This window comes from Vulpes vulpes, chromosome 4 (genome assembly GCF_048418805.1).
Source record: "Vulpes vulpes isolate BD-2025 chromosome 4, VulVul3, whole genome shotgun sequence".
Lineage (NCBI taxonomy): Eukaryota > Metazoa > Chordata > Mammalia > Carnivora > Canidae > Vulpes > Vulpes vulpes.
Window position 1 is genome coordinate 114,332,552 of NC_132783.1, and position 71,650 is coordinate 114,404,201.

Consider the following 71,650-nt stretch of genomic DNA (forward strand, 5'->3'; position numbering starts at 1 on the left):
GCAGTAGCCGCAGATCTTCCAGGCAGATGGAGCAACATATGTATATTTACATATATATTTCCTAATCAATAGGTTCCAGCAAAAACATGAAAACTCAAGAACATGATTGGAATTTAAGGAACTCTGAAGGAGTTTAATTCCTTAAAGAAAATTAGTACAATTGTTTCTTTAGCTGACAGATGACTTTGGGACAAAATAGTGCTATTGAATGATCAAACTTTCCTCCCTAAATATGTAAATCTCATCTTCCAAATTAGGTACTTCTCGCATTTCTTCATTAAACAATACATTTCTGGGGCCAGCCAAAACAAGCTTGGAAATCTTTTAACCATATTTCTGGCCCCCGCCTGCTTCTCTCTCTCACTTCACCAGCCACAAGACCTATTTCTTCTTTCTCTAACAGGCCAAACTTGTCCCCTAGGAGCTTTGTCATTGCTTGTTCTTTTTCCTGGAATGCCTCTTCCCCTAACCTTTGAATGTCTGGATCCTCATCAGTTGGGTCTCAACCCAATGCCCTCTTTGGAGAGGATTCTATAACGCTGATTAAAGATACTACCTGCCAGTCACTACCACTGAGAAGTCCCTCGTCCCTGGAACCACCTGGCATATAGCAGGTGGTCAGTCAACATCTGTTAATGAAGAACTAGATTAAGATAAGACAATTATGCCCCTGCAGAATCCTATAACTTGTCTGCTTTTTGAGCCATGTGTATTGGAGACAATATAAGTGATGGCTTGAAGATCTAGTCTAAGATTTATTGCTTCTGATCTTTGCTTTGTTGATGCATGTATCTTCAAGGAACATGGCTTGCAACTTTATCCACCACAGAAACCTATTTCGTTCCTGTTAATTCATGTGAAGATGATTTTGTTGCACATTACCAGTTATCTACAACTTCCATTCTATCCCTCCTTCCTTCATAATAGAATCCTTTAAGGGAATGTGTCCAGTTAAAAAATACACATACTCATCTCCCCAGGGTTTCTTACAGCTACAGCAAGTGGGCATGTAATCCAGCTCTTGAGGCTGAGTGACAGAAGTCAGGTGAGGCTTCAGGAAAGCTATCTTTTTCTAGATAAAAAAGATAGACTCAGCTGCTATGTGTCTTTGCCCTTTGACTTTATACCCTTTTCCCTGCCTGGAATGTAGACATAATGCTGAAGGTGAAGGAGTTGTCCTGTGTAGCATGTGTTCTCAGTGCTCTGCCCATAACCGCTCCCACCCCCTGGCACTCACCATTCCTATATTCAACACAGGCTTCCTTTCCAAAAGTTTTTGTGACTCTGAGGGGTTTTGCTGATTATATGATCATGCTACCCTATGTGTGGCAGGTTGCAAGTGCCAGTTAGTGAACTTGGGAGTAGCCCTCAATGACAGATGGGAGGTGGTGCATAAACATCTGAGCTCCTCGGCCTTCAGTTACATATACTGGGGGCAGAGAGCTCCCTGAGGTCCTCAGGAACAGCAGTGGCCCAAAGCAGTAACCCACTCATTAATGGACCCTGGATTCGGCTTCCTTTTCCCTGTCTCACTTCTTGGGGGAACCCAATCTAGGACATTTTGTGACCATGTAGATGAAAGCCGCATCCTAAGGGTGGAGGGGAATCTAGAAGCAGCCAGAGTCCTTAATGCTAGACTTGAGCCCTGCACCAGCCTGGGACTGACTTCCTCTGGACTTCTTGTTATTTGAAAAATATAAACGTCTTATTTGGGTAAGCCACCACAACTGGTTTTCTATGGCATGCAGCCAAATGCAACTGTAACTGAGAGACTTGGAGGAATTTTTAGTTGACTCCAAACACCACCAGTTATGGCTTTTAACAAAGCTGACACTCTGAATGCACAATTATTGTCCCCTTACACTTTATGGCATGTTACAGCTAGCTCAGTGTTTGCTTATATGTTTATTTAATGCTCATGTTAAATTTTGTGAGGTAGGTAACATCAATTCCATTCTGAAGTCCAGAGAGGCCAAGTACATTGTTAAGTGGCTAGTGGTGGATCCAAGTCCAGCGATCTTTGCCATAGGGAGATAGAAACTAGGTTTTCATTCTAAGAATTAAAGCTCTGTGGTATTGAGGTAATGAGCTGTGCCGTTACGTTTCCTTTGCCTGTCTTCTCCTGAGATCCTCTGCTTTTCCATCGTCACCCTTCACTCCCATGGGACTACAGGCATTTGCTTGTACCAGAGGCACATGTCCTATGTGCCAAATCTCATCAGACTTTATATACTAATTGTGTTTTTCAAAACATGTGCTAAATCCTCTTTAGGTCTTTGCCAGGAATGCTTTACCTCAGAAGTGAAAAACTGTTGCATACGTGTCTGCTAACTGCATTCTCATGGACACTGTAGGCAACACATCCATCTCAGTATGGCCCAGAACACCAAAAACATATAAATGCTTATTAAATATTTTTAAGATTAAAATGCGTAACCATAGTAGAATTCAAGTTGGATTAAAATTTACTCCTGTTTAAAATCATTAACATCAAATTCCATCACACGTAAAAATGAATATATACTCAATAGAGGATTTCAGACAAATGAAATAGTCCATTGAACATTTAATAAATATATTCAAGCATGACTTTTTTTTTAAAAGAAAGGACAAAATCATAATGTAAGTATTCATTAAAATGGTGACCATTTAAACATCATCTGAACCACACTAAAATAACACGCTTATGAAATGTGTTGAGATGTAGGAGTTTATGTATAAAGCTGAGCATTTTCAAAATTCCCGGCCTGGATGAGAAAAGATTGTCTTCTCTTATTGGTGACTCAGGAAATATGATTTACTTGTGTTATAAGTGCTGGTGTGTTGAGACAAGGCTAGCACCCATGGCCGGCTGTGCTCTGGAAAACAAGCATGCCATGCTCCCATGCCACTCTGGGACATGGGAGACAGAGTCTGATCTGGGGCGAAGCAACATGCAGGATGTGGAGAGGAATACACCAAGGGGTTCACTGAAGCTGGAGGACCACACAGAAAGCCACGTGCTTTAACTTCAAAATGCATGCTAAGTGAGGCGAAGGAGCCAGAAATCTTTTCACAACCGTTTCAGATTGGCAACTCCCAAGGTACTCGCGTAAGGGTAGTTGGGAGAAATACAAATGCTTGCTGGTCCCGAATGAAGAATTTAACTATCAGAACAGATGCAACGTGAGGATATGCTTATTGAACTACCTAAAACTCAAGTTGAGTATCAGCTCAAAAGATGCCTGTCCATCTGGCATCATTTCAGCTGTCCAGGAATCTATAAAAATGTTTACATATCCATTTTTGGTAAATTCATTTCACAAAGCCATCATTTCATTTCATAAGGACAATAAGGTTCATGAAGTCACAATACAAAATTTATAAATGAGATGACAGGACTATTTAAACACATTTTCACTAACTATAAAATCCACTGAAACAAAAGATTAATTATACCACAGTTATTGTCAAAAGACTTTTAGACTGTAGTTTAAGTTCAAAAGGTTAAGGATTTTACAAAAATGTAACATGAGACTATTCATTACATATGAAGAGTATTTGATTAGATACAGAACATATTAATGTGTGGTTTTCTTCCTCTTGGAAACTAGCTTTAGAAAGTAACACCAAAAAAAAAAAAAAAAAAATGTAACACCAACTCCAGTTAAATTTTGACTACTGTAATTCCTTATCACTGGCACCATAATTTGGAATATTCAAAGTAACCCAGTTACCAAATAAAGTCACCATTACGTTTCTAAAGTTAATTTAACCAGGACACACTGGAGTAGCCAATAGTGATACAGTATTGTGTAAACTTAACAGATTTTTTTCATTAGTTCTCATATTTTTCCAAAGTCCCATTTCCCAGGACTTTGACCGTTAAATATTTCTACCTTAAGGTTCCAAACACTCACATCCATTGTGAGAACTTGAGGGATAGATCCATTGGAGGTACTATCTGACGATCTGAAGGATAGTCAGGGAACAAACCTCAGACAAGAGATTTTTAGCATTTTTAATTTTTTAAGAAAAAAAGCCTAGGAAGGAAAAAGTGTTCTATAATCTAGGGTCTAGGGAATGGTGAAGAGCCCTTGCTCTCAAAGCCAAATGTATGAAAACAGTATTTCTTAAAGACATGCAAGTCTACAAGCCAAGGCGAGCTTTGGCTAAATGATTGGTGGTAGCTTTTGTTTGGCTCTGGAGGTTTCCATGGAAACAGCCTGAGATAGAAACGGCAGCATTATCATCTTTATCCATAATGCCATCTGATACAACTGCACACTGATTCATTCATGCTATCCAGAAGAGATGTATTATTTGTGATAAGCCTGGACAAAGGGAGGTGTGAGTTTATCTAGTTACACTCTCTATTTCCTTGCCTTCCTCCATTTGAAACCTTAAATTAAAATCCTGATAAAACCTCCTCTGAACATTTCCCTCAGGAGCCTCTAGTTCAAGTAATGGTTCAATAATCAGAAACCAAATGAAGAAACATGAAGCACCAAATGGAGCTCCACTGCCAAGTTCTTAAAAATCATATGACACCAAGCTTCCTGTAGCTGAAGAAATTATTCTGAAGAGTATTTACAATTCTATTATATTAGGCCTCAACCAGGCAAGAAATACTGTCTCAAGTATTCATTATACACAGTTGAATCAGATGGCCTCATCCATAATTTTTCTCTCTTTATATCTAGATCATTTTTGTGTGTATATATATCTATATACTGGTACCTATATCTATGCCTACATATTTAATATATTCACATATACCACATACCAGTATCTAATCTTATTTCAGGTTAGTGCTTCTCAGAAAGACCACAAAAGCAGCCTGAGCTCAGAATTCTCTATCTGAAGTACACAAAAATAAAAACCTCAACAACAACATATAAAGAAAACAAACAAGATAAGGAGGCATGCAGCCTTTAGCACCATATTAACCATCATGGAGGGCAAGAGTGTTGACAGAAGTCTAAAGATGAACCCAGCTCTGAGTTTTCTCCTGGGATGAGATCCCAAACACAGAACCCTCTACGGAGTCCAGTACTTTCAAAAAGGGAAAGCCTGAGAAATTCTATTAACAGAAATGTCAAAAATCCATGATTTACAAGAGATAGATGATTTGACATTGTTTCTTATTCTAAAAGCACTGAAGACATTATTCCTTAAGAACAAATTGCTCACTTTTGGAGATCAGTTGGGAAATCACTGCCAGCTCAATGAACTAAATGATGCTTCAGTAAGTTAAAAAGACATGATATATCCCCCAAAAGGACCAATTTACTCACGGAAAGTAGTTTATTAATGAGCAGTTAGCTCCCTGATATCTGTATAACAATACAGACATTGGCTACACTAAAGAGACTCGATCTAGCACATACAATTGCACACTCCATATGGCAAAACATCTGAAAAACACCCACACGTCTATGCATTATAGCACTGGTGTGGGAATTTAAATCACAAAATAAAGTCTCAGCTTGATCCTTTCCATAAAAAGGTACTTAAAAGTCTAGGGAAGGGTTTATTTGGTGATGTGCTGATGAAATCTGGTGGTTTTAACAGGGACAGGTAAGAAGTTACAGGGCTAGAAATGACTTGAGATATCATCTAATGCAAATCCTTCAACTTAACTGGCGGGAAAAGTGAGGCCTCAGGATAAGCATCAACCCTAACCATTTGAAGAACCATGACCAGAAGAGGAGGCACGGAACTCTTAGTGTGGCACTTTGTCCATTATGCTTCTCTCTTGGGTTCCTTTAAATCTTAGCTTGTGTCATTTCATCAAGCTTGAGGAAAATGAGAAATATCAGATATGAAAAACACTGAATTTTTACAAAGATTTTGGCAATAAGTCACATTCTGATGTGCTTAATATTAACAAGGGGGAACCCCCAGTTATATTTTGGTAAAAATGTTATTTCCTGCATGAAATACGTTCCTTTTGTGAGAGCTGTTTTTGCAGGTACTGGGATAACTCACAGCTGACGGCTTTCATATGTCCCATCTTTGGAGTAAGAGTTTGATTCAGCAGATCCTAGATCATCAGGTGGGCTGAAATGACTGCTGTCTTGGGAATCTGTATCAATACTTTTGGTTTCTGACTGGAGGTGGACAGAAACTTGAACTGCTATCTCCTGGCCTTGTTCATTCAGAGAACCATCATCTGAATCTCCTTCTGGTGAATTACTCCGGCCCATCTCTGGGTTAATGACATAAATGCCACCTTGAGCATTCAAGGCAGGTCTCTCTTTAATTCTTTCTCCCATGTCATCAGGGTCGTCCACTCGCACAGCCTCAAACATCTCCTCAACAAAGGCCCGACAGTTTAGAATAAGGGGTGGAAGAGGGACACTTCTTGCCAGTTCTTCAATATAACGAGCAAACTCCATCGTCTTAAATTGTGTGACTTTGGCGAGTTCTAGAGTCTTGGCTGAAGTGATGATGGGGATGCGCTTTGCAATCTCAAAGGCCTTTTGAAGTTTCTCAGCCCCTTCAGTTCTGAAGAATTCATTGATAGCCTTCTCAGTCTTACGAAGATGGCTGCTCATCATGCACAACCGTGTAACGTTCAAGATGAGTGTGATTGTAAAGGCAATCAGGCAAACAATCATGTAGTAGACACTCATGTCTCCCGAGGTGAAGATAACACGAAGGGTGACAGAGTAGGAGGCATGGATTGGAGAGGTGACAAAGCATGTATAGAGCCCTCGGTCATCAAAGACTACACTGGTGATATTCAGGAAGTTATCAGAAATCAACCATTTTCCACCTGATGACCCAACAGAAATAAAAAAAATTACAGCATAAAGAATATTATTACTGAAAAAGCCAACTGCCTTACCTTAAATATGCCACCTCTTCATGAGAGTGCTTTACCCTCATCTATTAGGTTCTGCTACTTGTGTACAGAGTAGAAATTTAAACAGCCTGAAGTTAAAAAGAGAATCAAGATCTTCCTTCCTGACACAAATTATTACCATAGCTACATTTTGAGGCTAGACATAGCAAGCCTTTCAGGGAGATAGTTAGTCCTATAATGCTAAATGAATAATCTTAAAAAAAAAAGTTTATATGTATGTACCAATACATTTTCACATAATAGAAGAAAATGCCTCAGAAATGCAAAATAATGGTTATTTCTGGGGTAATGAGTTGAGTGATTACATTTTCTTCTTTTTAGTTAACTGTACTTGTTTACTTTTCGTAACGAGACAAAAATTAAAAAAAAAAATACAATCCTACCAGTTTAGTGCATTGTCTAACTAGTAAATATGGCATGGCTTGCACATGTTAATTTATTTTGTTAGAAAAGGTTTGTTGATAATGTCTTGATTTTCTGGCAAGAATAACTGAAGCACAAGCCAAAAGATACGTGTCACAAGTCAGGGTAAATGAACTGCTTAGCAAAGAGAATAAAGTTGCCCTTAAGATGCCAAAAGGATCTTTGGGTTCTGTTTTAAACCTAAGACATGCTGCCTGTCTTCTATACACGAAGGCATCTTCATTCAGGGATCATGTACACAAAATACCTAAGAGTATAAAAAGCAAAGCTGATGGCCTACCTACCTTGATTCAATACCCATTTGTAACTTGGCTCTGCCCCACAATTCTGTTTGTGGTAAATTCTCAGTGTATCCTGTACTTTAGCTACACAAGCCATTCATTCAAAGTGGGATGGATGGGCCAACTGGGGGTGTAGACATGAGTCCCCATGACTAGAGGAAGTGTCTTGGAGAAGGCTGGGGGATTGCTTGTTAAGAACCACCTGAGTGCCCAACCTTAAGATATTGCAGTTAAGAGATCTTCAAGATCTTTCATCCCTGAGATTCTATGGTTCTCAATTATTTTAGTGGTACATCAATTAGTAAGCACTCTGGATTGTGTCCATTTTTATTGTCATCAAAATTTATCTAAATTCTGTAGTTATATGCTTCTGTTCTATGAATTTGGAGCTACGAAAAGGCTATCCTATGAATCCAAAGTATGATGGAAGTACATCACTCCATTCATCAACCACTGTACTACAACCACAATGTAAACTCTCTAGCTTACTTGCTGATAATAGCTCAAGATTTATGAACCTTATACTAGGCTGACATGCTCTTTAAACTCCTTTCACTGGAGATTCATAAAATTTAATAGAATTTTCCAGAGCTGCTACTGAAAGCATCAATGATAGATGTTAGTGGTTTTCAAAGTAAAGGCAAAAAGGAAAATGAAACTGCCATTCCACTTGGTTGGTCTCATCCTAACCTAAGCTTTGTTGATGTGGTCAGTCTGTAATGATCACACTGATTGAAAAATTCAAATCTCAGGGATCCCTGGGTGGCGCAGCGGTTTGGCGCCTGCCTTTGGCCCAGGGCGCGATCCTGGAGACCCGGGATCGAATCCCACATCAGGCTCCCGGTGCATGGAGCCTGCTTCTCCCTCTGCCTGTGTCTCTGCCTCTCTCTCTTTCTCTCTGTATGACTATCATAAAAAAAAAAAAAAAAAAAAAAAGTTCCTTAAAAAAAAAAAAAAAAGAAAAATTCAAATCTCAGAAGTGTTTGGTGAGGATCCTAGTGCCCAAAGGGAGTAGGAGTCTAGATCATTGTGTCCAAATGTGAAACCCCAAATCACGTCAAAATATACATTCTGGGCATTACTCTAGAGATCCTGGGTCAACAGATGTATACTTTTAAGAAGCTGATTAAAAATATTCTGTTCTAACAATTCAAACTCTTTAATTCCCTGGCAGGCAGTTACCCAGTTTATAGAAAGTTAAAATGTTTAGTGTATATTTTAGAAGAAAATACCATTGGTCTCTTTTTCTGTTTTCCATTCTAATGTGAATAATCAAATATCCTTTATATTCCAAGAGGTTAGATTATCTTTCTAGCGAAAAAGATAAGAAAGGCCTTTTCTGAAAGTGTAGGTTATGAGCATCCTCTAATTTAATCATTATCCAATTGATTTTTCATGATTTCTTTTTGAGGTACTTTAACACAAGCAGTCTTCAAAAAGCTCTTTCTAGCAGAATATTAGCTAGGAAATAATATTCTGATTAAGATGTGTTCACAGGTTCACAAACAGCAAAAACAAATAAAATAAAAACCTGTCAAAAAAGAGACGTAGTTGTAATATTATGTCTGGATAATTTTTAAGACTGAGACACAAAGGCACAAGAGAAGCTTTCCCATTTTCAAGTAAATTAAGGTATACCACGGAAAACAGTTGAGGTGGAAGAGCCTATAGAGCTCCTTCTCAGTGCCATTCTAATTCTCAGAGGGACTTAAAAGTTTTATGCACAGAGCTACACTTTTTAAAAAAACATCCTGGATTTCCTCTAAAATTTTTAGTGACTCATTTCCATAGAAGATTTTAAAATTTATGACAAATTTATCTAAGTCTAGCCATAATCCTTCTTGCTGTATTCACACAGGGCCATCACACTATCATTCACATTACAGTTTAGGTGAAAGGGGTTGTGCAGTGCACAGCCCACACAGCTGTCTGTAGCAGCCCTGATGTAGGTCTACCTTCAAAAGAAGAAAACTAGCTCACCAGCAGGAGAGACGTTAGCTCCCTGTTATCAAGTGAACATCTTTTAAATTTATAACTATTATTTCTTTCTTCTTCTGGTTAAGTAATTAAAATTGGTTTGCTTTTTCTCATAGCTAGAATACTGCAGGCCTTTCAAAGTTTTAACTCTTCCCCCTAGCACCTCATCGTTAAGAGTCTTTGTTGAATATTTCAAGGAGACAAAACTAACAGGAAATGAGTAACCTTGATTAATTATACCCTGGCATAGTTACCTCTGCCTCTGCCATCCAGTTGCTGGCCTTTTGAGTTGTACCAACGGACATCTTCGTAGTGGTCGACTGTGAGAAGACACTCAAGTGAAACACTAGTTCCTTCTTTGGCTATGATGACATCGTCCCCTGAGTGGGAACCTGCTGAGTGCTCAAAGCTTGGAGGAAATGATGAATTGAAGGAACTATTATTTGTTCCCAGTGGGGCCATTTCATTGAAGCCGACATCTTCCAAAACAAAAGCTGCTGGCACAGTAACACTCACCACTAAAGTGAAGAGACAACAATGTGGCTTCATGGAAAAATGGGAGGAAGTCTTGTTTAGATTTGGAGAACTCAAAAGCTTCTATTCTATAACAAGAGCACGGTGGGTAATTTATTGCCTGGTATTGGGAGTTTTCCAAACAAGTGGGAGATTCAGGCGTATTTTGAAATCTTCAAAATAAAAGATGTGAGTGGATACCAACCTAAAAGAAAGCCAGATATAAAGTTTAACCAACAAAGACTCATAATGGGGTGAAACTTTTATGTTTTAGAAATGAATAGATGTGAAATTGATTAGAATAATTGGCTCTGACATCAGGGAGCAAAATAGAAAGAACACTACCTAAAAATCTCACACCGAGACCATAGAAAGAGCACTGAATTAGAAAATGGTAGGCAGACCTAGATTCTGGTCCTCACTGTGCTACTAACAAGCTGTTAAGACCTTGGCAAGTAGCATTCTCCCTTGGCCATTTTCTCATCCATCAAATGAGACTAGATGAGACCTCTCTAAAGACTCTTCTAGTTCTGAAAGGCTATGATTCTATTTTACTCTGACAAATCTTATGCAACAGGGAGCCAAAAAGGCTAAAATATTTAGCTTAATGATCTTTTATTTCAACCTGCACTATCACCATCTGTTGTTGTATCAATAATGTAAATCAACTGATACATCATAATAGTAACGATGGAGTTCAAAATTTGAGCAATCCAAATACATAATATATTAGCTTTAAATAATGCAGAGATAATGTAGAAGGTAGTTTTCTGTTTGTTTTAATACTAGAAAGGAAATTGTACTACTACATATATATAAGTAGTTATTGACTTCTGAAGCTTTAGAACCTCCCTCTTGGGCAACAATGTTAGACTAAAGAATTTTCCTTTAACACTTCCTTCAGTATCCAGAGACAAAATACAGTATATTTAACAGTTTGTGAGAATACCAAATTTTAGCTCAAAGTCTGCAAAATTAGCTCAGGGAGGAGCTGACATCTTCAATGTCTAGCTGGTAGAAATACAAATACAACTATAGAGAAGCGTGCCAGACAATAAAATATCATGAACAAAGAGCAAAATATCCCAGCTACGATTACCTTTCTGGTAATTTGATTCCTCTTTTAACTCAATGACTTTCAAAGAAAAATTTCAACTTATTTCTATAAAAGATAGGATGAAATGCCTAGCTTTATTTCCTATAAAGGCCCAAAATAATTAGTTTTGGAAATGACTCTCCTTTGTACTTTTGTAAAGATTGCTTGATCACAGAACATAAAAAGCACTGGATCATTGTATTTAGCCATTAAACTCCTCAAAGTCTGAATCACAGCAAGCTGTAAATGTCATTTAATTTTCATTAGCCTGTGAAATAATGATTGAATGATAATAATAATTTTCTATACCTTGCTATATCTTTAAAATATAAGAATGGACTTTTTCGAGTAAAACATAAGACTTCAAACTTTGTTATACATAGTAGCTCAAATACGTGTTTATTTCTATTTCTTCCCCAAACCCAGCTAAAATGACACTACAGGAAATAAAGATCTTGGGCATTGGAGGGGATTTCAGAAATGGTCCAACCCATTTACTATACAGTGATTTGCTCCTTTAAATTATACTGTATGTATAGATAGAGACCAGGATTCTCTATTGAGGGAGAGTGGTGAGTGGAAACAATGGAAAGAACACTAAGTAGTAAATGACTGCCATAAGCCAGGCTCTGTGCTCAGGGCTTGACATGTGTAATTTCTCAAGTTCTTTTTCAGTACAATATCTACAGTTGATGGATAAGACTTTTGTCCTTTATTCTAAACTACTGCTTCCAATTGTGAGAGGAAATGACTTCCAATTGTGAGAGGAAAAGAGGAAAAGTGTTCTAAGTCTTCCCTAGAACTTTGATGACGAGTTCCTGTGGCTGTATCCAAGTCAATGTTTTCCCAATTTCATTCATTTCTTCTATTAGCATGATTTTTTTTAAGTCAACTCATTATTTTACTTTCACACATTTATTTTAAAAGGAAAGTCTATATCACCTTTGTAAATAAACGTTAACCGTACACATAAATATGGTGAAAACAATGTTATTAACTGCTGTCTGCTAAGGGCTCTGAGCCAGAGGCTTCCTCTCTTTGTCGGGAAAACAAAAATAAACAAAACAGATAAACCACCCACAACTCTACCTTATTCTAATACCACCTCATTTCTTATCCTGCCATCATCTTCTTCTTTCCCACCTATTCCACACTGAGTTCAGAACCACAATTTTTAATTTAATTTAATTTTATAGAGTGTGTGAGCAGGGAAGGAGCAGAGGGAGAGGGAGTGAGGGAACCTCAAGCAGGCTCCATGCTCAGCCAGGAGCCTGGGGTGGGGCTCAATCTCACAACCCTGAGATCATAACCCGAACTGAAATCAAGAATTGGATGCTTAACTGACTGAGCCACCCACGTGCCAGAGAACCACAATTTTAGACGAGGTATACATTTTCATCTATCCACCTGTATCTACTGAGCTCTATGTGCCAACCTTTTGTACTAGAGAACCGCCTCTGCCTCCATGGAGCTCAGTCTGGCAGAGAATACAGACACTAACTAAACACATGCAATATAGTAAATGCTACCCAAGGTAAAGTACAGGATGCTACAGTAGTACTCAATGTGAGGAACTAAACTTGTCACAGAAAGCCCCCTTGAAAATGAGGTGTGCAACAATACCTGAGGGATAAATAAAAATTGAAAATGGAAGAGAAGGGCAACCTAGGTGGCTCAGAGGTTTAGTGCCACATTCAGCCCATGGCATGATCCTGGAGACTCGGGATCAAGTCCCACATCGAGCTCCCTGCGCGGAGCCTGCTTCTCCTTCTGCCTGTGTCTTTGCCTCTCTCTCTCTCTTTCTCTGTCTCTCATGAATAAACAAATAAAATCTTAAAAAAAAAAGAAAAAGAAAATGGAAGAGAAGTGTTTTAGTAAACGGACAGAGGAAAAAGCACAGAGATCACTGGTTAGGAGGTGCTCAGGAAGAAAAGCTACAAGTTGTGGTAATGAGAAGGGGTGGCCTGAGCATGCTGGGTCTGACTCCTGATTCTGGAGGGGAGCAGTCTGGGCCAATGGCAAATCTGGAGGTGGACTTTCGGAACTGGAGTGGGAGGCTGAAGTGAGTGAAGGAGATAACTGTCCAATAAGAAGAAGTCAGGGAACCCTGGGTGGCGCAGCGCTTTAGCGCCTGCCTTTGGCCCAGGGCGCAATCCTGGAGACCCGGGATCGAATCCCACGTTGGGCTCCCGGTGCATGGAGCCTGCTTCTCCCTCTGCCTGTGTCTCTGCCTCTCTCTCTCTCTCTCTGTGTGACTATCATAAATAAATAAAAATTAAAAAAAAAGATTTAAAAAATAAAAAAGAAGTCGTCAAAGAATGTGGAGGCTCAAGAGTAGGGTAGATTACCTGTAAGAAAGGGAATGTCCCCCCAGGTTCAAGGCAGCTAGAGTAGAAGACACCAGAAATAGAAAAAAAAGGACTCTCTCTCTCTGCTGAGATGCAGGAGCTTTAGAAGAATAAACAGCCTCTATATGAGAGGGCTGTGGGGCAAGCAGTGTCCTGGCAGTGTTACTGCCGTGTGGAATTCCTTCATGTAGCTTCCCTGAGTCTCAAGTTCTGGCTCTCCCTCCCACGTGGTCCAGAGTATACCTGGATGCAGGCTGGCTTTTCCCCCAACCCCTGTAGCTCTCACATTATACTACTCATTGGCAGTCCATCCCCTCTCACTTAGGAGTCCCTTAAGCACGGGACTGTATTTTTTATTGCTATACTTCAAAACTAGCACATATTCAATAAATGTTTACTCATGGAAATTCATTTAAATTTGATAAAGTAAATAAAAAATCTTTAAAAAATAAATTTGAAAAAGTATGTGATATATCTTTGTAAACTGAAGAATGTTACATAATAGGGATCATAATTATGCAAACTGACATGCATTTACTAGCACTTACTATACTGAGACAGCCAATGTTAACAATCCAGAGAACTTAAGAGGCATAGTGCCTAAAGGCAGTCCTTGGGTCAACCCCAACTCCCAAAGTCTTCATTCACCATCTTGTCCTAGAAGAAAATAGTAGGGATAAAGGATTACCAAGCCCAGGTTGACTACTAAGATCACCAGAGAGCTTGTTAAAAATACAGATTCCTGGGTTCCACCCTAGCCCTAGTGAATAAGAACCTCTGGACTTGGACTTTGGAATTTATGGTGTTTAATTAGCTCCCTGGATGATTCTGAGGCAGAGGGCCCATGGATTGGCATCCTGAGGCTATGACTATATTTCCTGATTTCCTCTACCACAGCATTGCCCAATGGTGGTACAGACTGAACACTTCTAAGAAGAGAGAACTATCACTCGTGTTCCATTCTGGACTTTGATTACCCTGGATCAGTGGAAGTACAGGCCTCTGAAAAAGGCGGAGTATCAGGGAGATTCAGAGTACAGTCTCCAGAGCCAGATTTTCTGGATTTGAATCCTGACAGACTCTAATCAGCCTTGCAACTTTTGTAAATGACTTAATCTGCCTGTCTCGGTACCCTCATCTTTAAAATGGAGAAAATAATAGTGCCTGTTCTATAGGACTGTTGTGAGGTTTGAGGAAATTATCTGTATAAAACACAGGGTCTGGCAATAGTAATCACTGAGTAACCTCTAGTAACTATTATTGTCTTTTTAGATAGTGTCCTAAAATCTACATCTGATAATAAAACCATTATTTAAGATAAATGGAACATTTTTACTCAGAATACTATGCAACCATTTAAAAATCTTGGTGGGGAGAGGAGGAAACACTATTACGTAATTTCAATCTGTAATTTTAAATTTCACGTTTTTCTTTTGCTTACTGCAAATAAGTAATAATGTGGATCAACCAGGCATTTTAAACTGAACTTGGGAGTCGAACCATGATGTTACATTGTTTTTGTGAATTCTGAGTTTGCAGTAAATAATCTCTGTTATGATGTGCCTGGCTTACCTTTACCTTTTTTGAGACCTGCCTTTATGTTCCAGGGCCCAGGAGGAAGTCAACCCTTTGGACGACTAAACTAATCAGAAGCTTTGATCCTGGAATTTGGATTTGAGACATGGTGGGTTAGGGCCATTTGAGAAAGAGAAGGTGTTGAGGCAGTCAGGTCTGAGCCACATGAAACAGAAGCAGAGAGACAGGATCACGCGGATGCAGAAGGGAGAGAGAGTGGTGAAAAGAAGTGAGGGGAACAGAGGGGAAGAGAAAGAGACACACTAAAGTGCTGCCTCCTGACAGAATTCTACTTCCTCCCTCCAACATTATTATTTTTTAAAGAAATAAACATTCATATACAATTTCATTCAAAATTAGAACCACAAAAATTGGGGCACCTGGGTGGCTCAAAGGTTGAGCATCAGCCTTTAGCTCAGGTCGTGATTCCGGGGTCCTGGGATCAAGTCCCACATCAGGTTCCCTCCAGGGAGCCTGCTTCTTCCTCTGCCTGTGTCTCTGCCTCTCTCTCAGAATGAATAAATAAAATAATAATAAAAAAAGAACCACAAAAATTAAGACTAAATGTAAAAACAAGAAAAGGAAATGGACAAATGGGGCAGCCCCGGTGGCGCAGCAGTTTAGCGCCGCCTGCAGCTCAGGGCGTGATCCTGGAGACCCTGCATCGAGTCCCACGTAGGGCTCTCTGCATGGAGCCTGCTTCTCCCTCTGCCTGTGTCTCTGCCTCTCATTCTCTCTCTGTGTCTCTATGAATAAATAAATAAAAAATCTTAAAAAAAAAAAAAAGGAAATGGACAAATGGTTAGGTAGGAGAAGAAAGATTCAGTTCAGCAAGTGACTAAATTGTGGCTGTGGCTACCAGGCAATACTCATCATTGATATCAACCTCCTCTCCTCCTTATCTACTGGAACGTGGTACACAAACTGCCCATGTGGTCAAGACTTGTGGTGCCTATTCTGTATAGAAACAACCATTTGCCTCTATTAGAAGTTTAGAGAAACCTACAAGACAGGTCTAGAAAAATACTATGAACACTCTTAAACTGCTCTTAGGTCAAAGGTGGCAGATGTAGCCTGATCTGTTGATTTTATCTGTTGATTTCTTTCTGTTGCCAGAAGAGCAATAGGTCCTATACTCTCCTTATGTCTGGTCAATAAAGGCAGGCGCAGCCTGAGCACTTCGTAATCATACCATGGGCATCCCAAACACAAAGGACTTCTAGTCTGAGGTACCAAGACACAGTCTATTTGCAGATAAGAGGCTGTTGCTGTTGAGCAGCTGGGAGAGAAAGCGGTGAAGGTATGGGTCCAAGAAGGTTGCAGTGACAGAAAACAGAGTGAAGGAACAAATCACCTTTGGGATCAGGAGAGCTCTTCATACTAAATTTCCTTGTGTCAGAATCAGTCTGCTAATTTCAACAAAAATTACACTGACTATAACCATTCTACTCACGCTGGTGTAATAATTTTCAAACAGTTCAGGTAAATCAGGGGCCCATCACGCTCAAGATGAAGTACTGGGTGCTAAAGGGATGCCCAGGGTATTAGGATACTGTCCCTCAGGAATTTACACACTAGTTTTGGGACTTACTGTGACAATATCATGCCTTACACACTAGTTTTGGGACTTATCGTGACAATATCATGCCTGTTATTATTATTTTTAAGTAGACTCCATGCTCAAAATGTGGCTTGAATTCACAACCCTGAGATCAACAGCTGCATGCTCTACCAACTGAACCAGCCAGGTACCCTTGCCTGCTATTTCTTAATGCTGCAGCTGACATTTAGAGGAGAAGAGGAAAGAGTTCAAAAAGGAAAATCAAAGTGCCACCTTCTTACAAACAGTTATAAAGGGCTATGCTATGTTTGTGGGTGAAGTTACTTGGTAGAATGTTTCATTAGCTTTCTTCAGCATTAAAAAGAATAACAGAGAAGTGTTACTCGTTTAATCCAACTCCTTTTTCATCTTTTAGGTACAGTAAAATATAAGCTTTTCTAGGATCATGAATAATCAGAAACATAGATGACTTTACCTGACAGAACCATTCTAAATATTGGCTGTATCACAAAGAAAAAAAAAAAGAAACAAAGAAACAAAGAAAAACCCCTAAGCTGTCATCCCTAACAGATTGCTTTGTTGCTGTTCCTGCCATCTTCAGAGAGAAGAAATATTTCCATTCTGCTTCAATTCTCAACAGAAGTAAATAAGGAAGTAATGTGGCTGATTTCCGTTCCTGTGGCTCAATATTAAGTTGGCCGAGGAAACTGCTGTTTGCAGAAATAGTTCTGGGATAACACAAAGTTGGGAAAAACACTGATGCCCAGATGGTATTGGTCTCAAGTATACTGGGATATTAGTGCTTTATTCTCCATAATTAGATGTGTTCTAGATTGTATTTACAGCTTATCTACTCTTCTCTACTGGCACTGTTACACTTGAAAAATGAAGTTCCCCCACGCCTGGCACACAAATGGTCAAAGTGGCATTCTGAATTGGCAAGGGGGAGAAAAAGCAAATGAAAAGCAGATTGTTAGTACTCTTCCATCCGTCGCAAAGAGCAAACATAAAACTCTCCTGCTTATACTCAACCATTATTATAGAGATCTGAACCATAAAAAGGTTAGTAATATTCCAACAGAAATCATAATTTTGAGGATCATTTTCTGAAAAGTTCCTAATTAAAATAGCCCTTATGCTGCCAGTAGTAACTTGGAACTATCACACACCTCATAACTGGTTTGGACACTCAGCTCAAACTTCAATGTATTTTCTGGCCCCCTGAAAAACACCTGTGACTTATATTCTTTTGCCATTAGCATTTGCTGAAATTACTGAATGCAAATGACAAAGATATGGATGTAGGATGTAACAGGCCTAGATTTACGATCATCTTACCTACTTTTTTTTCCTCTATAGTCTAAAAAATTAAGCTTGGTATAACTAAAACAGAACTTCTCATTCTCACCCTCACATCTACTTGTCCAATATATACTTATCTTAGATCATGGCCACACAATATAATTCTTTGTTTTGCAAGATCAAAGTTACAAGATCATCATGGCTTCTTGGTTAGTAGCTTGGACTGAAGGGCCTGATCCCATACCTGGATGAAGCTGTGGGTTTGCGAGGCCTTAGTTTTCATATATACTGAATAAGATTATTAACAGTAATAACCTCATAGGGTAGTTGTGAGCATTAGATGAACTAATGTGGGTATATTATAAATACATGCTATTGTTAATATTATTCCACTTCCTAGATGTTTTCCCACCCTAGGTCACAGTCCTTTTACCTTACCTGGGCACCATACTATTCTTTTAATTTCTAAATGGGTCTCATTAACTCCAACTATACTCCAAACACTGCTCCTCTTAGAACTGGTCCTAAATAAAACATAAATAAAGTCATGGTGATTTAAAAATCCATTGATTTTCTACTGCTCAAGAGAGAAGCTTCAAATTTTGGTCAGATATCCATATTCAGGTGGTAGAACAGAAATATCCAGATGAAGCCCAGTGGTACCTGCGTGCAGAGTAATTGCTTGCTGAAGGAATGAATGGGTCTAGAAGTCTGGTCTTCAGTTACACCTCTGTCACCAATTAGCTATGCTCTTGCAGGGGCCTCTTTCCTCAGCTAGAGGCTAATTATCATTATCATTCCTTTCTTTGCTTAAATCCTATAGTCTTCCCAGCTTCCTCCAGTCATGGCTCAAAGCCTTAACTACACTTGTTTCCCTCTCTAATCTCTCCAAATAACCTTTTACTTTAAAGTTAGGTTCTAGTTGTCCCTTTTACTTGAAACTTCCTGCTCCTCCCCACTAGTATCTTCCTGTGGAAATTCCACCCTCTGTACTGTATCCAACTCAAATTTCACCTTATTCTAGAAGCCTGCTCAACCTTTACCCTCTTCATTTTGGATGAATTTCTTTTATTCGGTCAGTCACCTAGCACATTGAAAGTACTCAATTGTAAGACTTACTGGGTTCCTTCTTTTATCAGTTATTTCTCCAAAAGACCGTAAGCTTACAGATCAGCATCTAAAAACTTTTTCATTCTTTAGCATAAGACTGGATTCAACATTTTGAATTCAGATGCTCAACTTGGCAGTTAGAAAGGTACTTGCTACCAACTTCTTACTGGCTTTCCAGAGTCTCAGGCTCTGGAAAGTGTTAATGGAGATTTTTGAAGATATGGAAGCGTAGCTTTTAAAATTTTAGTGGGGAAAATAGTCTAGAGTGAGTTTGATCTGTACCTGGTTTTCTTAAATTGCAATTTTTGAGAACTTATATCAAATTAACCCGTGCGGCTTGTTAAAGATGAATATTTCTTGGTCCCACTCAGACTTGCTGATTTGGCATCTCTAAGTGTAGGGCCGAGCATCTGCTTTTTCATGTGCATAGTTTTAATGACTTACAAATCAAGCCCATATTTCCTTTGATTGTCATGACAATATTGCAATCCAGTGATTCTCAAAGTGTAGTGGTACAGGGGCTCCTGGGGTCCCTGAGACTTTTTCAAAATGATTTTCATAATAATACTAGGATCTTATTTGCCTTTACATTCTCATTCTCACACAATATGGTGTAATTTTCCAGAAGCTACATGATGAGTGCTAACATAAGAGAATAAATTCAGGAGATAATGAGAATCTAGCTATCTTCTATTAAACCAAATATTAAAAAGACTTGCAAGGATTTTTTGTTTTGGAAAATATTTTTTTCATAGAAATGCTATGTATGTTAACACGTAATGAATTTATTATCTCAAATAAATAACTGAAAGTTGTTTTGATACCTAGAATGGTAAACACTGATAGATATAAGTCGCATGCACAAACTCTTTGGTGCTCAGTACATTTTAAAAAGTGTAAAGGGATCCTGAGACCAAAACGTTTGAAAACTGCTGCTATAATTATTATTAGCACCATTTTAAATGCAAGGCACAATTACGTGACTTACCGAGATTCCATTTTTGAACCCCAAATTCTATGCAATTTCCATTACCACAGAAAATCAGAGGAGACTACCTATTTTATACTCTTACAAATTTGTTATCTTTTTTTTTCTTTTGAATAGGGATTTTTATTTTTTTAAAAAAGATTTATTTATTTATTTATTCATGATAGACATAGAGAGAGAGCGCGCGGCAGACACACAGGAGGAGGGAGAAGCAGGCTCCATCCATGCAGGGAGCCGGACATGGGAGTCGATCCTGGGACTCCATGACCGCCCTGGGCCAAAGGCAGGCGCTACACCACTGAGCCACCCGGGGATCCCCTGAATAGGGATTTTTAACCAGCTACCAGGTGACAGTGATGCCCTTAAGTTTAAGAGAACCACCATGAAAAGCAAAGGCCCTAGCTGTTTTAGGAAGTGACAAATACTATATACGGACAGTGATATGGTAATTCTGCAGGCAACAGATGGGGTCGGGAGACTTGGGTTCTTAAAAGATCAAATCCCTTCACTTCCCGGGAACTTCACTTTTCACATCTGTACACTGAAGGGGTCTCTAGTGCCTCTTTCTGGCTCAGTCCCGGTTGCATGCATTCTCCCCGCTCAAAGACAACTGAAGAGATCCACCTTCCTGATGAAGGTCAATTTTAATCTTAAAAGTCATAAATCAGAGCATACGAAGCTTCTGCAGAGAGACCTTCAATCGTTCCCCCGTTGTTTCCAAATAAAAGTCAAACTCCTCGTCCTGGCTCATAGACACTACAAGATTCGGCCCATCTTCCTTCCTCTTTTTGGGCAAGTTAACAGCGGCCTTTTTTTTTTTTTTTTTTTTTTTAATCTTTTCCTTGACCCTGCTAAGTCTGTTACGACCATAAGGCCTTTCTTTGCATTTGCTATTTCTTCCGCCTCCAATGCTCTCAACAGCCTCCTAAGCATCACTCTCCCTGTTCCGTATCACACGACGCCGTTTAATCTCCCGTAAAGTGTTCGGACTCCTCATTCTCCCTCCGCCGCCGTTTTAGACCGTAGTGTTTGCTTGCTGACTTGTTTACAGTCAACAAACTGGGAGCAGGGCCGGGGGCGGCTGGTAACCCAGTGCTGTCCCCGACGCCCGGGGTAGCGCCCGGCAGGCAGCTGACGCTCCGTAGAGCGACGACGGCTGAACTCCTGCAGCTCAAGCCTCGCCTTCAAAAGGGCGGGGACATCCTCGTCTCCCCCACGCCGGACCCCGACCCACCGGGTCAAACTCCTGCCTCAGCACCCCCAGTGCCTCCCGGCACGACCCCGACGGAAGCCTCACTTACCAGACCCGCAGCTCAGCTGGCGCTGGCCGGAGCCGCGGCTTGACCCGGAAGTGCTCTTGGGCAGGCGGGGCCGCCTCCGCACCGAAGACGAGTACTTCCGGGGCAGTAGGAGCGGCTCCTCGGCGGCGGCGGCGGCGGCGGCGGCGGCGGTGAGGGGGGCGGTGGGCCGGGTGCGGGGCTCCCGGGGAGGAGGCCGGCGGGGTGCGGGCCGGCCGGGGACTCGCGGCCAGGCCGTGCGGGCGGCTGGGGAGGGGGAGGAGCGGCCCGGGCCCGGGCGGCCCGCACTTCGCGGCTGGACGCGGCGGCTGTAAAGCGCTTTGGGTCATCGAAGCGCTACGCTCGCGTGGGCACGCTCGTCGTGGGCGTGGAAGTTGGGAGCGCGGGTCGGCGGCGGGCGTCCGGCTGGGGCCCGACCTGGGTGTGGGACGGTGAGCCCACCCGTGTGTCCGCCGGAGACCGCCGCTTGTCAACGACAGTCGCGGCCCCGCCAGCCTCCGCCCGCCCGTCCTCGGCCGGCGGCGGCGTGCGGGGTCTGCCCTGAGCCCCTCGCGTGCTTGTGCGGGTGGAGGCGAGTCCCCGTGGGAACCCGCCGGGCGGGCGTCGGCCCCGGGTCGCCGAGGCGCTGCGGGTGCGGCCGGGTGAGCGCCGCGCCGCGCGGGGAGCGTGGAAGACGAGTCCCGCCCGCCGAGCCCTCACCCAGCGCCAGCGCGTTCCCTGCTCTGCCGGGCCGGGCCGCCGTGCGGCGTGTGTGCATCTAGACGTGGGCGGGCTGTTCCTAAGGAGTGGGGCTCGGCCGCCTCATCTGTCATTTTCCGTCCTGGGGGTTCTTGTGGGAATGACATACATCGCTACAGGACACTTGGAGAACTCGCGGAAACATTAGATAGTGCAGTTCCATGCACCCGAGATTGCCTTTTCTTTCTCTTTCACTTTCTTCTTTCTTTTTTAATTTCTTTTTCTTTCTTTTCCTTAATTTCTTTAATTCCTTTTTTTTCTTTCTCTTTCTTTCTTTTCCTTAATTTCTTTCTTAATTCCTTCCTTTTCTTTCTTCCTTTCTTTCTCTCTCTCTCTCTCTCTCTTTCTTTCTTCTTTCTTTTTTAATTTCTTTCTTTTTCTTTCTTTTCCTTAATTGCTTTCTTAATTCCTTCCTTTTCTTTCTTTTTCTTTCTTTCTTTCTTTCTTTCTTTCTTTCTTTCTTTCTTTCTTTCTCTTTCTTTTTTCTTTCTTTTTCTTTTCCTTAATTTCTTTCTTAATTCCTTTTCTTTCTTCTTTCTTTCTTTCTTTCTTTCTTTCTTTCTTTCTTTCTTTCTTTCTCTTTCTTTCCCTTTTTCTGATAGTGAATCCACTGAGAACAGGGATAGCACAGCCATTATGATAATAAAAGTAATGGTCATTATAATATATATATATTTTTTTGGTCATTATAATATAAGCAGCTTTTCCACCTAGCCATATATCTAATGAGCACATTCTAGGGGCTCATTAAACCTCTGTTGCGGGGATCCCTGGGTGGTTCAGCGGTTTGGCGCCTGCCTTCCACCCAGGGCATGATCCTGGAGTCCCGGGATCCAGTCCCGCGTCCGGCTCCCTGCATGGAGCCTGCTTCTCCCTCCTCCTGTGTCTCTGCCTCTTTCTCTCTCTCTGTGTGTGTCTATCATAAATAAATAAATCTTTAGAAAAAAAATAGACCTTTGTTGCACAAGTGAAGGAATAGACCTAGTGTTTAGTATTTTCGAATATGCTCTTCGGGTCTTGGTTTGTATGTGTGTGGGTAATTGCATCTGGGTTTTTTTTCTTTGTGTTTTGGGAGTGTATAATGTATGTATATCATATATGATCTAGGCTCCATGGTGTGTACATCTAACTTTCCAGCCTTATGCTTTTTCATCATCCTCCCTGCTATCTTAACTACAGTTATTTGTCGATAGTCCATGTCTATCTATGGTCTGTCTATTCCGTTTATACTTCCTATGTGTTGTTTTCCCACCTTTGAATTTTCTCATTGGCACTTTTATCTGTCAAAATCCCAAGTGCCCTTTTAGGTACGTGTTGCAAGTTCAGATGTATACAGGGGCTTGGTAACAAACAAGTCAAATGGATTTAGGTGGAGATTGTAGGGAACTGGAGAACATTTTTCTGTCTAAAAAGGTCCAGCAACTCTTTGGCATGAGCTAATTATTACCATGTTAATAGTGGTGCCATGTTACCAGATGTTTCAACTTTACAAGAGAAGTAGAAAATCTGTATTCATATATGAAGTTTGATGTTTATTTTTTTAAGGATTTTATTTATTCATGGGGTGTGTGTGTGGGGGGCAGAGACACAAGCAGAGGGAGAAACAGGCTCCATGCAGAGCCTGATGTGGGGATCATGCCCTGGGCTGAAGGTGGCGCTAAACCGATGAGCCACCCGGCCGAAGTCTGATTTTTAAATGTTAGCAGTTAATATAAAAGTTTAAACACTATGCAGGCCAAATAGAAACATTTAAAGGCTGGAGTTAGCAGTCACATTCTCAGTTTGTGGTCACTATTCTATGCTTATTTCAGATACTTTGTGTGTGAATCATATTCTCTGATTCCAGCAAACTTTGTTCTTTTAACATTTTATATATACCTTACTTAAAGTGCTGTTTCCAAGCTGTCCTAGATCTCTCTCTCTCTCTCTCTCTCTCTCTCTTTTTTTTTTTTGTGAAAGAGAGAGACAGACAGACATGCAGGCGGAGGTGAGAGCAGGAGAGAGGAATCCTAAGCAACTCCATGCCCACCATGGAGTTTGTCGTGGGGCTCACTCTCACAACCCTGTGATCATGACCTGAGCCAAAATCAAGAGTTGGACACTTAACTGACTGAGCCACCCTGGTGCCCCTGCCAAGCTGTCTTAGTTCTTAATGTCTGTCTTTTCTACTACATTGGAAACATATTGATGGTTTGGATTGGGTCTAATTCTGCACCTGGTAAATATTGGTATAAAATAAATGCTTATATATACACCTAAGGCTTTGGTATAAGTGTGTATGTGTGAGATACATTTATTTCTCTTTTGGTAATACTAGGTTGTCTTGGAAACCAGCATCTGCTTCTTGTAAAAAAACACCAGTAGTATCTTGGCTTTAATTGCCAAAGAGCCGTACTTATGGAAGGGATTAAATTGGTTAACATTGCTATTCAAAAGCTGGTTGATTTAGATTCTATCTCATGGCTTAAATTTTATAATTTAATTTACAAATTGAGGTAGAAATAATGACTAAGGTTTTTTAATGACAATCAACAAATGGAAAAATTGATAAATTGTACCTCATTGAAATGAAAAACTTTTGCTCTGTGAAAGGCCCTGTGAAGATGAAAAGATAAACTACAGGCTGGGATAAAATATTTCCAAACCACATATCTGACTAAGAACTTGAATCCAGAATTTATAAAGAGCTCTCAAAACAGAAAAACAAACAAACAAAAAACAAACAAACAAAAAAACCCCAACAAAATAAATCCAACTAGAATATGAGTAAAAGATACAAATAGGTATTTCACTAAAGTAGATATGCAGATGGTAAATAAGCACATGAAAAAAGATGTTCTGTGTCATTAGCCATTAGAGAAATACAGCTTAAAGCCACAGTGAAATTATTACACACCTAATCAGAATGGCTCAAAAAAGGAAAAAAAAAATCACCAGATGCCGGTGACAATGCTGAGAAACTTGATCACTCATACATCACTTGTGGTAATATAAAATGGTACAGCTACTCTGGGAAAGAGTGGCAGTTCTTATAAAACTGAACAAGTACTTAACATGATCTAGAAGTTATACTCTTGGTCATTTTTTTCAGATAAATAAAAGCTATGTTCCCACAAAAACCTGTATGTTAATATTTTTAGCTGTTTTGTTTGTAATAGCCCCAAACCAGGAACAGCCCAGATATCCTTCAATGGGTAAATGGTAAAACTAAAATACATCCATACAAGGAATACTACTCAGCAAAAAAAAAAAAAAAGGAAAGAAACTATTGATAAAACAATTTGGATGGATCTTGAAGGACTTAGGCTGAGTGAAAATAGTTAATCTCAAAAGGTCACATACTGTATGAATCCATTTATATAGTGTCTCATATTGAGATGGAGAACAGATTAGGGGTTGCTCTGGGTTGGTGGGGGTGGGGTCGGGGGGATGTGACTGAAAAAAGACAACACAAGGGATCCTTGGGATTGAACTTTTCTGTAGCCTGAGTGTGTAGATGGTCACACACATCTATATGTATGATAAAATGTCTTAGAACTAAATACATGTACATGAGTGCCTGTAAAACTGATGAAATCTGAAGATGGTTGTATTAATTTTCTGGTTGTCATATTAGACTGTGGTTACGCAAGTGGTTGCCATTGGAAGAAACTGAATGGAGGATATACAGATCTGTCTGTATTTCTTAAACCTGCATGTAACTCTATGATAATCTCAAAATGAAAAGCTTAAATCAAAAAAGCCTATAAGGTTAATTTTTTTCTTTGACTTTTATTTTACCAGGCAATGATCTAATCATGTCAGATAAAGATGATACTGAGACACCAGTGGTAACCGAAGCAACCTCCACCCTTGAAGATGGGAACTGTGAGCTGGCCGAGAATTCTGAGTTCGTTGACCAAAGTGCCAAGCCAGAGAATAAATCAGAGCTTGCAGCTATCACTAGGAAAAGACCAGAGTCCAAACCTTCCAGTGACCTTGAGACTTCAGAAGTTCTCCCTGTTGAGGCATCACAGGCTGTAGGCAAAGTAGAGTATCTTTTAAAACACTGGGATTAAAAGTTAGAGCTAAAAGGAATTTGGATATTGTATCTATTTCTTTTCTTTAAAAGCCGTAAAACACAATCTTTTCAGTTTTATAAATGCCTTTATGAGTAAGGCATGAGTATAAATGCCTGTGCTACATGGTGCCTAAATGCAAGTGATGTCAGGCAAGCAGTACAATTCTTTAGCTTAATAATACCTATTTTTTCACCTGTACTTTGGGCTTTTTTTTTTTTTTTTTTACTTTTGGCTAATTAGATACCTTCTCTGTATTCTCTCTTATTCTTTATTTTTTTTCCCTTTTCTTTTGCCTTTTGTTTTTCTGCCTACTGGGAAGAACAGGAGACTGTTTCCAAAGATGTACCTCAGACTGGATGGGGATATTGGGGCAGCTGGGGCAAGTCCTTACTCTCTTCAGCCTCAGCTACAGTAGCTACAGTAGGTAAGATCATCCACCATTTTATCAGTTTTTGGGTATATGTTGCTACAGATCTGTATTGAAAATGACCTAATTCCTCTTCCATGTTTACTTAAGGGCTTTGTAGTTTGAGAATTTGTTAGGAATGATGGGCTGATTTGTAGTATACCTAGAATTTGCAGCATTTTCTCATTAGCATTTCTTATTAGAGTTTCTTGTTTTCTCATTAACCAGACATTGTTAATTTAAAACTATTGTGTGGTGGTAAATCAAGTTTGTTTTTTTGTTTTGTTTTTTTGTTAATATTATGGAAATGAACATCAGTTGTGTATGGTCAGTATAACGTGTCTGTGGCCATAGTGACTTTAAAAATCTGTAAGATTGGGCAGCCCCCGTTGCGCAGTGGTTTAGCGCTGCCTGCAGCCCAGGGCGTGATCCTGGAGACCCTGGATTGAGTCCCACGTCGGGCTCTCTGCATGGAGCCTGCTTCTCCCTCTGCCTGTGTCTCTGCCTCTCTCTCTCTCTGCATCTCTATGAATAAATAAAATCTTTAAAAAAAATCTGCAGGATTGTTTTTGGTTTGTTTCTTCAGTTTATGATTTTTGAAAAATGTTACCATTTTTCTCATTAGGACAAGGTATTTCAAATGTCATTGAGAAGGCAGAGACTTCTCTTGGAATTCCTAGTCCCAGTGAAATTTCAACTGAAGTCCAGTATGCAGCAGGTCAGTATATGGAAACTGAAGACCTAGAATTATGGGTCAAATGGAACAGTTGAGCCAATTTTTCAGTACATATTTATTGAGTGTCTGATGTTTGGGGCATCATGGTACTGGTGAGAATGGGGTTTGGAATCTTCCTCTAACCGAGTTCTGTGTCCTTTAGCCACTTTAGTCATCTGTGAAGTGGGATGATGTATGTCAGAGGACTGTTACAAACATTAAATAAGGCCATGAATATAGAATACAAGAATTGCCTAGCATTGTGTTTGGCACAAATGAGTAAGAGCCCAAGAAGGGTTAGCTGAATTTGACTCTGTTGTGATATGAAAAATATGTTAACGTGTTTAGTTTTAGAAGGTTATTTTTTTGTGTATTTGAATTTTTATGAGGGTGAAATTTAATTTTGGATACCTGCTTTGATCAGTGTATTCTCACTTAAGCCACAAAAGACAAAATTATAACCAGGGATCAAGATGGCCTGGGACCAGAAAACAGGAAGTTTTTCAGGCCCTGGTTTTGCTTTCTCCATCTCTCGGGGGCTTTATTGTCTTTCATTCTTGTCTCTCTTTGATGGTCTCACTTTTTTTTCTCCAATAAGCATAATTTTCTAGGATAAAATTTAAAATAGGCCATATTTTTAAAAGTCAGATTTATTGATTTATAATTAATTATATAAAAATTACATGTAAATGTATAATTTATATACAGTAAAATTTACTCTTTTTAGGTATATAGTTTACGTATTTCAACGAACATAACATCCTGTTTATACAGTATAATCACAGTCCATTGTGATTATACAGTATAGAATATTTCCTCTATGTGTTTGTGTAATCAAAATATAAGAATATTTTCATCACCCCCAGAAGACTATTCATGCCCCTTTGTGGTCCTACCTATCACTTACTCTCAAATTTTGGCGATTGCTAATCTATTTTTTGCCTAAAGTTTGATCTTGTCCAGAAGATCATGTATATGGAATCATGTAGTGTGTAATGTATTGTTACATATATCAGTAGTTCAAAAGACTGGATTTTATTTTGGAAATGAAATGAAAATGAAAAAAACTATGTTAGTTTTCATTTTAAAATAGGTAAATAGTTTAATAAAACAAAAAAGGCTCAGGCTACCCTGTGTATAGGAAGCAAGGTCAAACTTTTAAAATTTCACATAGATGCTAATAAGCCAAAACTATTTTGGATCATCCCTCATGTTGACACATCCTCTTCCTTTTATAGGAGAGACAAATGCCAATGAGAATGCAAACTCTTCCTCATTGATTGGGCCATTTGGTGTATTTTCAACCATCTCTACTGCTGTTCAAACCACAGTGAGTAAAATGGATGGTGGACTGTACTCTGTGAATATAGTGGTTTTTTTTTTTTTTTTTTTAAAGATTTATTTATTTATTTATTCATGAGAGACACCGAGAGAGAGGCAGAGACACAGGCAGAGGGAGAAGTAGGCTCCATGTAGGGAGCCCGATGTGGAACTCGATCACGCCCTGGGCTGAAGGCAGTGCTAAGCCGCTGAGTCACCTGGGCTGCTCCATTTTATATGTCTTTTGATGAGCCTCTGTACACATTTCTGTTGAGTATGCAACCATGTGTAAAATTGCTGGGTCATAGGATTTTCATATGGTCCCCTGTAGTAGATACTGACATACAGTTGTCCAAACTGTTTAAACCTGTTTACATTCCACAAGCAGTGGATGATTGTTTTATTTGCTCCACATTCTTGCCAGTGCTTGGTATTGGAGCCACTATTTTATATAATCAAAACATGCAGATGTCTTTTTTCAGTATTACTGTAATGGAGTTGAATGTGTTTCCTAGGGAAAGAGCGTGATCAGTGGGGGTTTGGATGCCTTAGAATTCATTGGGAAAAAGACAATGGATGTAATAGCAGAAGGGGATCCTGGATTTAAAAGAACCAAGGGTCTGATGAACCGGAATTCTACATTGTCTCAGGTACTGTTGTATTTACCTGTTTACCTCATGTTTCTGTTTTGATCTGTATTTTTGCCTATGGTAGACCTTGTTAGTATTTCCTTTTGAAGAATTTTCAGTAAAGCTTGTTTTGGGTGGGAGGTGGCTGGTGAGAGTTCTAATGCTTAGAGAAATGCCCCCCCTTTTTTTTTTCTCCTCCTCTTTCTTTTCTGCAGGAGCCTCCTCTCAGTGTAGTAGAAGGTGACAAGCCCTTTCAGAGCTGTTGAGTACATTAATGTTTAAAGCATTTTCAGAGAAACACCTGGTTCCTTGGGTGTTATTTACCCTGTCCAGGATCAAATTATGTGTGACCATTTTTTCCCAGCAGCTCCTTAGCCTATCAGATTTGAATTGCAGTGCCAGGAATGAAAGGGTAGCACTCTGTCCTGTTACCATCTCAGCTTTGCTTCCTCAGCTCTCAGAACTCACCCTTGAGCTCTCATTACTGACTGCAGGGTACTCCTCCACCTTTTTTTCAGGTTTTACGAGAGGCAAAGGAGAAAGAAGAGCTATGGACCTCCAATGAGGTTACCTTGGAAACGGACAAGAAAACTCATTATGGGCTCCTCTTTGATGAATTTCAAGGCCTTTCGCATCTGGAAGCTCTGGAGATGCTTTCGCGAGAAAGTGAAATAAAGGTAATTCCAAACCAATGATTTCAGATGGATGGTCTCCCAGCAAAGGAGTGCTGCATAGTTTCCTCTCTGTACAATTGGAAGGTGAAATGTATTTCACATGGAGCCTGGAAACTCTTTAAAAATACTATAGCAAATAAAAAAAAAAAATACTGTAGCAAAACAAACTAATGTTTGAACTAATTGCTAGAAATAGAATTAGTTGGGTGTTACTGTTTTTAATTTAAACAGAAAAGGACAGGTTCACCAAGAGGTCTTAATAGCACATCTGTATTGTGCCTTTGTGTTAGTCTTTTTTTTTTTTTTTTTTTGTAGTCTCTCTGGCTTATGCTGCCAATTTGGATACAATTACCTGCTAGTTTTTAATTGATTCAAAACTGTTTAATTTCCCCCTAATTTCTTAGCAATTGTTAAGCACTAATAATTTCTGGATGTTTCTGGCTTCTATTTTTTTTTTTAATATAATTTCTCCCTACCTTTCTGTAATGGCTTGCCTCTGTATTAAGGTTCTTAAGGAATAGTTTGTATTGGCTGATGAACTCATAATTTTTATTTTAATTTGGTCTATAGCCTCTTTTTGAGGCTATTTAAAGTGTTTAAAATGTTTTTCTCTTTGTTTTGTACTCTCACAGCTTATTATTTTGTATCTATTCAGGTGAAATCTATTCTTAATTCTTTAAGTGGAGAAGAACTACAGACTCTAAAACTTGAATTGGAGCAACTCAAGGAAGCATTTTCTCTAGCAGAGTTCTGTGAGGAAGAGGAAGAAGAGAAAAAAGGTAATATGAAAATCTAACATTTGAGTGGAAGGGATGTAGCATGTTTATATGCAGTGTTTTGCCCTCGAAATAAATTATTTTTTCTCCAGTTATGCTAATCTGATTTTACTTTTTGCTGCCTTGCCCCTGACTAGGTATTGATGTGAGCAGTTGGCCTTATGTGCATATCTTTGCCCCACTCCCTGCTCCTGCCCCCCCAAACTGTTCGCGACTTCCCCAAGGTCTCATCTTGGACTCACAGATCTGCCTGCTTTTTTGGTTAGAGAGTCACCCTTGTTAGATTCCTGCCTCAGTCAGGCTGGTCATCCCTGTGAGCTTCTTTTATATCCCTAGATACTGCTCCTGTGCCTCTCTAAATTCTGTGATCCCTGTCTTCATCTTGAATTCAGGCATGCAAGGTGGCAGTTATCCCAAATGTAGGTGATAATTTGTATTTTTTATTTTCGATAGTTTTTTTATGCCATATTCCTAGTGTCTGCATACTCCAGAAAATATTAGTAACTACTCATTTTTGCAAAATTATCAGGAAACAAGGTAGTTTACATAAAATGTAATTTCTAGTCAGCTGAATCTTAAGCTTTTAAGAATTGTTTTATTTTAAAGTTTAGCTGGAAATATTTCTAATATGTTTTAAACACTGACCATTTTTTTTACTAGACTTAATACAGTTTTTTTTTTTTGCCTTTTTTAATAAATGAAATGAGTTGTAAACATTAAAAGTGACTAGAAAAATTCCCTCAGTGTCCATCAAGACACATGGGCCAATTACCCATATGGTAGATTAAGTCAGTGGTTTGAAAAGTGGGGTCTACAGATTCTTGGTCCCTAGGATTTCTTCAGGGAATCCATATGTCAAAACTCTTTGCATCATAATACCAAGATTTTTTTTTTTAATTTATTATTTTGATATTTGTACTGATGGTGCAAGAGCAGTGGTGATTAAATTACTGGTGTCTTAACAGATCAAGACAGTGGTATCAAACTGTACTAATGCTGTTTACAGCTGCCGTGCATTCATAGTAAGAAAAAAAAATAGATAAAATTTTTTTAAGTGCTAGTTCATTTAACCTTGTCTCATGAAGCAGTAACAATGATTAATCTTACTAAGGCTTGACCCTTGAATACACTTATTTTTCATATTTTGTGTGAATGGTATGGAAGTTGTCTCATGGAGAAGTACTGTTATTGTTTGGGTTGTAAGCTAGAGTACCTGTTTTTTTCATGGAACACAGTTTTTATATAAAAAGATTGCAGTCACACAGACTGTTCAGAATTAGATATTTGGTAAATATTTTCTTAAAAATGAATGAAATAAGCCTTCAGGACACCTTAAGGAAAGAAATATTTGTGGCTAGTAAAATTTAAATTATGCAAAATTTAGAATTTTGTAAAACTTGTTTGTTATAGTAGTGAGCTTGACAGCTTCCCATTGCTTACAGATTTTTTTGATAAAATTGGTGGTGATAGTAACAAATTTGATCTCCTAGGGGTATTCAAATGTGTCAGCGTTTAGATCTGCATAATTCAGAGAACCAGTATTTTCTGGATGACTTACCGGTGATGTTGGGTGATGTTACAAAGTCATACGTGGGCAAGAGAGACCAGTAAATTTTGATTTAATGTAACTGAATTCAAAATTTTATGATATGATTTCAGGTTGTACATTGTAACTAACTTTTAAGAAATAACTATTTGTTGAACTTTGGTGTAGTATTAAAGAATATCCACAATTATGTGCAGAGGCTATTAAAATCATTCTCATCTTTCCAACTATGTGAGCTTGAATATTCTTCATGTGCTTAGAATAATATATCACAACACATTGAATGTATAAGCAGATACAAGAATCCAGCTGTCTTTAAGCTAGGCATTAAAGAGATTTGCAAAGATATAAAACAATGGTATTGATCTCACTAAAGTTTTTCTTTTTTGGAAAATATATTTGTTTTTCTTAAAAATTTTATGTCAACAAGTGTGTTTAAAGAATTAAATACTTCAAACATTTCAGTTTTAAGTTTTAATATAATAAGTGTTGACAGGTATATAACTTATATTTAAAAAACTCTATGGGGTTCTCAAAAAGTTTTAAGAATATAAAGGGGTCCTGAGACCAAAATGTTTTTGAGAACTACTATGTTACATTATCCTAAAATGCTAGTCTTTTAGAAATGTCTCTATTGCTTTTCAGAATTGTGCATGTTTGTGTTCTTTTGTGCATTAATCTGCCCATCTTTTAATTCTCTTTATCAGTGAGCTTGCTTATAATACCCTCTGAATCTTACTATCTATCTTTAATCAGCTTTGGTTGGAAACCAGTCTTTTTTTTTTTAAGATTTTATTTATTTATTCATGAGAGACAGAGAAGCAGAGAGAGAGAGAGAGAGGCAGAGACATAGGGAGAGGGGAGAAGCAGACCCCATGCAAGGAGCCCGATGTGGGACTTGATCCTGGGACTCCAGGACCACGCCCCGAGCCAAAGGCAGACCTCAACCACTCACCCAGGTGTCCCGGAAACCAGTCTTATTCAAGTTGTGTATTAAAAGGGCACTTTGAGTGAGTCTTAGGGCCTTTCTTATGAGAGAGGGAAGTAAAGTAGAATGTATGGATTCTATACTAAGAAAAACTTCCTCTTTTTGTTCCCATTTTTGTTTTGCACTGCATTCTAAGAATGTGACTAAGAAGTCACATTGGCTGGTTATATAACATTTTGCTATATATTCTATGTAAAAATCCTGGTCCTGGTATGAAATGGCTCTTGAGTATAAGTTTTTAAAGCTTCCCTGAAGTACTGAGAAGACAGTATAGCATGATGGATAGAAGGATGGGTTTTGGAGTTAGACCTGGGTTCAAAATCAAGATCTGCTGTTTCCTAAGCCATGTGACCTTGGAAAATTCCTTAACATTCAACTTCTGTTTTCTCAGTTGTAAGAAAAGGATGCTAATTCCTCTCAGGTTGTTGTAAGGACTAAATGAAATATTTAAGGTGTGACACATGGTAAGCACTCAACAGATGGTGACTGCTATTTTCATTATTAGGGTGTGATAAGTAAATAAAGATCTATGCTTAGCAGGAAATCCATAAATTAATTTTGTTTTGCGTAAGTTGCTCTATTGTTCCTAACTAAGCCCTAATGTGGCAATCCCCAGTTATTTATAAACTTTATTTATTTGTACATAATACCATTAACAGTATTTGCTCAATTTAGTCAACATCTGGCTTTGCATAGTAATCAGAAATCCTGATCTTTAAATACCATTCTGAGGACTCTAATGGCATTTCTGAACAGATGGATTTGTGTCTATGACATTTTTCTCCCCTACCTGTTTGCTAGAGATCAGGACTCTGAAAAGAAGGCACCCAAGTGCTGCACATTACGCTCCCCAACAGTTTTCTCCAGGGATTTTTGGATAAAAACGCAACACTGATCTTGGTATTATATCTCAATGAAAATATTAAAAAAAAAAAAAAGGCAGTGGTAGCAGAGGGGAGAGAAAACCATAGAATCTGGTTCTGGTGATGCTGACATCTTTACTTTACATCAACAGACTTAGCTCTTGCCCCTCTATCTTATGCATCTGATCCCTTTGCCTCAGAGGGAGACTCTAGCCTCTCCTGAATCCCTCCAAAACACTAGCCCTACCTCATTTCCATCCTCGCACTTTTATCCTAATGCAACAACTACATTTTATACTTAGGTCTGAAGGAAGTACATGACACGATCTCCAAACATTTTTGGATCAATCCTTAGCAGTAAAAGATTTTGAGTACTTAGACCTAATGTATGTACATTTGTTGTTTATATACACGTACTACTATGATAATATATTACTTACATTCTAAAGTATACTCTAAAATAGAAGTTTTTAAAGGATGGTTTAGTTAGCAGCAGGTACACACTGCTGCCCAAAAATAAAAGTTATTCCCCACCCCCCCCCAGTACTCTATTGGGTTATTTTGTGAACTCCTTGGGGTATATGCATCCCAGTATAGATTCAGATACTCCCTTGCTCCCATATAATTTAGAAGCTTTGCTAGAAAAACAAAATGCCTGTCAGATTTTAGGTTTTTAGACAGTGGGATTTGATTAGGAGCTGCTAAGAGGATTTATGTAGTGACAGCTGTAGTATTAAGGAGATCAGCTTTTCCCAGGCCATATTACACCTGGGATCACCAAACCATTTGAATTTTGTCTTGAACACCAAGAGAGAAAGGTAAAAGGATAGCAGATGGAGAGAGAAGAATGAAGATGGAATTTTTTTTTCTAAGGGTTTTGGGGGAAAAAACAGGTATAAAGCAGTAATAATTTGCCCTGGTAAACCATGAACTGGTGACTCAGAAATACACTTAGAGATTGTAAGTGCTAGAAGATTTCTATATACAAGAGTTCTCCCTACATTGTACAGTTGAGAGAAGCCTTCCTTGATCTGAGAAAATTCAGTAAGATTTAGATGAGTGGAAAGGAAAACAGCATTTTTTGCTATTTGGGTGTGTATGTTTTTTTGTTTATATTGACTTTACCTGTTTGCCTGTATGTTTCTCAAATACAAATATTCTGTGTTTCCCATCATCTCTCAGGCTTCTTAACCAACAACTTTCTTTCCTCCTTCCAACATTCTGGGATCCCTTTTCCTCTTCCTTTCTTCTTATCCATCATTATTTCCACCTGTATCCCCGATCATTGCCTCAGCCTCCCTGCCCACTCCCCCTGCCCCCCTCTTGTTCCCATTTCAGTTCATCCTTCACCGTGCGCCAGTGGATCTTTCTAAAATTTAAATTGGACATATCTATCTCTCTTAAAAATCATTCAGCATCTCCTCACTCCCTCAATAAAAAGTTTGAATTCCTCACTGTTGTTTTTAAGGCCCTCTTTTACCTGGATTCTCCTTAACTTTCTAGCTTTATTCTTACCTCTCCCTTACATAGCACTCCCAAACATGTTAAACTTATTGCCATGCTTTCTTTCACCTCTGCCTCTATTACTTTTTTCACTGAGATTTCCTTGTCTCTTGGCTAAGTTGTATTCATGTTTTATGTCCTGACTCCACTTTCTTCAAAACACAGGCATAGTACTGCTTTCACCAGTTCTCATTCATACATCTGGAATATAAAGAGCACAGGATTTGGACTGGGGTGGGAAGGCCAATGTTTGCCTCCTAATCTATGCTATGAGATTTGGGGGAAGTAAATTAACCACTTAAAGGCCTAGTTTCTTTATCTCTAAAATGGGATAATGACACTTTTTATAAGCCCATCGAAAGAATTCATTGGTATCTATAGAAGATTCTGTAAGTACTGAAGCACGTTGCTCATTTAAATTGCTGCTGCTGTTCCTGCCGTGCCTTTCCTCTTCCTCCTCAGCACCTACCCACTCCATCAGTCTTTCTGCTGTGTCTTACATGGGACTTGGTTTTTGTTTTGTTTTTAGATGACGAAGACTTTACCAAAGAAATAACAGAGCTATTTTCCCAGCTGCATGTCTCCTCCAAACCTGAGAAACTTACCAAGGTAAGTTATTACTTCTTGGTGATTTTCGTTTTTTTACTTATGTCAATTTACCGGATGAAGAATATAAGATTCTAGCTTCCTGGCAAGGATGTCACGAAATTGGGTATATATCCTGAGTTCTCTATCTTCTGCCTGCCTCCTGGATTCCCAGGTTAACATGCAGATCTCACATCTGCCCTCCCCAGTGGAGCCTGCCCCACACATCTGCCATCCTCAGCTGTTTTCATTTGGAATGCTTGCTTATCTGAAAGCTCACATGAGACCACAGCATTGGCGGTGCTCCCCAGCCTTCGTTTTCCCAGTGGCTAGCCTCTATTGGGGTCTTCCTGTTCTTAGGTCTCTGAGTGATTTAGAGATAATGGAATGTGGCCCCTGCCCTTATGGCTTGAATGGAGGTTATCATTTCCCAGAGCCCAGTGACCTTTTAGCACGTGAAAATGAAAATCCCACAGCTTTTAGGCCTTGGTCTTTGACGGCGATGTCTGACTTACCTTCACGCACTTGGAACATGGAAGGGCTTTAGTCAAAGTGGGTAGGGAGGGTCTGTTTCCAGAGCAGTACACCTATAGCATATATGCTACTGCCAACTCATGGGACACTCTCCACTGGGTCTTGGGCTGCTTGCTGCCTCTGTACCCTCCTCTCAAAATCTCCAGATACATTTTCGGATTAGTTAGCAGCAGGTACACACTGCTGCCTGGCCAGGACAGCCATTACAGTTATCTGGATACTGCAGGGTAAGGAATGTGATGCTAGATTTGTTATCCCACTCTCCCATCTCCATTTAAAATGCTGCATTCCCCAAGGAACTTTTTAGATCATCCCCTAGGCACTCATCTTCCTCATCTCAACTGTAGTACTTGACTACAGCACTTTCTGACATGAATCATCATAGTGTTTTTTGAATTGGAAATAATGTCAAACTTAGAGAAAGATTGCACAGATAAAGGAAATAACATTCATGTATCTTTTATGCAGGTACGCCTATTAGTAATATTTTACTTCATACATTTCATCAGTCATGTCTGAGCCTTTGTTCTCTCATTCCCTCTCCTATCCCTTCCCCTTCATCTCCCCTTCTTCCCCTTCCCCCCATACAGCACTACACAAACATACACACACGCTCATGCATGCACATTGTTATTATTGGGACTATTTTGGGGAATTAATTGTGTATACGATAGCACTTTAGTCATAAATATGTTAGTATGTATCTGCTAAGAATGTGGATATACCCTTATGTCACCACGGTAGTTATCACCACAGTAAACTTAACATTGATACTATATTTTTAAAAAGATTTTATTTATTAGAGAGAGAGTGAGAGTAGGAGCAGGGGGAGCAGCAGAGGGAGAGGGAGAAGCAGACTCACCTCTGAGCAGGGAACCCAATGTGGGGCTTGATCCTGGGATCCTGGGATCATGACCTGAGCTGAAAGCAGATGCTTAACTGACTGAACCCGCAGGCGCCCCTGATACCATATTTTTACTTAATCTGTTGTCCACTTGACCACATTCTGGTTTTGGCAACTGGCCCAACAATATCCTTTGTATTAAACTTTTTCCTCTAACATTGGAGGTAGTACATGATCACAGATTGTGTTTAGTTGTCATGTACTTTCAGCCTCTCTTCATCTGGAGTAGTTCCCCACTTTTCCTTATTTTTTATTATGAGAAATACAAATTTCTCTTCCCCTGTGTATAAAAATAGAGTATTCCTCATTTGGGTTTGTCTGATCTCACGATTAACGTCAGGTTATGCATTTCCAAGCAAGCTACTTCCTAAGTGATGACGTATCTTTCCCATGTTGTCACACCCAATGCACAGGACCCAAGGCACATCTTCCCCTCATTGTGCCTTGTTGCCTGATTTCTCACTGTGTGGTTAAGATTGACTCCCTCTGTTACTAATAAACTTTCTGTGCAGAGACATAAGACAGATACCCTGATCCTCATCATAATTTCCCTTCTCTATTTAGCATCTGTGATTCTTGCTGCACCAGTGTTTCCAGTGATGGTTGCAAAATGATGATTTGTTTTAACCCCAGCACTCGCCCCACATTTATCAGTTGGCTCTTGGCATTCTACTCTAGTTAAGAGTTTAAGAGTTCTCCCTTCTCTTGTTTATTCATTTATTATCTGTTACTTAATATGATCTCATGGGTTTCTGTTTCTTTCCTTTGGTTTGTAATTCATTACGGTTTTAAATTATTTTGGTATTCAAGTTGTCCTTCATATGGACTCCTGTGTGACATGCACTTACCATTGTTTGGAGTATTTCCTTATTTTCTGGCATAACAGGATATTTTGGACTCACTTTGTACCTTCCATATGCCAGCCCTGGAATTAGCCATTTCTTCAAGGAGCCATGGTTTCTTTTTAGTATTACAGGCTAACATGTGGGAGCTCATCACTGCTGGGGTGTCTTTGCTTCCAGGCCCTGTGGGCAGAGCTAGGAAATGTATTCAGATACACACACCCCTATATTTGTATATTGTACATACGTTAGAGATTTGAGTTCACCCTGGTAACTCTAATTTCAGTCCACCTCTACATGGTTCTTCCTGCTTTGCCTTTCCTCATGACACATTTGTATCTCTCTTTTAACACAGTGAGAAATCCAATTTTCCAACATTAGCACACGTCCTTATTTCCTCAGTTCTTTATGCATCTGAATTAGTTTCATTTCTTTGCCCACGCTACTATAAAACCAACCTCTGGAAAGAATGTATGATTTATTTGCTTTCCCCCATGTTAATTTTCAAATATATAGAGTATTGTCAAGTTTCTGAAAAGTCAAAACTATATAATTCCCATCCGTTCCATTTTCCCTTCTGCTTTTAGATATTATTATTATTTTTTTAAATTTTATTTTTTTATTTTTTAAAGATTTTATTTATTTATTCATAGAGACAGAGAGAGACAGAGGCAGAGACACAGGCAGAGGGAGAAGCAGGCTCCATGCAGGGAGCCTGTTGTGGGACTTGATCTGGGGTCTCCAAGATCACACCCTGGGCCAAAGCCAGACGCTAAATCGCTGAGCCACCCAGGGATCCCCTTCTTCCTTCTTTTAATCCAAGATAAATCAATCCCTGGTTTTGCTCTCGTTTTATTTCTTGAAAGGAATTGCAGAACATTTCCCATACTTATTTAGAGTATTAGTCATCTCTTAGGATTCTTTCCAGCCTCATCTCTCACTGTCCTTTTCTCTAAAAATCTCACCACTCCAACCTCATCTTCTACCATGCTTTTCCCGTATTGGTCTTCCTTCTGTTCCTTGAGTATACCCACCTGACTTCCCTCTACTTACAACACTCATTTTCTAAATATTTGCATTTTAAACTTTTAAACTTCAGATTTCAGCTCAGGTATCACGTCTCAAGATCCCTCCTGACCATCCAAACCTAGTTTGCCTTCTCATCCAGTCCACACTCTCCATCTTTCTATTTTATTTTCTTCACTTATTTGTTTCTTGCTATGTTTTTGCACTAGAGTAATATTTATATTATATTAGTCGCTACTGTTCCCAGCACTTAGGACAGTGTGTAGTAAATATTTGTAATGGATGAACTGAATAAATGCACTGCCTGCTCTGGTTTTACTAGTTGCTTCACAGTTTTCTTAGCACACTTCGGGTTTTCTTGTTTCCAATCTTTTATACAATTATTATTATTTAACTTGAGTTTTTTTTTTTTTTTTTTAAGATTTAACTTATTTATTCATTCATGATAGAGAGAGAAAGGCAGAGACACAGGCAAGAGAGAAGCAGGCTCCATGCAGGGAGCCCAACATGGGACTCGATCCCGGGTCTCCAGGATCACACCCTGGGTCTCCAGGATCACACCCTGGGCCAAAGGCAGGTGCTGAACCGCTGAGCCACCCAGGGATCCCCCTAATTTGAGGATTTAATGCATAGGGGAGTTATAGATCAGAGCCAGATTGTTCTTGAAGGTGTTCATAGCTGAACTCTATGGGAGTTCCTGTGTCATAGGAGAAAGAACCTTGAAATGAATTATCTGGGTACATACATTCTGCTCTAGCTCGTTCATGATGTAGCCTGCGTGGGACTCTCAGTTCTCAGCTGGAATGACTCTCCTAATCTTACGTGGATTCCTATTGCCTGGTTACAGCTCTGAGCACATTCTGTCCATATAGAGGTCCTCGAGTGGGTACCTTTATTTAATGACAATAAACCTTTTCTTAGATGCCAGGACACACTCAGTTGCAAATGACAGAAACTCCAGTCAGACTGGCTTAGGAAAAAAGGGGGCACTCATTAGCTCAAGAAACCAGAGTATCAAGGGGCAAGACTGACTTCAGGCATGGCTCTCTACCCACCTATCCCCACCCCAGTCCCCACACCAGTCTCTGTGTTCTTTTAGTTTGGCTTTATTCTTAGAGAATCTTTTCCACATGGTGGTAGGATGACTACTGACAACTTAAGGGTAACTTTTTTCCAGTTGAATAACTCCCAACAGAAGGAAGGCTTCCCTTCCCCAATAATTTTATCAGTTGTCCTGAGGCTAATGCCCATTGACCTGGGTTGGGGTCACTTTTCCATCCATGAAGTAATCACTGTATGGACCGGGGGATTAATATTCTTGGTAAAAACCTGAATTGTTTGCCAACCCTTGGAACCAGAGGATGGAAGCAACCCCACCCGGACCACAGGAACTGAGAAAAATCTGGAACCTACTACCAAGAGAAAGGAGATATGGATGCTGGCTAGATAAAAACAGTAGGTGTCCTTTGTAGTGTGCTGGATAGTGGGTGTGCAAATCCAAGTAAGACAGTCTGTAACTATCCTATAGCAATGTTTGTATAGGAGATAGACACATTTAATTTTGGTAAGTACTAAGATGAATGGGTACTCAGGGGACTGTGGACATGCAGAAAAGAGTTGTTTGGGTGCCCAATCTCCTGGAACGTTTTGAAAGTTACCTGGAAGAAACACTGTCTGGGTGGAGGATTGAAAGAAAACTAAGAGCTACCTTTATTTGGAGAAAAGAAGAGGGTGGGGAAGGGCATTTTAACCTAAGGGAATAGCATGAGTGAAGAACAGGCATATTTATAGGTCATTATTATTAGATCTTAAAATTAAAGTGGTCAGAGATGAAGCTGGAGGTCTAGGTCATGGGTACTTCTTCAATCATGAAAGAACATGGTCTAGTTGATGGGGAGCCATTGAAGAGAAGAGGAATGATCAGTCTATGAAATATCCTGATACATATGTCCAGTAAGCAGCTGGAATGTGTTGTTTTCCTGAGAGGTCAGTGCTGGAAATAAGGATTTAGGAGTCAGCAGCAGGTAGGGAATATTTAAAATTATAGAAAAAGAATGGGCAAAGGGAAGAGGGAGTTGGGTTAGGCAAGTAGAGAGCCAGGCTAGAACTCCAGGTGATGCTGGTATTTAAGGGGCTGAAAAATAAGGATCTATACATACAAGAGTCTGAGTAGGAATGCTTATAAGGGGGGAGGCAGAACTGGAAGATGGTGGTATTATAAAAGTCAAAACAAGAAGCAACTCAAAGGCCCATTATCAGGACAATGGTAAATTATGATATAGGTATAAAATGAACTACCACACGGCAAGAAATAAGAATGAGCTGCTGGTGCTTGCAACAGCATGGATGGATTTAACAGACAGTATGTTAGGCATAACAAGTCAGACACAAATTAGAATGGACTTAAGATTTCATTTGTATGCATTTAAGGATGGGTAAAATTAATTTACAGTGAGACAGAAGAGTGATTACCTTTGGGCAAGGGTTTAGGGATGGGCATGAGGGGACCTTCTGTTGTGGGGTGATGGGAATGTTCTGTATCTTGATCTGGGTCACAGTTACAAAGGCACATATGCATGTAAACATTTCTTGAATTGTGTGCTGAAAATTTGTGCACTTTATGTACTTTTTACCCCAGTTTTCAAAAAGGCCAAAGGATTAGAGAATTTCAACAAGGAATGAGTGAACGGTAGTGTTAGGTGTTCTAAGAGAAGTGGTAAGGTAAGTAGATACATGTATGATAAATGTATGTTTGGGTGAGAACAGAGCATTGACTTACATGATGCTAGCTATGATGCTAACATGTTCCTGGTAGGTGCACAATGCATACTATTACCTCTTGGTGAGCTGAATTGAACTGTTGATGGGCAGTAATCTTTTTCTTATTTAGGCAAGGAATACTGCCTACGAATGGATCAGTACATCTCTGGCCAAGCCATCAGAAGAGAAGGAAGATGGAGAGAAACAGTTGGAAACAGAAAAAATTGAGCAAATCAGTAAAAATTCAATAGAGGTATCAGAGCAGTTAAACCTTTTTTTCTCTTTTAACGGTGTGGAGATGTGGGTATCACAATCAGGGATGCAGGCACCTTCTCTTTGTTGCACCACTACTCGTCATTTCACCCTTGCAATCCAAGAGTATAGCAGCAACCTTGTTCCAGACTATGGAATGAAAGAAGGAGTGGAGGAAAAGAGACTAAGGGTGTGTTTGTGTGTTATATTATGGGGAAAGTTCCCAGAAGCTGCAACAAGACACTTTTGATCTAAATCTTTTGGCCAAAACATGGTCACATGGTCACACCTGACTTCACGGAAGCTACTGTTTTTGTAATTTTGAGTCCAGTTGTTAAAAGACCTCACTGCTGTGGTAGAAGAGGTTTATTGAAGGGCAGCCATTGGTCTCTGCTGCTTTCAAGATACCAAATCCTACAGGATGAGAGAAGCAAAGTGATGTCATTTCCTCTGGGCTAAAAAACCCAAAAAAATAAAAAAACAGTGCTTTGTCTTGTTTTTCCATTCAGGATATACATGCATTTGCAATCCGGAGCCTAGCAGAGCTGACTGCCTGCTCAATTGAACTGTTTCACAAAACAGCGGCTCTGGTTCTGCATGGCCAGAAGCAGGAAGTGACAGCCATAGAAAGAAGCAGAACTCTTTCCCAGTAAGTATAAAGAGTATCCCTATAAAAGATACAAGTTGCTCAGAGTTTTCTCAGCTTCTTTCCAAAGTTTAAGAAACTTTCCTCTCAAAAAGTTGCTATTCACATTGTACCATCCACAGGTTAGAGGTTTGTTCATTTTGGGTTTTAGTTATTAAGTAGCCAGAGGGGTTCTTTTCACTGAGCCATAACTCTGCATTATAAATGTTTTTATTAACTGGTTGTTTTATTAATTAATTTTTATTGATAATCTGAAAACTAGGTCTCACGTTATTAGTTTTAATAAAAATAAAATTTTACAAAAGTAAAAACAGAATAGTTCTAAAACCTCAATTCTTAATAATGGTTATACCCATTATTGAATGTTGATTATGTCCTAGGCTCTAAGGGACTGCTAAGGGACTTACGTGTATCATTTCTAACTTTTATAATAACTCTAAAGGTAAGTGATTAGTCCAGCTTTAAAAAAATGAGGAAACACACACACACACACAGAATAAAAAAAAAATAAAATAAAATAAATGAGGAAACACTCAAATGAAATAATCTACCTAGCTTGTGCAGACTGGGATTTAATCCCAGGCCAGGCTAAATCTCTAAGCCCCTTTCCCACCATATTGCTGATTTGGAATAAAAATTTCAGAAATAATATTAAGTAGATAGTCACAAGAGACAAAAAAGGACTGCTTTCTAAATAAATCTAATTAAATAATGAGAATTTTCATTAGAAAAAAAATGTGTAGTAGTGTCTAGTTTGTTAGGATTGGGAAGGGCCCTTGATGTTTTCCAGACCCCTTCTTCACCTACAGCTTCACTGCTCTGCAACATCCCACAACAGGGGGTTGGTTTTGTCTTAACATCCTTAAGATGAGGGACTTACACTCCCAGAGTAGCCTGTTCTTTGGAAAAGTGGCTACTTCCACTTTTTTACTTATATATCTGGGTTTACATGTATACATATACGTATATGTGTATGTGTACAGTAGGTATATGTGTGTATAAACACACATATGTATAGTCTCCCTGCTAATTATCAAGTAAGTTAGAATCCATGGAAACTGGGCTTTCACTTGTTTACTGATATATCCGCAATGCTTAGGACAGTACCTGGTAAATAGAAGACTTCCAATAAATATTTGTTGAATGAATGAATGCATATTTACTTTAACTACATTCGTGAACAGAATGTAGTATCTTTTAAGTACTACCTTATTTCCTTAAAATGTATTTTAGTTATTTCCTTTGATATAACTTGAAAATCTAGTACTTCCTAGAGGATTTTGCAGAAAAACGTTTTTCCAAGGACTAAACCTCTTTCTGTAGCATGAATGCTTGCTCAAATGGGTCCCCAAATTAGGTAACTGATGAAAGCATGTTTCCCTTTAAAAAAAGCTTTCCTCTTTCACATTTACTCCCAGGAATGATTTGTTTTCTTATAGTTGTTAAATATGCTTATTTAAAAAAAAAACAAAAACAAGGAACCCTCCTGACTTTGCTCACTTCTTTCCTAGGATGACAATTGTGTTGTGTAAAGAGTTGTCTTCTCTGTCTAAAGAGTTCACCACTTGCCTAACAACTGCTGGGGTAAGAATTCTTGCCTCTTATTGGGCTAATGTCTGTTCTTTGGGCTTTTTAAAAACAGTTCTTTTAAGATTTTCATACCATAAAATTTTCCCATTTCAAGTGTACCATTTAGTAGATTGATTTTAATATATTTACAGAGTTGTGCAACTGTGACCTTAATCTAATTTTAGATGGTTTCCTCATCCTTCAGAAAACCTCATGCCTTCAGCAGCCACTTGCATTCTCTTCCCCTCCACTTTCTACTAGCCCTAAGCAACACTAACATGCTTTCCATCTCTAGATTTACCTATTCTGGACATTTCATATGTATGGGGTCATACATCATGTGATATTTTGTGTCTGATTTCTTTCAGTTAGCCTAATGTATTTGAGGTTCATCCACATTGTAGCATGTATCCGTACTTATTTTTATTACCAAATAATCTATTTTATAGATATACACATTTTTTTAAAGGTTTAATTTATTTATTCATGAGAGACCCAGAGAGAGAGGCAGAGACATAGAAGAGGGAGAAGCAGGCTCCCTGCAGGGAGCCCAATGTGAGACTCGATCCTGGGACTCCAGGATCATGACCTGAGCTGAAGGCAGATGCTCAACCGCTGAACCACCCAGGCACCCTGACATATACATTTTATTTTTCTGTTTATTAATTCATAGACATTTGGATTATTTCCATTTTTCAGCTATAATGAACAATGTTGCTACAAACATGCATGTGTGTTTTCATTTCTCTTAGGTGTATAGGTAGGAGTAAAATTGCTGGGTCATATGGGTGTTATGGACCATTGAAGAATTCGCAGACTGTTTTACAAAGTAACTATCATTTTACGTTCTTGGTAGCAGTGTATGAAGGTTCCAATTTCTCCACAATCTCTTCAACACTTGCTATTGTTCATTGTTTGAACAGTGTATGAATGGTATTTCATTGCAGCTTTTATTTGCATTTCCCTGATGGCTAATGATGTTGAACTTCTTTTCATGTACTGTTGGCCATATGTATGTCTTCTTTAGAGAAATGTCTTCTAGTTTTTCCTACTTTCAAATAGAGTTATTTTTAAAAATTATTTTATAAATTGGATTATTTCATTACTTTTTGTCATTTATTATTTTAATTATTTGCTTTTTTATTACTTACTATTTATTACTGAGTTTTAGGAATGCCTTATATATTCTGGGTACAAGTTCCTTTATCAGATACATGATACGCATGTCTTTTCTTCCAGGCCATGGGTTGTCTTTTCACTTTCTTGGTAGTGTCTCTGCACAGAAGTTTTTAATATTGAAAAGTCCAGTTTGTCATCATTGTCTTTTATCACCATTCAGTACTAATCGTTGCCTAATCCAAGATCATGAAGATGTACTCCTCTGTGTTTTCCTCTGAGAGTTTTGTTGTAGCTCATTTATGTCAATGATCCATTGTGAAGTGGGGTTTCACCTTCCTTCTTTTGCATGTGGATATCCAGTTGCCTTAGCACCATTTGTTGAAAAGCATTTCCCTGTTGAATGGTAAAATCATTTAACCATAGATAAACTGGTTTAAACTCTCATTTCTGTTTGTTGATTTTATGTGTGTGTATCCATATACCAGTGCCATATTGTCTTGATTACTGTAGCTTTGTAATCAAGATGTGCAAATCTTCAACTTGGTTCTTCTTTTACAAGATCTTTTATCTTTTTGGGGCATTACGCATTTTCGTGTGAGTTTTTGGATCATATTTTTTGTGTCTAGCAGATTTTTGCAATCTATTTTTGTTTTCTCTTTTTATGAAATCTGCAGTATATTTTCTGCTACTCTTTGATATCTGTACTGGAAATGTAGACTTTGCTAAAATAAAGCCCCCAAAGTTTGGCTGTAGTTTTAGGGAGCAGTGCCTTACTTAGATTGTGGCAATCCTTATACTCTACAGTTGCCAACCAAGAGGAGAGTTGTAATTAAAGCAGCTAAAGTAATTTTTTTCCTTTTTAAAGGAATTGTAAAAATTTACTGAAGGTGTGTAAACTGTAGAATACGATCAGAAATCAGTAACCATGAATTAGGATCAAATCAAGGCATTTTAAATGAGTAAATAAAATCACTTTGTAGTAAAACCAAGTTATAGATACAGAGAACAGATTGGTGGTTGCCAGAGGTGGGGGAGTGAAGGGAGGCCAGAATGAGTAAAGGGGATGTAAAGGTATAAAACTCCAGTTTTAAATAGGTCATGGGGATGTAAAGTACAGCATAATGACTATAGTTAATAATTATGTAGTATATACTTGAAAGTTGCTGAGTAGAACTTAAAACTTCTCATCACAGGAAAAATATTTTTCTAATTATGGTGACACATGTTAACTAGACTTATTGTGGTGATCATTTTATAATATATGTAGATATCAAATCATGTTGTACACCTGAAACTAGTATGGTGTTGTATGTCACTTATACCTCAATCAAAAAAAAAAAAATCACTTTGTAATAAGTATTTAAGTGCCAGTGTGGCAGCAAATTCTAGGCTCTTAAACTTATCAAGAGCATAGCCCAAATTAATTTTTCTTACTTTATGAGTTTAGATTATTCCTATAAGGGATAATCCTGGGATTATCTCTTTATTCCATAATATTGTCTTTAAAAGAGCTTCTGGGATTCCTGAAGTTAATCTTCTGAGGCCAAATCTTTCCATGTGTTTCATAAAGATACTTTAACCCAGCAAATCCAACTATAAGGTGCTAACACATGGCGGTGTTAAATTTCCATTATTTATTTCCATGTTTTCCACATAGCCCATCTTAAAAACCATTGAATATTTTGAGCACATGTTCTTTATTTGCATGTTCCATTTTAAAATTGTTCTGAAGTTTCTGGTCATGTGTATCATTTCTACCCCCTCTTCCAAAATGAATACTTTTTAAAGTAAACAAAACAAAACAAAACACCTACAACTGGGGATGCCTGGATGGCTCAGTGGTTGAGCATCTGCCTTCAGCTCAGGGTGTGATCCCCGGATCCTGGGATTGAGTCCCACATTGGGCTCCCTAAGGGGAGCCTGCTTTTCCCTCTGCCTATGTCTCAGCCTCTCTCGCTCTGTCTCTCATGAATAAATAAATAAAAATTTAAAAAACAAAAACAAAACTATAAAGGAATACACTGTCAGTTGGGCAGCATAGGAAAATATAAAAGGAAATTTAAAGCACTTCCAGAGATTATATTTTGCTCTTTCTCAGTCCAGACTTTTTCTATACTTATATTATGTATGGGTGTGTGTGTGTTTATATTTCAAAGTGGGATCACACTGCGTCTACTGTTGTGTTTTTTTATTTTTATTTATTTATTTATTTATTTATTTATTTTTAAATTTTATTTATTTATGATAGGCATACAGTGAGAGAGAGAGAAGCAGAGACATAGGCAGAGGGAGAAGCAGGCTCCATGCACCGGGAGCCCGACGTGGGATTCGATCCCGGGTCTCCAGGATCGCGCCCCGGGCCAAAGGCAGGCGCCAAACCGCTGCGCCACCCAGGGATCCCTGTTGTGTTTTTTTAATTTGCAGTGCTCACTTTAACCACGTATTTTTTTTATTCTAGGTCAAAGAAAAGGCAGACATCCTTAATCCCCTAATCACTGCAGTATTTCTGGAGGTTAGTAGTTAATTATAAGTCTCTAACTTTTAGGGTATAATGTTTTATTAATCAGCTCTTCTTCAGTCTTTATTTTTTGATTTTTGTTTTTGTTTTTGTTTTTTTTTTTCACCAGATTGGTAGTTTAGCCATACTGATGCAGGTATGGCCAAAATGGTGTGTAGTTGATGCATATTCCCTTTTCATTATTACAAAGCATAATGATGAAGCTCTTGCATGAACTGCAAAGCAGCAGTAGGCTTTCAGTAGCTAGTACTACCCACTGGCAGCTGATGGACAATCTTTAGTAATGAAACGCCTTCTGGAGACCAGGTATAGACTTGAAGAGCTGAAAATGACAAACAGGCAAATACTGCTTCCAAAAGGACTAAAGTTTATATAGGGGAGATTTGTTACAAAACAAGACAAAACATTTTGTTGTGCCATTTCCTTGCCAAGAGATTTGCTTTGTTTTATCAAAGGTACTGTGTTTATAGAATCCTCATCAGTTCATTAGATTTAAGGAGGTGGGTGGTTAAAGTCCATGGAAAAGGGGGATGTAAGATCATATGATCAATTATTTGTCTCCTTGTGTGACACTTTCTGCCTGCCATGTTTTAAAAACTCTGTCTTGTAAATTAATTGTGTAAACTATTTGAACATTTGATGATTTGTTTAAAATGTGTTTATGTAAGTCAGGGGAGATAATTGGTTAGGTTTTAAATATGAATTGAAAAAAATTAACTATTAGACTGTTATTTCTTTAGTTTTAAATTCTTTTAAAATTATCAAGGAAATGCCTTTAATTCCTTAGCTGCACAGTTTTCTTGAATATCGGGGTAATTATTCTGATAATTAACACTTAACCAATGTTTTTAAAAGTTAGTGATTTAGTACATGGCAGAGTGGTATAGGTGAGAAGTTTGCAAACCGGGAGTCTAGTCCTGTCCTGGATCTCCCCTGATTTGCTTTATGACTCTGGACCAGGCATTTACCTTCTTGACAATCTCATTATCATTATGTGCAATATAATAGATTTAACTAGATGATCTCTGAGGTCTCTTTTGGTTGAAAATTTGGCAGCAAATGTCACATTAAGGTTTAAATAGGAGTACATGCTATTGATAAATCCGAAAAAGGTAAACTCACTTAATGGGCTTTCCTTATTGCTGTTTGGAGTTGATTGTTCTTGATTACATATTTGAAACATCCTTGCCCTTGAAACTATATGTTTTTTTCTTAATGTAATGAACTCTCTATTATTCTTCTGGAAGATCAGAACTTGTCAGATATATGAAGTCTGGCAAACTCTTGAGCATGGTGATTCCACGATGCTTCTCATAATTATGTTTGTTGTGCCAGATAGAAATATATCTATACTGTATCATCTTTGAAAGCGGTTTTCCTTGTTCATATTTGTAGTACCTGTCTTGTATTCACTAATTGTATTGGGTTCATGGAAGAAGAGCTATCATAATGGACTGAAAATCCTATTGGTGTAAGATTCATAGCCTTCCAGAGTCCTTTGAGTAAGTGACTAGAATGTTGTGACAGACTCTAGCATTTAGTAAAGGATTAAATAAGCTTCAAATGCCGAATTTGAGCAGAATGTGAAAGAATAGCTACCATTTCTGATGGACAAGTTGGACAAAAAATGCTGACATTTGTTTTTGGTACTGTCATCTCTTAAGAGCTATTTCATTCTTGCCTCTGTAACTTTTACTAACATGGTTTTAGTTTGTGCTTTTGTTTGCCAGCCCAGAGATTCAGTTAGATTGTACAAATTAATCTGTTTTTTGTTGTTGTTGTTGTCTTTTAATATATTTTCCCTTTTAAGTAACTGTGATATTTTCTTTTTCTCAATCTCGACAGGCATCAAACAGTGCTTCCTATATTCAGGATGCCTTTCAGCTGCTCTTACCTGTGCTGGAGATCTCTCTCATTGAGAACAAAACTGAATTACCAGAGGCATGAGCTATATACAGGCCCAGGGTCTTTGTCAGAACATTGAAGAACTGAGAGGATTCAACCCAAAACTTGTGGTGGCCAAGAAATGCCACTCTCTTTTGGGTACCCCTGCAGAAGGGAAGGAGAAAGGATTCTTTTAGTGTATAAAATTGGCAGGAGAGCAGGTTTAAAGGAGTTTTGTTGCCTTCACTGCTTGGGTGAAATATTCAGGTCTTCACACTGCCCTTCTAAGTTGTTAGAATTATTAAATTATTTGAGAAGAAATTTTTATGGAAAGTTCAAGAATAATAGCTCTAGATAAAGGTTAATGGGAGACTCAGGCAAAAATATTGCTCTTTATTGGACATGATGCAAAACACTAACAGTTTTGTTATGGTTCTGTATGATTTTGCAGCCCACTGATATAATTGGTTGTGAAGCAAGAGAGAAACAATTTAGTATTCTAGAAGTCCTGTGCTTGATCTATCGATGCCATGACCTTTCTCCTTTCTATAATAAAATCTGTGGCTTTAAGAAAACAGTATATAGACACTGTAATGATTACCTAGATTCTTAGGACTTGGTTAGAAAGTTTCATGTGCTCTTTAATTCTCAATAGGTGTTTGGCATGGAGGAGAAACTTCTGAAATGTACTTGAAGCCACATGAATTAACTACAGCAAAGTGCCCTTTGGCTTTAAATTGTTCTCCTACCCTAAGGTGACAAGCTTCAAGTTGTAATTGAACCCCAGTCAAGGGGGTTCCAGACCAATAAGTGCAACTTATAGAAACAATTTCATGTTTGCAGGTATTCCAAGTCTCTCCAGGATGTTTTTCATGCATACCTTATGTGCAGGATAAATTCTGTAATAGCCAGCTCCAAAGGAGTATTCAAGCTCTTTCAGTAATGGAGTTTTTGTTATTTAAATGCTGTTGAAGGGGACTATAGAGTCCCCAAAAAATCATTTGTAACAGGATTTAACCTGTAAGATACAATATGTTTTTCCTTATTTTTGTTTTTTGTTTGTTTTAATGTATTCCTTAGCATGTTTATAAATACAACTTTTATCCTTTAGATCTTAAGCCTTCTTTTGCTCTCTTCAACAATGTAAGAGGCTAATAAGGTGTTATCTTCCTAAAAGTTATTTGGTATCCACTCTTTTTAAAAAAAAATTCTCCAACTTTGTTGTTGGAGGTAACTTTTGTGAGCTCTACCACTCATCTTCTAAAATGTTTAAATAAAAAGTAATAATTGTGTCACTTGATCCTTTCACTTACTTTTCCAAACATGAGCCCCAATAGACCAAAGAAATAGCAGAACAAAGATGTAACATTGACTGATCTCAGCACTATTTCCATACCCTTATTTGGGGCACGGGTGGTTTATAAGCAGGGAGGAAATAAATAGATTTGGGCTAAAAAGGTACACCAGTAGCACTAAAATGTTACTCTGCTTATATTATGTTTTAATATGATCAGAAAACTTCGTGAACATTTCTCTTTTTAGGTAAATTTCACCCTTCCTAATGTAATTCTGAAATTTCAGAGAAAAAACAGTTGCCTATGGTTATGAAAGCTGGTGTCCCCAGTCCTGGTTTGCTGTCTCAAGAGCAGTTGCTGTGTGTGAACCTGGATCCCCTGAGCAAGGTTTAGGAACTGCTCACACTGCTGTCTGTCTGTTCAGATGCTTGTACAATGGCGGTTTGCAATTTTTACTTTTCAATCTAGAAACATAGCTACGGTTTTTCTTTCAAGAAGAGGGTTTTAGATATGGAGAACAGAACAGTGACTCTTTTTAGGCACCTCCCCAGACTGGTTTTAGATTAGACCTTAAAAAAGGCAAATGTGATTCACTGCCACTTTTTTCTTATCGCCCTTGTCAGCCTCCCTTATCTACCCAGATGTTTTTCAGTGTATTTAGGAGACCATTCGTGAAGCAACAATGAAAACACCAGTTAATTCTGAGTAACAGTTGCTTACCTTTCACCTAAAATAGGGTGAAAAAGAATGAAAGTTCCGGGCAGCCCGGGTGGCTCAGTGGTTTAGCGCCACCTTTGGCCCGGGATGTGATCCTGGGGACCTGGGATCAAGTCCCACATCGGGCTCCCTGCATGGAGCCTGCTTCTCCCTCTGCCTGTGTCTCTGCCTCTCTCTCTGTGTCTCTCATGAATAAATAAAAATAAAATCTTTAAAAAAAAAAAGAAAGAAAGTTCCTTGATGGAGTAGAGAGAGAAAAGTAAGCATAAAAATTTGTTGGCAGGTGAAAAGGTAAATTCAGGGGATGCTTTGGAACCTATTGAATTATGGTGATGATTTTTGAATGGTGTGTACTTCGTTCCATTTGGGGTGGCTACAGGATGTAGTTTCTTGATGATACCTAGTCTTTTGGTGCTATTCCTTTAAATTTTCTCGTGTCTGAGATTTACATCTACATCCTGAAGTATACTGCTCTCCTCCTTCCCAATTCACTTAACACCTTATTGGTAAAATGTTCAGTTATAATTGGGGTAAGATGCTTCTCTTCCTACTATTGGGATCTTTAAAGGCTGTGATTAAAAGAAACTTCATTAATTTGGTCTAAAAGAAATAGAAACATGTACAAAGTAATTCTTGTTTTTTCTTTATATAATGCATGCAGATGTGTTGAGGACAAGCTTTACCTTACTTGCTTTTGATAGGTTTTTTTTTTAAAGGCATAGATACCGGGCAGCCCGGGTGGCTCAGCGGTTTAGCGCCTGCCTTCGGCCCAGGGTGTGATCCTGGAGACCCGGGATCGAGTCCCATGTTGGGCTCCCTACATGGAGCCTTTCTCCCTCTGCCTGTGTCCCTGCCTCTCTCTCTCTCTCCCTGTGTGTGTCTCATGAATAAATAAATAAAATTAAAAAAAAAAATAAAGGCATAGATACCAACATTGACAGGCTTGTGAAGAGTAAATCTGTAATCTATGGGGCTGGCCTTCATAGGAATCTGAAATCAGTGTGATGCACAAATGTGGATTTTCTAGGCCTACAATCAGAAAACAAGACGTTGTCAGTCCTACCCTGAATGAAGACCCTCTCTTTCATACTTATTTTTATCTAAAGACCTATTTGAAGGAGAGATGTTTTATAAGTAGTTGCTGTTGATGTCATCATTTGAGAAATAGATTATCTTTATTTCTAGATGTATTCTGAGTTTTAAAGGTGGGAATATTTTTCACACTGGGAGAACCCAGATTAAAACTGTACCCGCAGGGGCCCCTCAACAAGCATGGTATTTCAGAAATGTCAAAGATTGAAATCTCTTCTGTCTCACCAATAAAGGTGATGTTCATTTTCATAAAAGACTTAAAATGAAGCATTTGGGAAATGAAGTTCTAAAAATAACAAGCCTTAATTAATGTGTCATCAAGGTCTCTGGCTAATCTATGAGGAGAATTTTGAGAATTTGCCCAGTAATATCACTTCTCAGCTGCACCCTGATACTCCCACAAGCTGCATGCACTCATTTCTCTGTTTAACTTGCAGCCTCTGTTATTTGTGATTACATCATCTGGCCAACCCCAAAGTCCCTTCGTTTCTAACTATTGCTTCCCCAATCAACTCTTTAGGAATTTTTTTTTTTTTAACAATTGAAATATTCTCTGAACTCATTTGTCCTGCAAGCTTACGCTGGTGCCACTGTCTGAGCAATCTCTGCCTGTTAGCTGCAGAGCTCTCCAAGGGGCAGATGCCCTGTTGTAATGAATTGTGGTTGAGTTGGATGGACATGTCTCAAATCTAATTGTGATTGTTGGGCCAGTTCAGCTTTGCACATGTGTGCCAGATGTATCCATCGAAACTCTCAACTGTACTTCTGGTGGCTTGTGTCTTAAGAGGCCAATTTCTGCCATTTATATAAAACTACAGCATGATCTCCTGTTCATCCACTACCAGTAGTTAGAAAGAGGAAACTCACGAGTATGGAGCAACTTGAGTATCAGGCACCACCGAATACACTTTTCTTTGTAATCCTCATGACTGCTGTACGGGGGCAGGGCAATGATGCCCATGTGTATGGGGCCTGCAGGATGGTGTAAAAGTTGGGAGTGAGCACAGACTCAAAATGGACCTCAGCACCCTTATGTTCCAGCCTTGTGATCAAGAGCAGGTGACTTAGCCCCTTAGATTGCAGTTTTGTTATCTGTGAAATCCATCTCGAATAGCACTTGTATTATAAAGTCACTGATAGGACTAAATAAAACGATCTGTATGAAGTACTTAGAAGAGCACCTGCCACACAGCAATAGGTGCATAATGCTTACTAGCCAGACACCTGTTCTGAGCATTTTACGTGGACCAATTTAGTCCTCAAAACAACTCCATGATATAGTCACTATTAGCATGCCCATTTACAGAAGAGAAAACTGAGGCATAGAGGTTAAATAACTTGCCTGAGATCACACGGTCACCAAGTGGTAGAGTCAGGATGCAAACCCAGGCAGCTGAGCACCTAAGTTCTCTTTTCAACCATGACATCACACTGCCACCATAACCTGTCAGAATAGAAACCTTTAACAACTATTAGCTACTTTATTATGATGGTTATGAAAAACAGAGGTTTCAGTGACTTCCCCAGGATTTCACAGCTGTAAATGACAGAGCTCCTGCAGTGTGAGCCCAGGTTGTCTGGCTCCCAAACTCCAGTTTGTTCTATTTTATTATTTTAAGGGAAAGGGGTTGGAGGTTCCTATCTAGTGGTAAATACCTGTAGGGGAGCACCTGGGCCCGTTATCCAAAGCTAGTTGGAGTTGGCATGGAAAAGATGATGTGGTGACAAGTCATGTTTGCCACAGCAGGAACAAAAATCTCTGTGAAGTAAGAGCATCTGTATCAATTAGTGATCAAAAAGGAGAGAGGAGTACACCAGTGTTCATAACAGCCTTATCTGTAACAGCCCCAAACAGGAAACTGCAGATAGCCTTCAGTGGGTGAGTGCTTAAACTGCATCCACACCATGGATCATTACTCAGAAATTAAAAGGAATAAACTATTGATCCATGCAAGAACTTGGGTGAATCTCAGGCAATTATGCTGAGTAAAAACATCCCCAAAGGTTACATACTATATATTCCATTCATAAAACACTGAAATGACAAATTTATAGAAATGGAGACTCATTTTTTTTTAAGATTTATTCATGAGAGACAGAGAGGCAGAGACACAGGCAGAGGGAGAAGCAGGCTCCATGCAGGGAGCCGGATGTGGTTCTCAATCCCGGGACCCCGGGAACACGCCCTGAGCTGAAGGCAGACGCTCAACGGCTGAGCCACCCAGGCACCCTGAAATGGAGACCAATTAATAGTTGTCAGGGGTTAGGAATGGGGGTGGAGGAGGAGATGGGTAAGTGTGGCTTTAAAAGGGCAACGGGAGGGATCCTTGTGATGGGGGTGCCTTACTTGTGATGGACACAGGGACCTACTCGTGTGATAAAGTGTATGGAATTTTAAATGCACACACACACACACACACACACACACACACACGAGTACAAGGTACAAGCGTCTATACAGTAGAAGTAGCCAACTTCTGGCCAGTCCTTGCCAGTCAGTGCAGGCGATGTCAGATGGGGCTGCTGATAGCTGTACCACCTTGCATTTGTAGAGAACTTCCACATAAGTATTTTCACTCCCATTTTAAGATGGGGCATTTGAGGGCCTTTTGGCTCTTCTCTGCAGCCCGCTCAGTTTTCTTGAGAGAGTGGAATCTCACACAGCCAGGTGAAACCCCCGACCTCCTGGATCAAGCAGGCGCCTCTCAGCCGACAGAAAAGATATGTGGAGGTGTGAGGGCTCTCCTAATGCCCTTCTAAGACCTAGCTAGGCTCCCCCTTCTCCATCCAGGGAAGGGGCTGACCCCCGTGTGAGTCGTGATGGCTGATTGTGGTTAGAGGGCATCATGGGTTGCTGCTCTGAGGTTTGCCTGACTTGTGCATCACCTGACTTCCTATAGCACAGTGATGAGGCCACAGACACGGTGAGTGGGGTGTGTGTGTGTTTAAACTGGTCTGGGTTCAAATCCTGCCTAAGCTATTTCCAGCTGTCTTACCCGGGGCAATGTACCTTCTAGGCCCAACTTCCTTGCCTGTAAAAAAGAATAAAATAAGCACATTCCTCATAGAGGTGTTTTGGGTTTACCCAGGGCTGGCAACTTAATTTGCAAAATGAAAACACAGGGCTCCTTGTTCAAACAGCAAGAGTACAGCTTTTCCCCCTTCTTCCACCGTCCCTCTCTTGGCTGTCTTGGTGTTCTTTATTTGCTAGTGTATGTTGTGCTTCCTCAAGCACAGGGGTACCTTCTTGGTGAGCGTAGATCCTCACAGGTGCCTGGGGTTCCACCCTCGAGACTTAAGTGCCCTGGACAGTGTGTAAGCCAAGGCTCCAGCCCCCAAGCCCCCAGCACACATTTCACTGTCCCGCTTTACTTACTAAAGCTAAATTCAAGATAAAATTATTGGGCATTTCAACATGGTGTCCACAGAGCACTAAACCCCCAAATGTAGGCCCTTCTGGGTGTGGGCCTTACGTGACTGTATTGGTGCATGCCCCGGAAGCTGGCGCTGAACATGTTTGTAAGCATTTAGCACAGCCTGCATCCTGTAGTAAGGACCCAGCAGTCGGTCAGTAGAAAAAGCCTCAGTTCTGCTCCCCTGTCACCTCAGGAATCCCATAACTCAAGCCTTCCCTGGAGTTTTGCATCTGCAACCTGGCTTATGGGAGAGTCAGGGAAGGGGTTATGATCGCCTTTGTAGAAATGGGGAAACTGAGGCCCAGAGAGAGAGAACTTGGCAATGCTCACCCTTATTAGTTTCAGAGTCAGAAGCGAGTGAGTGGTAATCTCTGGACTCTGAGCCAGTGCTGGTCATCTCAAGTTCAATATCCACTCTGGGCCTCCTTACGTTACCTGGGCATTGTGAGCAGCGATAGCTCACGCAGCTCCTGCTGGGGACGCAGCCCCTGCCCCGCTTCCTTACGTAGCTTTCTGAATCTGCTCAATACCAGTCTCTTCCAGAAAGCTTCCCCTGCCAAGGACCTCCCTAGAGGACTTTTTCTTGCATGTGTTCATTCACTCAAAATCCGATCGTATGGAGTGTAGTTTATTTTCCTGTGCTTTTAATATTACCAAACATTATGCACATGTTTCTGGCTTATTAAATATTTTAAACCTTATTTATAATAGCTCCGTAATATTTCATTTTAGGGAAGCTCCATTATTTATTTGGCCAATCCTCAATTATTAAACACTCAGGTTGTTCCTAATTCTTTGTCAATTACTGAGAGGCGATGTATGAAGCTCTAAACTGGGGACAATCATCGTACATGGCTCATGGGCCATTGTGAAGATTAAATAAATACAGGAAGAGCATTTAAATGAAACAAGTACTATGCATGTGTTAATAATGTTATTCTGTTAGCTTTATTACTTTGATAATGCTAGAGTTGATACCATTTTACACACATCTTTGAGCATGTAAGTGATCATTTCCTAGAAGTTGCATTACTGAGTCTGAGGGGAGAATGTTCCAGGCTGGCATAGAATGCGTCCATGATTTATGGAGGGTGTGCCCTGCAGCCGGCAGGGAGACCAAGGGGGCGCAGGGGGTGGTAGGATTGAGTCCCAGGCTTTGATTGGAAACATTTGTCTGTTTCCAGACTGTGTGCCTGAGGACATTTAGACAACCATCTGCCCACTTCAGGGCTGAAAACAGGAAGATGTTGGGAATATAAACCCATCCGGAAGGACCCAGAAGGACTCTGCTAGCCCAGCATAGACATAAAAGTTTGCCTCCAGCTCCAGAACATTAAGTGTATATTTTTTCACCTTCTCTTCCTTGGTTCCTGCTACGACTATGGAATTTGGGCCTTGGATTCAAGAGAGTTGAGATGAAATTGGATGGGACCATTGAGTCTAAAATAACCTAAAATTGAGGTTTGTGATATTAGGCTGTCACTTCAGGTCAGCACTGGGTAGAGGAGCAAGGGAGGATTAACAACTGCTTTGGTCACTGGACCACACACCAGGGGCATGCAGAGAAAGTCCAATTCCTCTAGCCTTCGATGGGCGGGCAGATGTGATAATTCTGAGACCATGAGAGTCTGAGTCAAGGTTGTCTTGGCAGCGAGTACCTATGTCTCTGAATTGGTTGGGCTTTGAGAAACTCATTGTCTCCTTCTTGCTGAGGTGGATGCCTCCTTCCAAGTCCAGACACAGCTCTCAAATCAGAGAGCAGACCCCCTGGCAGGGAGAAAGGGCATCGTTGGGCCAGTCAAGGGGCTGTGAGACCAATTCCTATGGTTGGGTGGCAGAGGCTGAGCAGAGGCCTGGTTGGATGTGGTGCTTGCATTTCCAGGACCTGGCTTCTGCCCTTCAGCAGATTCTGAGCAAGTCCTTGCCCCCCACTCCCCGGGGACAGGCACAGATTTCACATCTACACAACCACCCTTTCCAGTCTTTACATTCTGAGGTCCCATTTTCAAAGCCTGGCTAGCTCTGATCTGGCCTCCTCTTTGCTACCCTGGCCAGTTTTCTGGTGGGGACAGCAGCAGAAGAGCGGTTAGTGTTCTTAGGAGAGCATCACAAGACCAAGGCTAAGAAAGGACACATCTGGCTCATGCAGCAGAGTGGCTCTGGATGGCATAGGGCAGGGCTGGGGGCATGAAGCATGGTGGGGTGGGCCTCAGCGGCTGTTGTCCCTGCTCTGTACGGGTATAGGGTCTGTGGATCCCTGGAGCCTGTGTGTGGGCCGTGCTGAGGGAGACAATAGGAAAACAAAGTCTATGGATATCATATCTTCTGCACCCTCCCTGGGTCTCCACCTGACCCCACTTCCTTCTTCAGTTGGAAGAGACCTGAGGGTTGAAGCAAAGAGAGTTCTATGCATGTGAGCACTGCCTCTGTGGGTTCTCGGGACATTGCTCTCACTTTCCTGGGCTTCTGTTTCCTCATCTGTCCAATGAGCTAACAGTGCTCTGACTGCACAGAGCTGATGTGCTCATCAGAGAAGACAATGTCCCTTATCATCCTCTGTAAACTGTAACATGCCAGGAAGAGGCTGGCTGCTGTTACCCTGTTTGTTCTCAGCTTGGTGTGACAGAAGCAAGAGATCTCCATCAAGGTGGCGGCTGTCCTAAAGTGTGAGTTCCTGGGCTCTTGCTTACTTGGGATTTTTTTTTTTCTCTGTATCCTGGTCACTTGGTTAAGGAGGCAGTGACTGGAGGTGTGACAGGAAAGGGGGCCAGCTCGGCAGGAACTCTTCAGAGCTGCCAGAGGTCTGATAAGTATTTACAGAGAAAGAAGACATCTCTTAGGAAACCTGGAGGTACAGAGCAGTAGCCCTGGGATGTGAGGCCACACCAGCTATGAGCAGAGACAGCCACTGGGGAGCTTACATGTGGGGCTTGTAGAATGCTCATTCCTGCTGCATGCAGATACACCATACATGGAGACCACTCGTCCTTAAGCACACCAGGCGCTGTGCATACCCTCCCACAATCCAAGTGAGCCCCAAAGGCTGACCCCAGCCTATGCAGTGCTTATTGGAGGCTCCAGTTCTTTCCTGGGGAAGTGCTTAAGTATAGGGCCACCATCCAATGTTGATGGGTGAGCTGGGATCATTCCTTCATTGGTAATCATGCCCTACTTGGCTGGGGAGGGACGCTGGACCAGGAGGAAGCAATTTGAGATTATTGTCCACCCATGATGGCACCAACTTCCTCATATGTTCTTAGAGATACTCTTTCCTTCACTGGAGCTCAGTTTCCTTCTCTGTAAAATGGGTCCACAACCCCTTCCCTACCCAGTACTGCAAATGGCAGTAGGGTTCAAGTGGAAGAATAGATATGGATGTGCTTTGAGAAAGCTGAAAAAACTGCATATGCAGGAAGAAGTGGGGCCCGAGGAGGAGGATATGGGGAGGAGCAGACTGAAAATTTCAGGTCACACAATCAAGTTAGCCTCCCCGTTGAGCCTGTTTCCTCTCCACCATCCCCTCCAGGGTTGGCAAAGAGGCTGAGAAAGAGAAGGAGCAATAGTGGGAGAAGGGGACTCTGAAGAGTAAGCCGTGTGAGGATGAGCAACAGAAAGTGGAGCAGGATGGTGAGGGCCTGGTACCCTCACTGGGTCAGAGCCGTCTGGAAGTGAGCTTGCCCAGATCACAGCCACCAGATTCTGTGGAGACTCTCTCTGGGCTGACTATGCTGCCCAGATTTAAGCTGCTTCTGACAGGCAGATGTCAGGGCTTGGGATGAGGAGAAGCCGTCTCTGCTCAGGAATAGGAGGATGCAGGGATGAAACTGTTGGCCAACTGTGAAGTGACTTCTGTGCTTTGTGAATGGACCAATCAACATTAGGTGGCTGTGTGCGTGGATTCAAATCCCACCTATGCAAATTACTGAGTAGGGCTGAGAGGCCTGGAGAAAGGGACTGTGGGCTTCATAGGGTGAGGGTGCTTACGAGGACAGTATTCCTGCCCCTAGACTGAGCCACTCTGCTGCCAATCCCAGTCCAGCTCACTTTAGCTGGTCAGGGAAACAAAGTCATTTGTCTAAGTCCTGCATCTAAATCTTGTGTCTGAGCAGTAGCATTTCCATTTAATATCCTCCTTTTCCCTCTGGAAATTTACCTTCTGAACAAACTTCTCTTTGAAGTTTGTGAAGAGAGAAATTACGGTAGCTGCCTTCCGCCTTGGGCAACTCTTGGAGAAGTCATAAAGTAGGAGAAGTCAGACGCTAAAGCATCATTTCTCTGCTTGCCTCTTCTCTCCCCTCCCTTCATAGCCTCTCAGTGCCTGGGGATCTTTCTGTTTCCCTTTCCTTTCCCACACTTGCTAGAAAGGGTCTGATAGCGACCATTTAAAGTTCAGAGACTTCTAGAAGTTAGTGTCAGAATATGGATGAAAACCTATGTCTCCCTGTTCTGATGTCCTCTTCCCTGGTCTTTGCTGCACCAGGTTGAATCTGTTCACTTCCCTAGCACACCTCATGACTCATCCCTTTTTTTTTTTTTTTTAAGATTTTAATTGCTTATTCATGACACACACACACACACACACACACACACACACACACACACACAGAGGCAGAGACCCAGGCAGAGGGAGAAGCAGGCTCCATGCAGGGAGCCCAACGTGGGACTCGATCCTGGGTCTCCAGGATCATGCCCTGGGCTGAAGGCAATGCTAAATAAACAGCTGAGCCACCCGGGGCTGCCCAACTCATCCCTTTTGACACCCTGAGCATATTCCACACCTTGCTGAGGGTCTGGAGGAGGGGGCATCCTCTGAGGGCAGTGAGGGCTCCAGACACTGTGGGAGAACCTGGCCCAGCCCCAGGACCCCCACATTGACTTTGTGTCTCCCTGGCAGGAGGATGAAAGCAGTGAGAGTGACGGCAGAAACAACGAGAAGGACCCCACTCAAAATGCCTGCAAGAGGCACCAACCACACTGTTTTGGACTCAAGCACCGAAAGCATCAGGGAAACTGAGTCCGGAAGGGGAAAGGACTTGCCAGAGGTCACACCAAGAGTCAAAGAGAGCAGGATTGGTCCTCAGGGCTGCTAAATCCCAGGGCAGAAATGAACTCACCAGGGAGGCTCTGACTGAGGGCTGATGTCACCCCAGAGTGCTGCCCCATCTCAGACAGGTGTCAGAGAGGGCCAGGCCTCTGGCAAGGTCTCTTGACTCCTAGCACAGTGCTCCTTCTACTGCCCTAAGCAGCCCGTGGTTCCTGGCCTTGAGCTACCCGTGTTATGGAGGAGACAAGGAAAGAAAGTGCCCCCACTGTCTCCAGAAGGAAGCTTCAGGTCTCTCTCTGAAGCAGAAGCCTAGCATCCTGTGCAAGAAGGCAGAGATTAGTGTGGGCTTGCAGAGTCCTGAAAAATCTGTGCGAGAGGGTCACAGGTGTGGAGGGATACAGGTGTTTCACCTGAAGTGGAGAGGGAAGTGGAAACCGGGAATAGCAATTGAATTCTGGAGAAGGTGTGAAGTAGGGTCTGAGGTCAGGGCTTGGCACCCCCATGGCCCGCCTGGGCATTCCTCCTTGCTCTGGCCACACAGTCCTCCCCTTCTGTGGTGTCTCCTTAGCAGGGTCTGACTTTTCTTCTCCTGTCACACAGAACCAAGGAGAAGATCGGCATGAAAAAGAAAAAAAATGCATCGGTTAATGGCAGGAACTGGCTGACTGGGGAGCCGGGAGCTGGAGCCCCGGAAGGATGGGAAGAAGGGGAGTGAAGGAGGAATGTCACAAGGAGGAATTGTCCACTTAGACCAGTAAAGCCTTTCATGTTCATCTTTGTCATTTTGTTTAGATCATTTTGGACAGAACTGTCCTTACAGGAATGAAACCTGGATATTTACTGAGCTCCTACCACCATACCAGAGTCATGCTCAGTGTTCTTCTCAATTACTTTTTTAAAAAAAGATTTTATTTATTCATGAGAGACACAGAGGGAGAAGCAGGCTCCATGCAAGGAGCCCAACGTGGGACTCGATCCCAGGACTCCAGGACCACACCGTGGGCTGAAGGCGGCGCTAAACCGCTGAGCCACCCGGGCTGCCCTCAGTTCCTTAATGTAATCCTCCAAACAGCCCAACGGGTCTGCAGTACCATCATTCTAAGTCACTGACGAGGACCCAGGTCTAGAGAATTTGAGAATTTGCCCAGAGTCAGCCTAGCTGTGAGGTGGATGGGGCGGGAGCTTTGACAATATTGTTTATCCATCCCCACGTGAAACGCATGAAGGCCCCCACCTCATCCACTCAAAGGTTCCCCGCACCCCCCTCAGGGCGCTCCCCACGGGTGAGCTCCCACACGGGTGAGCTGTAACTAGGTTGGGGCCTCTCAGCAGGAACTCGGTGGGACGGGCATTCGGAGGCATAAGCAGGGATAGAAGGACACGTGCTGGCCCCAGGGGCAGGGGATGGGGGTTGATTTCCAGCCTTGACATGAGCAGATGGGAGACGTTGGGCACGTCTCTTACCGCCTCTGTGGTTCAGTTTCCGCACCTGTAGCCCAGGATAAAATAAATAAAAACGCACGAAATAGAACTGCTTTGGTTTTCCGGGCATTTGGCTCCATCTTCTGGTCAGTTCTTATCACTGCGGGTTTTTGCAGTGTTCCTATCCACTGTGGACAGCGGGTAATTTTGAGGCTTTTTGGAAACTTCTGGTCACTCTGGGGGCTGAGGGCACGGTGGGGGCACAGCCAGAGCTGACCTGAAAGTCCAAGGAATTGCTCTGGTCTCTGGGCTGCGTCGGCCTTCTGCTGCTAGTGGCTGGCTGGACACTCAAGGAGGCAGCCCGTGGGGGTGAAGCCCCAGATGCCAGAGTACAACGGGACATTAGAGACACTCTTACCCCCGCAAAGTACAGACAGGGAAAGTAGGCCTAGGGAGAAGCAAGGACCCACTGCAGGCCACACACATAGGTTCCCTGGCCTCCCTCTGTCCAGCTGCTCCCCTCTCACCGACATATCCGTCTCACCTGGTCACTTCTCCCCTTCCTTCTGAGACAGGGCCATCTGCTTAATAAGTACCCTGTGCTGTCCATCTGCTGCCACAATGGCCTACACTGTCCTGGTCTGAACTCCAGCCCTGACTCAGCGGGGGGATGTCCCTTTTTTTTTTTTTTTTAAGATTTAAAAAAAAAAAATATTTATGAGAGAGAGAGAGAGAGAGAGAGAGAGAGGCAGAGACACAGGCAGAGGGAGAAGCAGGCTCCATGCACCGGGAGCCCGACATGGGACTCGATTCCTGGTCTCCAGGATCACACCCGGGGCCAAAGGCAGGCGCCAAACCGTTGAGCCACCCAGGGATCCCCGGGGATGTCCCTTTTTAAAGATTTTATTTATTAATTCATGAGAGACACAGAGAGAGGCAGAGATGTAGGCAGAGGGAGAAGCAGGTTGCATGCAGGGAGACTGATGTGGGACTCATGCCCTGAGCTGAAGGCGGACGCTCAAATGCTGAGCCACCCAGGCGTCCCTGCATTGTGAATTCTTGAGCCCAGATGTGTCTGGGTCCTCCTCAAGCCACGTAGGTTCCCACATATTGATTGGAATCCAGGTAGCCCACAGGTTGAGGGAGATACATAGAGATCTGGAGAAATTTGACAGTTGTCGATGTGGAGGCCAGTCTGGCCTGGGGGAGGACCCAGGGTGGCCAATTCTTCTAATCTTTTGGTTCTGGAATCTGGGGCCTCTTGGAAAAGTCTAGAGGTGAATGTCCCCCTCTTGCCCATCCCACTAATTTTTGGAAAATGAGTGAGTACAAGTCTGAGAGAATATCATGGAGGCCCTCCTGCTGACCCAGAATCCAGCCTTTAAACGCCCAGGAGATGAAATGGAGGCAAAGGAGGATCAGTTTGCCCCTGTGTCTTCTCTTCCCTTGTTTGGACATCAGATTTACGGCCTCTAGTGTAAATGAATGAGGCCCAGAGAAGCAGCTTGAAGAGGCTGCAACCCATCCCTGCATGGGCTTGAGCTGCCAGGGCAGTTTTGATTCTGCTTGAATTTCTGAGCGTTGGAGACACAGGAGGTGAGACAGGAAGGTTGGGATCATCCAGAACAGCTTGGCTGGCCTTTCCTGCATGGGCCCAAAGGTTTAGGGTCACTGCCTTTCCTAGAAAGCCCTGTTCCTCCTTAGGCAGCAGGGGGTGGTTCTGAGACCACGTGCATCAGAGTGACCTGGGGTGAGTTGCTGCATCAGACTCTGTGAGGTGGGCCTGGGAATCTGTATCTATAGCAGGCTCTGCAAGCTTCAGGAACTATTGGTTCCCTTCTGCTGTGCTGGGATTGACAGCCCTCATTCTCACCCCCTGCCCTGGAGGCAGTTCCACCAACTGCTTCTTTCTTTCTTTCTTTCTTTCTTTCTTTCTTTCTTTCTTTCTTTTTTTTTTAAGGTTTTATTTATTTATTTGAGAGAGAGAGTGAGAGCAAGCACAAGCAGGGAGAGGGGCAGAGGGAGAGGGAGAAGCAGACTCCCCGCTGAGAGAGGAAGCCCCATGTTGGGCTGCATCCCAGGACCAAGGGATCATGGCCTGAGCTGAAGGCAGATGTTTAACTAGCTGAGCCAGTCAGGTGACCACCAGCAATTATTTCTTAAAGTATGTGATCTTCTCTCTTAATAATCTCCTTTGGGGATCCCAGGGTGGCTCAGCGGTTTAGTGCCGCCTTTGGCCCAGGGCCCGATTCTGGAGTCCCGGGATCAAGTCCTGAGTTGGGCTCCCAGAGTGGAGCCTGCTTCTCCCTCCTCCTGTGTCTCTGCCTCTCTCTCTCTCTGTGTCTATCATGAATAAATAAATAAATCTTTAAAAAAAATAATCTGCTCCTTTGACACTTCCCACATTCTTCCCTCTCATTCCCAATCTCTATGCCTGTTTTATTTTTTTTATAAATTTATTTTTTATTGGTGTTCAATTTGCCAACATACAGAATAACACCCAGTGCTCATCCCATCAAGCGCCCCCCTCAGTGCCCGCCACCCAGTCACCCCCACTCCCCGCCCACCTCCCCTTCCACCACCCCTAGCTCGTTTCCCAGAGTTAGGAGTCTCTCATGTTCTGTCTCCCTTTCTGATATTTCCTACCCATTTCTTCTCCCTTCCCCTCTATTCCCTTTCACTATTATTTATATTCCCCAAATGAATGAGACCATATAATGCTTGTCCTTCTCCGATTGACTTATTTCACTCAGCATAATACCCTCCAGTTCCATCCATGTTGAAGCAAATGGTGGGTATTTGTCGTTTATTCAGCCATTAGGCTGAGTAATATTCCATTGTATACATAGACCACATCTTCTTTATCCATTCATCATTTGATGGACACCGAGGCTCCTTCCACAGTTTGGCTATTGTGGACATTGCTGCTAGAAACATCGGGGTGCAGGTGTCCCGGCGTTTCATTGCATCTGTGTCTTTGGGGTAAATCCCCAGCAGTTCTATGCCTGTTTTAGAAGTAGAACACCATAGGATTCAGGGGGTAGAAGTGTTCTGAACAGAATGCGTTATCCAAGTCCCCATTTTATAGATGGGGTATTTGAGACCTGGAGATGCGAGCATCCTGCGGCAGGTCACACAGCTGTTCCATGAGACCTGGTAGGAGGCACAATCCCATGGTGCCTACTGAGTGCTCTTCTCACCGGGTCACTCAGTCCTGCTGTAAAAGCTGCATTGTAGCCTGAATGCCACCCAGACCCATTCTTAGATGAAGTCACTGTAGTGTCGTCACGTGACTCCCTGGCCAGAACTGATGGGACAGGAACAGTCATCTAACCTTTGAGTTGGCCCCATTGACTTTTCTCTTGAAAGAAAGTTGTTGCTGAGGTTCACTGATGCTATTAAGCACTGGGGTGAAGAGGTTGATTCTAGAGTTGGGGTGGCGATGTGTGTGCCATGCATGCTGGGGAGCAGGCAGAGAAGATGACCTACAGAGAGAAACAGGCCAGACGTGGGAGGTCGTGCAGTCAGGAGCGGGAAAGAGAGACTCAGAGATTGGAGCAAAGGACAGAGAGACATACACAGATGCCAGAGGAAACACGCACACATGCATGCACACACACACACACACACACACACACAACACACACAAAGAGATGGAAAGAGACTGAGGGATATAAACGCAGAGACACACAGACACAGAGGAAGAGAGTAGGATAGAGATTAGGGAGAAAGAAAGAGATGTTTAGATTTAGAGAGACAGAGATCATCAAAGAGAAAAAGTCAGAGAAACAGAGACAGCAGCCCTGCCCCGGCACAGGGTATTAGCCCAGTTTTTGTCAAGGTCCAGTTGACCTCCCTGCCCTTGTTCCCTGAGATACCGCTGAATCTTCCCCCAGCCGCCTTTACACTTGAGCGAGCTTCAGTGGGTCTCTGCTTCTTGCAAGTGCTGATTCCCAACCAAGCCTGGAGGAGGCTTTGGGGAGGGGGGAGGGCGCCCGCAGACCTGCCTGAGAAGCACATGTTGCAAGCTGGGGAAGCAAACGCTCCATTCCACTCAACAGACCATCTGTCACTTCTAGTTACCTCCAGGACCTGGAGATGACTCTGTTCCTCAGCAAATGTCAACAGAGATGCCAGCTCCCAGTGGTTGGCTGGTCTCTGGCCGGCGGAGCGGACTCCCTGCTCACCTGGAGCTGAGTTAATGAGGCCCTGGCTGTGCCCCTGGCACCTCCAGGCCTGTGTTCACTTGATGCTCCTCCCTCCTTGCGACTGTCCCTGCTGTCTTCCGCTCAGGCCAAGCCTCACTCACTGTTTCACTCCTCCGGGCAGCCGTCCTAATGAGTGACCCTGCAGCACACAGATCCTTTCCTTTCTAAACTTTCTTAGTACCTACTGTCTCTCTCTTGCCCTTCCGTGTATATGGCTCCATAATTATGTCACATAAGGGGCTATTATACTAAGTTATAAGTCCGACAAGCTTGCCATGTGAGAGGAAAAGGAAATCATATGGCTTCAGATAACAGGAGCTCTTCGTGATATAGAATGCTGTTTGGATTCTGCGAGTCTTCCAGGTACTATTCTAAGCACTCATTATCTAGCAACTCATTTGCTCCTCGTGGCCACGTACAGAACCTGGGTGCAGGAAGTTGTCACTTACTGGAGGTCATGTCTATTGGTCAAAGACAGAGGGCAAAAGAGACTTTGTGGCAGATTCTTTCCCATCCCCCTGGACTGGCCAGTGCCTAACCGTCCACCATTGGAATCTTGTCCTATTACCTAAAGGCTGTGAACCTATAAAATCCAGGTATTTTTTGGCAGAAGGAGAGCTGAGGAAAAATGAAGGAAGGCCTCTCAGACCACCCTAAGCGACCTCCTTGAGCCAGAGCGTCTGCATGACCAGCACCATCCCATTTTCTAAGTGCATCCTATGGAATGCTAATTCCTTGGGATACTAAGTAGGATTTGTTAAAAAAAAAAAAAATAAGTCAAGTGTGGGAAGCACTAGGTTAAACAGTTGTCTGTGCAGCATGATATCTCAGATCCTCAACCTGCTGGGGTGCACTGTGGGTCTAGACAAAGGAGAAGAATGTAAGGTATTAACTAGACAAATTTGACCACAGATTTTTTTTAAAAAGATTTTATTTATTCATGAGAGACACAGACAGAGAGGCAGAGACATAGGCAGAGGGAGAAGCAGGCTCCCTTCGGGAAACCCTATGCGGGACCTGATCCCATCCCAGGACCCCAGGATCACGACCTGAGCCAAAGGCAGGTGCTCAGCTGCTGGGCCACCCAGGCATCCCTTGACCACAGATTCTATTCTTACCAATCGCCTCTCAAATCAGGCTTCCATGGACACTTGAGAAATGCTGCCTAAACCCACTGGATAACCGTGTCACCACTGATACAAAGAGCTGTGTTTTCACTGCTTCCTGTGGACACATAACTGGCTGCCCTTCATTTGCATTTGGTGGCCTTGCCTGCAGGTGGTTTCTCAGGTGGGCAAGATAGACTGACCCACATGACCCACCTCCTTCCCCCAGGGCTTTGGGGTACCCTGTCACTAAGGAGCTGCATTTATGGGGTCAGGGGCATGGAATAGCCAGCTCTTTTCACCCTAGGTCCTTGCTTGACCTCACTCACTTGTCTCACTCACTCATCCTTTTAGAAACTGTTTCTAGCATCTCCAAGGTGCTAGGCCCTGGAGGGGTCCCTGCAGGCATCAGAATCTGCCTCGTCTGGGGTCTGTTTGGGTAGATCATGTGGGTGCAGGGAAGGGAATAGGACAGTGGGTGGTGGGATTGCAGAGGAGGGACAGCTTACTTTCAGCTGGGGGTGGAGTGGGGTGGGGTGCTGGGAGGCGACCTGGGGAAGGTCCACCCAGAGCTAGGCTTAGAAGGGTGACAAGAGGTAGTGGGTGGCACTTGTGGCTGAGAGTGAGCAGAATTCTTGGGGCAGCAGCTGCAGATCAGCCCCTGACAGGTGCCCTGACCCCTCACTGACTGCTCTCTGTCTGTGGAGAGTGGTAGAGCCTGCAGCAATGGCTGCACTGGGGCTCCTCTGACCCTGGCTGGCAGGTGCCCTCCTGTGCCTTCCCTCTCTGTGGCCAACCCTCTGCAAACCTGTGAGGGAGAAGCATTTGTGTTTGGGAGTCCAGGGGGCGGGGTTGTGTTTGTCATGTGCTCACTGTACCCCTCACATCTGTGGTGGGACCCACAGACCTTCATGTCCTTCTCTGAGCCCTCATCTTCCCGCTCTGCTGTTTATCTGGGACCTTGTTCTGGCACCTGATCATGAATCCACTGAAGAGTGAGCCACTCTAGAAGCAGTTTTATTTTATTTTTTATTAAAAATTTTTTAAGGTTTTATTTATTTATTCATGAGAGACACACACAGAGAGAGAGAGGCAGAGACACAGGCAGAGGGAGAAGTAGGCTCCACGCAGGGCGCCCGACGTGGGACTCCATCCTGGGTCTCCAGGATCACGCCCTGGGCTGAAGGCAGGTGCTAAACCGCTGAGCTACCCGGGCTGCCCTAGAAGCAGTTTTATTGTCATATGGAACTCTTGAAAAACAAAGAGACTTGATCACAAATGAATTTTTGTAGAACTGGGTCCTGCAACATCAGAGTCAGCTGAGAGAGACAGGTGATATCCGGAAAGGCGGCAGGTCCAGAACTGTGACGCAGGGCTAGACCAGAAGCCAAAGGAGACTTCGATGTCAATATTTCTAAGCAATATGGTAAATATTCCATCAGTTGTGTATTAGACAGCACACAAAATCTGAAATCCAGCTTGCTTCAGGTCCCAGCCCCACTGTGGACTGTGTGAGTTTCCCTAGGATTTAGAGCCACTGGTTCCTTCCCCATAGAATGGAGGCATCGTTTGTCGCAAGGGATTGTTGCATTCCATGAGGTGAGGCTTGTTGAAGCCCTGTGTTAGTTAGCCAGCTGCTGTCCCACAAGCAAAATGACCACCCCCTGGTTTTCTGGACCCAAGGTCTTGGACTATGGGTTCTCATGAGTTTTCGATCCCTGCTTGATTCCTCATTCTTTTTTATGTTGCTCTGAAACCTGCTTCCCTGTAACGCTCCCCCTCCTCACACTAGGTGTTCATATTTCCCCTGGAGGCTTTCTCTTCCATATGACGGACGGCCTTTCAGACACCCTCATGTGCATTGTGTCCAGCAGTCTGAGACTTGGCTTCCATGTCTGTAGGGTGGCCATACCATCAGCCTGTGCCCCATTGGGAGGCCCAGGATAAACAAGAGAATGTGTGCTTGGCATACATGCTCAGTAAATGGCTAATGTTTCTGACCCCATGGCCCTGTTCCACATCTAATGGATACTGTTTCTCACGGCAGGGATTAGAGAAGACTTCCTGGACCTGATGAGAATTGGGCTGGGCTTTTCACAAATATGCAGGAGTGGCCATGAGATTGGATGACGGTACAGGGAAGTTGGATCCAGAGGAAGACAAGTGGCAAGTCTCAAGATTTGTTCTAGAGACAGAGAGGAGGCCATCCTGGCCTTTGTTGTTGGTTTGTTGAGGAAACCAGAGGGAGATAAACCTGCAAGAATAGAGTGGGGCCCTGGAATCATAAAAGGTAGAGTTAGAGGGGTCACAGGGGTCACTTGGCCCAATCTCTTACCTATAGTGGGAATATAGATGTGTGACTTGGTGATAAGGAGAGCCTGGTCTGAGGCTCAATTCTGCTGCGTGTTCTTGAGTAAATTACATGTCATCTCTGATCTGGATTACTCTTCTGTGTCAGGGAAATACTAATTCTTGCCCTGCCTACTGAAGGGGAGCAGAATATATCACCCCCAAACATGTCCCTGTTGCATATGGATTATCTTGAATTAAAGTTATTTGAGAAACAGCCAGTACAAGAAGGATACTTTGACCTTTCTGTGTCCCCCTGATAACAGGAAATAAATCTCCGAAGTAAAACCTGCTCTCCCTGAACCAGGAGGAGGAGAGACATCCTTACCTCCAGAGATAGGAAATTCAGGGCTGAGCAGGCTGTATAAACAAACCTCATTAATTTCTCACTAATTTGCTACTTCAAGCCCAATCTTCTTTGTTTTGCCAGTTCTTTTTTTTTTTTTTAAGATTTTATTTATTTATTTATTTATTTATTTATTTATTTATTTATTTATTTAATAGAGAGGTAGAGGCAGAGAATCCCAAGTAGACTCCCTGCCAGGTGGAAAGCCTAATGTGAGATTTAATCTCACGACCCTGAGATCATGACCTGAGCCCAAACTAAGAGTTGGATGCTTAACCTATTAAGCCACCCAGGGGCCCCAAGTTTTGCCAATTCTTCACAGATATATTGTTCCTTTATCTAAAAGGTATAAAAGCTGCCTACCTTGGTCACTTCTTTGAGTCTTATATTTTCAGTGGGCTCTTGTGCCTATGGAATTAAATTTGTTTTTCTCCTGTTAATCTGTCTTATGTCAGTTTAATTATTAGAGTAGCCG

At 41.4% G+C, this 71,650-nt stretch overlaps 2 protein-coding genes across 8 annotated transcripts; one reads left to right on the forward strand and one right to left on the reverse strand.

Moving 5' to 3' along the window:
- Nucleotides 1-2,546: 2,546 nt before the first annotated feature.
- MFAP3 (microfibril associated protein 3) lies at nt 2,547-21,397 on the reverse strand. Of its 4 annotated transcripts, XM_072756783.1 has the most exons (5): nt 21,326-21,371; nt 18,365-18,450; nt 14,037-14,145; nt 9,786-10,249; nt 2,547-6,760 (listed from the first exon to the last, which is right to left on the reverse strand). In XM_072756783.1, exons 4-5 carry the CDS (start codon nt 10,078-10,080, stop codon nt 5,967-5,969), a joined length of 1,089 nt encoding a protein of 362 aa, XP_072612884.1. In that variant the 5' UTR covers nt 10,081-10,249; nt 14,037-14,145; nt 18,365-18,450; nt 21,326-21,371; the 3' UTR covers nt 2,547-5,966. The 4 variants fall into 4 exon arrangements, with proteins under 4 accessions (XP_072612884.1, XP_025863957.2, XP_072612883.1 ...); XM_026008172.2 differs by lacking the exon at nt 18,365-18,450 and having other exon boundaries at nt 21,326-21,387; XM_072756782.1 differs by lacking the exon at nt 14,037-14,145 and having other exon boundaries at nt 21,326-21,377.
- FAM114A2 (family with sequence similarity 114 member A2) lies at nt 21,369-51,475 on the forward strand. Of its 4 annotated transcripts, XM_072756781.1 has the most exons (15): nt 21,392-21,468; nt 25,844-26,088; nt 26,446-26,545; nt 27,153-27,245; nt 28,481-28,572; nt 29,078-29,212; nt 29,710-29,868; nt 30,521-30,644; nt 36,071-36,150; nt 42,323-42,445; nt 42,954-43,093; nt 44,602-44,674; nt 48,027-48,144; nt 48,237-48,290; nt 50,142-51,475. In XM_072756781.1, exons 2-14 carry the CDS (start codon nt 25,858-25,860, stop codon nt 48,260-48,262), a joined length of 1,494 nt encoding a protein of 497 aa, XP_072612882.1. In that variant the 5' UTR covers nt 21,392-21,468; nt 25,844-25,857; the 3' UTR covers nt 48,263-48,290; nt 50,142-51,475. The 4 variants fall into 4 exon arrangements, with proteins under 4 accessions (XP_025863969.1, XP_072612882.1, XP_072612881.1 ...); XM_026008184.2 differs by lacking the exon at nt 48,027-48,144 and having other exon boundaries at nt 21,369-21,468; XM_072756780.1 differs by lacking the exon at nt 48,027-48,144 and having other exon boundaries at nt 21,425-21,474.
- The last annotated feature ends 20,175 nt before the right edge of the window (nt 51,476-71,650 follow it).

Coding starts and splice junctions, on each gene's coding strand:
- FAM114A2 (XM_026008184.2), top strand. CDS start 25,858: ATGTCAGATAAAGATGATACTGAGACACCAGTGGTAACCGAAGCAACC. Junction 43,094..44,601: donor AGAAGCAGAACTCTTTCCCA/GTAAGTATAAAG, acceptor CTTCTTTCCTAG/GATGACAATTGTGTTGTGTA. Junction 48,291..50,141: donor TCACTGCAGTATTTCTGGAG/GTTAGTAGTTAA, acceptor CAATCTCGACAG/GCATCAAACAGTGCTTCCTA.
- MFAP3 (XM_026008162.2), bottom strand. CDS start 10,080: ATGAAGCCACATTGTTGTCTCTTCACTTTAGTGGTGAGTGTTACTGTG. Junction 6,761..9,785: donor ACTGGATGGCAGAGGCAGAG/GTAACTATGCCA, acceptor TTGGGTCATCAG/GTGGAAAATGGTTGATTTCT.